Consider the following 72,089-nt stretch of genomic DNA (forward strand, 5'->3'; position numbering starts at 1 on the left):
TCACATAGACGCTGTTTTTTTAAACTTTCTATTCATCAAAGAATCCTGAAAAATCATGGTATCATGGTTTCCCCAAAAATATTCATCAGCACAACAGTTTTGAAAATAGCAAATAGCATATTATTATGATTTCTGAAGGATCATGTGACACTGAAAACTGGAGTAATGATGCTCAAAATTCAGCTTTGATCCCAGCAATAAATGAAACATTTACAATATATTTTCATAGAAAACACCTATTTTAAATTGCAATAATATTTCAATGTTTTTTGATCAAATAAATGCAGCCTTGGCGAGCAGAAGGGACTTTCAAAAACATTAAAAATCTTACCGTCCCCAAACGTCTACATGGTATATGCTGCATATTAGTTCAAGCATTAATTAGCAGTTTCAGACAGTCCCATATTTCACATCCTGAGATAAACAGACACAAATAAGACTTAGTGCTGGGGCCAGCTGCATAAACCTGTAGCATCTATGTTAAGACAGTCTTAGCTAAAGTGTAATCAGTCTTATATTCTGGATTTATCTTAGACTAATCCAAGATTTTTGGAAAAAAAAATGCAAATGGCCCCTGGTTAACAGCGATTAGAAAGTCTGACTAAAAAGGTTCAATCTTCTGACTAACTGATCAGTGAAGCTATAAAAAAAAGATTAAATTTTGTAAGTTTGCTCATTTCCTTCCCTTGCTGTTTTTTCCAGCTAATCAGCAGCCTGACAGACAGTTTCCCTAATTACACTGGAAATATTATGCAACTACACAATGCTTTCATACCGTAGATGCCACTTCCAGGATTCCAGGAGTTACTCACCCACAAGCTGTTCCAAATCACTGCTTCCTTTTTTATGGGAAAACATAAAATGCTGCTCCTTTCAATATAATGAAAGCAAGGCATATGGGTTTGAAACAACATGAGGATGAATGCTGATAGCCATTTAAAATTTTGGGTGAATTTTCAAATGAACTATTCCTTTACCAAACTACATTATCGGGCAAGAATTTGGAATGATTACAAATTTTTTGTAATGTTTTTGAAAGAAGTATCTTATTGCTCACTGATGCTGCATGTATTTGATTAAAAATACAGTAAAAACAGTAAAACAGTTAATTATTATTGCCATTTAAAATAACTGTTTTCTATGTGAGTAGATTTTAAAATGTAATTCATTCCAGTGATGTAGTGATGAAGTTTCAGTGTCACATGATCTTCAGAAATCATTCTAATATTCTGATTTGCTGCTCAAGAAACATTTCTGATTATTATCAATGTTGAAAACGGTTGTGCTGCACAATATTTTTGTGAAAACCATCAAATATTACCGTTCAAAAGCTGGGGGTAACACTTTTTATTGACGACATCTAACATTACAAAATATTCTTTGTATGAAATATGAAGCAGCACAACTGTTTTCATCATTAATAATAATTAGAAATGTTTCTTGAGCAGCAAATCAGTATATTAGAATGATTTCTGAAGATCATGTGACACTGAAGACTGGAGGAATGATGCTGAAAATACAGCTGCAGATCACAGAAATACATTACGTTAACAGATAAATTACAAATAAATCAGATTTATTTGTTTTAAAACAGATCTTTTTTTAAATCTGAAAATCAAAAAATCTGAAATTTGTTTTAAAACCGATAAAAACAAATAAATTACATGTTAACAGGGTCACATAGAAAATGTGGCCCTGGAGCACAAAACCAGTCTTGAGTCGCTGGGGTATATTTGTAGCAATAGCCAAAAATACATAGTATGGGTCAAAATTATCCATTTTTCTTTTAAGCCAAAAATCATGAGGATATTAAGTAAAGATCATGTTCCATGAAGATATTTTGTAAATATATCAAAACTTAATTTTTGATTAGCATTATGCATTGCTAAGAACTTCATTTGGACAATTTTAAAGGAGATTTTCTCAATATTTTGGACCCTCAGATTCCAGATTTTCAAATAGTTGTATCTCAGATAATATTGTCCGATTCTAACAAACCATACATCAATGGAAAAATTATTTATTCAGCTTTCAGATGATGCATAAATCTTAATTTCAAAAATGACTGGTTTTGTGGTCCAGGGTCACATTATTACTGTTTTTAATGTGTTTTTGATCAAATAAATGCAGCCTTGGTGAGCAGAAGAGACTTTATTTAAAATGATTAAATGTAAACTGACACTGAACATCTCTCCACAGATATCCACAGAAACATGGAGCATGACATACAAGTAACAACATCATCCATCCTTTCCACAATCCCTACGAACGTCTCCGGGAACAATCTCACCAACGACACCCAGTGTCCGCATTGGGAGACGTGGGACTGGTTGTATGTCATGCAGCCTACTTTCATGTTCACCATCTGCGTGCTGGGAATCCTGGGAAACGTCTTCGTCCTGCTGGTCTTCGGCCTGCATAAGAAAGCGTGTACGGTGGCGGAAATCTACTTGGGGAATCTGGCGGCTGCTGACCTCCTGTTGGTCGTGTGCTTGCCATTCTGGGCCATCAACAGCATCGATGGGTTTAACTGGCGATTCGGCTTAATCATGTGCAAACTAGTCAACACAGGCATCAGAATGAACATGTTTTGCAGTATTTACTTACTAGTGTTGGTAAGCACCGACCGCTACATTGCACTGGCCCATGCATTGTCACGCGGTAGAATGAGGCGACCGCGGTGCGCCAAACTCAACTGCATCGCCGTCTGGGTTTTCGGATTAATCCTCAGCATCCCAACGCTTCATTTCCGGGACACTCAATTCATCCCGGAGCTGAACATCACGGCTTGTATTCTGAACTATCCAAACCCCAACATCGGCCTCGTGTGCGACATTCTTCTCATCTTGCTGGGCTTCATCGTCCCATTTTTGGTGATCTCCTACTGCACGCTGAAGATCATCCGAGCTTTGCGCGAGCAGGTCATGGACCGCTTCAATGCGGAAAACACTGAAAGGAAAGCCACCGTCCTGGTGCTGGTGGTGCTGATGGTGTTTCTCTTGTGTTGGGTGCCGTTCCACCTCGTGACCCTCATGGATATCCTGATGCGCTTTGGCATCTTCAGCGGATGCGACTTTGTAACCGCAGTAGACGTCTCCAATCAGATATTCACCTACTTGGCTTTGAGCAACAGCGTGTTGAACCCGATACTCTACGTGATCGTGGGCAAAAACTTCAGGAAGAAGGTCAAAGAGCTGATGAAGCAACTTACAGAGAAAAAAAATGATTTGACAAACAGTTCTACAAGATCACAGCTCTCGTCAACCTTAAAGACCTTCACAACATTTTAAGAACGTCATGTACGAAATGTCCATAGGCACAAATTAAAACAATTTATAATCTTTGTTTAATAATTTTGATGTACACTAAAAATGAAGTTGTAGATTATTGATGTACGTTTTACATGAAAATACTATTTCAGTCTTTCTATTTCAGATTTAATTCAATGTGTTACTTGCCGTTTCTTTGTAATTATTTGCCAAATTTACCATCAAAAGTTGAGTGGAAATTGTTTTCGTAAATCCTACATCAAATTTACAGACCTTCACAAAATAGTAAGACCATTATGTATAAAATGTCCATAGGTACAAATGAAAATGTATAATGTTTGTTTAATACGTCAGTTTTGGTGTGATTTGGAAATGTTGTAAATAAAGCTTAATGTTTATTCTGTAAATAAACATTTTCATTTTGAGATGCTAAAAATCAGAAATGGCTATGTGGTGTTTTTTGGAAAATAAATGTTTTGTATGTTAATGCTACAAATCATTAAGCTCTGAAACTAGAATAATAGTAAAATACTGTCAAATCAGTGTTATTTTAGTATTACTGAGATACTATTATAGTTAGTTATTTCATTTTTATATTTTTTCATTCCGTTTTGTGCTTTTGCTAATTTTATTATTATTGTCATTACTTTTATTGTTGTTTACTCATTTTTACTTCAATTTTTAGTTTCAAGTAACACAAATGGTTTTCATTTTAGTTAACTTTAAAGGGGTCATATAATGCTGATTGTGCATAGATAAAATCCCTGAAGCTGCAAAAACTAAAGTCTCAAAACCAAAGAGATATTCTTTATAAAAGTTAAGACTCTGCCACGCCCCCCTAAAACAGCTCGTTCAAACACGCCCCCACATGTCTACGTCACGATGTGGAAATATTTGTGTAATGCTGCCCAAATGTTCGCAAAGAAAGAAGGCGTGGTTTCAGTAACAGCAGTAGTGTTGGTGCAGTGTTTCTAGGTGAAAGTAAAAGCATTTTATGTGGCCTTCCGAAAGTAGATGCGTTTAGGAATCATTAAAATTACTTACAGCACAACCCAGATGTTATCACAACGCATTTTATGGACGACCGTTTTGTGAACCTAGGAGAGGAGGCTAAAGTATTTGCTATTGGCTGTTCAAACGTGGAGTTTTGCGCGTCGTGTGTGTGTGTGTGTGTGTGTGTGTGTGTGTGTGAGAGAGAGAGAGAGAGAGAGAGAGAGGAGGTCACATCACAGCACGTCAGTACAATCAAACACATCAGAACAAGCTAATGAATGTATTTTAAGATCACTAGGAAGCTACAGGCATGTGTGTTTGATTAGGGTTGGAGCTAAACTCTGCAGGACAGTGGCCCTCCAGGACTGGAGTTTACCAGCCTCGCACCATGACACAAACCTACGTCTGAATCAAATGCAATATATCAATGTGTTTCAAGTGTTTTTCCCTTTTCATTTAATGATTTTTTGACAGATATGTGATTTTGAATTGCTCTCTGAACTTTGTCTTATGATATGTGAATGGAGAATTTCCTCCGTAATTCTGTACCATTGTTGAGCAATGTTGCCCTGAGGCAACAAAATAATATTTTGGGATGGGGGGGGGTGAGGAGTGCTCAAAAACAAATTAATCAATAAAATGTTCCCAAATAAACCAAAAAATGGTGTGGAATATTCTTTCTATCATGTACCATCAAAATGCATGCAATAGAGGGTTAAAAATCACATTTATACTTAAAACTCAAGGTTGAAAAAGTCATTTTGGAGACACTTTTAATATAAATGCATGTTTATACATATATCCTTATCTTTACAAAATATTGCAGAGAATACAGTGACACTACTGTGGCACTTTTTGTCTGTGTAATGCATGTTAAAAATCAGACAGAGACGGACAGACGATGATTTCAGCAGACTGTGTTTGTTTCCAGGGTAAGAAAATGACTAGTTGGTTTTTAAAGAACAGACTTTCCAGTAATGACTTTACACCCGTTCCTCTTTGCGAGTCTATGAATAACAAGCCCCTAGTGTTTTTCCAGCGATACCTCAATGGCCAGACATGTTTTTAAGAGGACTGTGGCTGGTAACACAGAGTGGTGGGACCTTCATGATTGCGGATGGGTGGCTGTACTATAATCTGTCAGCATTCCCTCAAATAAAGCATATATTAGTGGTATAAATTCCTCATAGTCTGTAAAACAAAACCTCCTTCTTTAAAAATAACATCTGTTGGCTGCATCGCCAGCGCCTCAAACAGTTTTATGCAACTCTGGCCCCATGGATTTGATTTTCAGGGGTATTTTTACCTTCACGAGGGCTTGTTTCTTTTTCTAAACTCATGAAACAAATCCAATACCGCAACTGAATGGATTAATATAAATGCATGCTCAATCTGAATCACTATAACAGTTGTTTTCCACATTCAACGTCACATTCATCAACAACACTCGCCTCTGAAACTGTAAACAAAATAAAGGTATCTTGCAAACAAGCAACCAGACGCAAAGCATTTTTAAGTTCACTACACTATTTTTTCAGTTTATAAAAGTTCACTCAAACTACCATTTTAAGGTCAGAAAGTTCACTTGGGTAAGAGGTTGACTGAACTACTAGTTCACTTTTAGAAATGAGTTTTATTTTCAGAAATGCACAGTTCTACTTTTAGAAATGAGCCATGAGATTCAGTAAACTTAAGCAAGGTCACTTATATTCAGATTTAAGTCTTACATGCATCTGAATGAAAGATCTTAATGCATGACCCTCTAATTGTAAGGTTATTGTTATATTCAGCATATTCACAGAATTGAAGAAACATAAACAAAAGTAAATACTGAAAACAAAAACAAACGTTCAAAATCTTTATTTCTGCTTGCCAAGCTAACATTTTTTCATTTTATTTAACTTGAACAAAAACTAAAACTGTGGTAAAATGTAATAAAAACTATAGACATAAAAAAAATGAAGAAAAAAAAAACATTAAAATATTAAAAATGAAATAGAAACAAAGTATAAAATATTTTTGTTCAACAAAAACAAAGTTAAAATATTAATAAAAGCTATAATAGTATCTCAAATGGACTAAAATAATACTGGTTGAATTTGCTTATAGCTCTGCAAAAGCAATCTCATAATCTGATCTCATGTTGTCGACAGAACATCCAAGGTAAATATTACTTGTGAATTTTGACATTTCATATATGCATTCCATATTAAATACACAAATATTACTCCTTAAAACATCAAGTGAAGATAGTTGTGATAACGTATGTTATTCTGCCAGAGCAAGTTTTTGTGAATACAGAAGTGATCTGAGAGTCTCTGCAGAAGCACTCAAGAGACCCAGAACTGATTGCCAGGAAGTCATCAGAGGTACATTTGTGGCCAAATACATTTTAAATATTACTCCCACAGCAAAAAATAAATAAATAAATAAATAAAAATCTATAGCTAAGACTGACCTCTGCTGGAAGATACGTTACATTACAAGTTACAATCTATCTTTATTGCCTTCCAAACCTTCCAATTTCAAACTTTTAAGCTCCTTTAAACTTCAAACTACTTCAAACTGAAAACCTTCAAACTTGCATCAAGCTTTTAAAACTACTAGAAACTTTCAGGCTTTCTTACTGTAAGCCCACACCAAAGTTTGTCTTGAATTTTTTTTTTTTTTTTATCTAGTTGTATAATACGAGCTCATAAAAGCTGCAGGTATAATAAATATGGATTATAAAAATGTCAAACTGTTTGACTGCCCAATTTGTGTCATTTTCAGTATTATATGGTCTATTAGTATTATGTGAAGTATATAATATGTTCCAATATCGAACCAAGCCAATTAATTCCAGCACCACACCAGAGTTTTGGCCAATATACATTGTTTGCATTACTCTGAAGGCTTCATCTGTCTCTCTTCAGTGTGTTAACAGTGTTTGTGTCTTCAACTAGGGAAGAAAAACTCTGAGTATAAACAGATTCAGCCTCAGCAGCCTCTCAATGGCTCTGGAGGAATGAGGCTGTAAAGACTGAGCTGTTCTCTGTCTCTTACTGAACACTCCTGCAAGAACAAGAAGACTGTGAGGTGAGGAGAAAGCCAGGAATATCAGTCCACCGGAAAAATACAGAACATATAGCAAAACAGAAAAAGTAAGGTAAGTAAAGATGATATATTATTAATTATTCAAAGTTTGTGCAATTTTTTAAACAGTAAATTGAAATTATAGCTCTCCAAATTGGGGATCAAGCTTGATAAAATCAGAAAAAAAGTCAAATAAAAAAAAATATATATATTTTAAAGTAAAGACAATCAAAATAAAACACTTAATACAAATATTTTATTAATAAAATACATATTTTATGTGTTTACCTGTAAGTCATAGGATAATTAACCAACAGGGAATCATGAACATGTATATGTGTTGTTAAATCATTTAAATGTTCATTTTTACCTCAGAGGGACTTCAATATTTTAGATTAAAGTGGTTTGGATGACAAAAAAAAAAAAAATCCCTGCAATAAATGACACATTATAAAGCATAACTTAAGAGTTTCTTTTTTTTTTTTCTTGAAGTGTTTAGATTAGACCCCAAATGTAAACAAATATACATCAGAAACCAAAGTTCTAAAACAGCAGTTCCTAAATTTTAATTATTATAATCGTAATATATTTCTATTTTGATATTTACACACTGTAAAGGTTAACTTAAGAGTCTAAATGCTTTGTGGAGTCACTCTGGAATCGATTAGACACCAAATTTCTGATGTCAGTTCAGAAAGTTTATTTGTTTAAGTTTTTTTTTTTAATATTTTCTGTTTTCATTTTAATTTAAAATGTTCATTTTGTTGGGTCTTTGATATTTTTTATTAATTTTCTAATTCCATTTTAGTACAAATTAAACCACATTAAAATGATAATCTAGCTGAAATAAAATAAGGTTTGTAATACTTTGAGTTTATTTTATTTCAAAAACCTTTTTTTTTATGGTTTTAGTTTTAACCATAAAAAAAATAATAATTATAACATTAACAAATCTCAACTGAAGTAAACCAATTGAGAAGACTGCAATAAGTTGATGATGTTCTAGCTGATCTCCAGCAGCTCTTTTATCTTCTAGAATGCAGTCAGAGCTTGTGTCATTGGCGACGCTTCAGCCTCCAAATGCATCCGTCACTCCATCATACCTGGATTTTTTCAACTCAACAGAATGGCAGCTAGTCTACTCCATCATTCCACCGTACATCTTCACCGTGTGCTTGACAGGAATTCTGGGAAATTCTTTCGTATTGCTAGTGTTCCTGCTCCAGGGAAACCGCTGGTCCGTGCCTGAGATCTATCTTGGCAATCTGGCGCTGGCCGACCTCATCCTACTTGTCTGTCTGCCGTTTTGGGCCATGAACATCCTGAACTATTTCATGTGGTCTTACGGAGAGATCATGTGCAAGGTGGTCAACCTCTCCATCACCGTCAACATGTACACCAGCATCTACATGCTGGTGATGGTGAACGTGGACCGCTACCTCGCGCTCGTCTTGACCATGAAGGCCATGTGGCTGCGACGGAAACGCTACGCCAAGTTCATTTGTGTTGTTCTTTGGCTGTTCGGTTTGGGAATGGGAGCTCCGACGGCTGTCATGCGAAAACTGAAAGATATTCCAGGTCACCAAGCTGTCGAATGCTACCTGCATTATCCCGACACGACATGGAGACTCGCTCATCTTCTGCAGCTGAATCTGGTGGGCTTCGCTCTGCCGTTCCTGGTCATCATGTTCTGCTGCATCAATATCATCCGAGCTTTGAAGCGACGGAGATACAACGGTTATTGGGAGGACAGAAACGACAAGAAGGCTACGGCCCTGGTGTGCGCCGTCACCCTGCTCTTCCTCATCTGCTGGGGACCGTTTCACTTCGTAACTTTGCTGGACTTACTCTGTGATCTAAAGGTTTTGGATGAGAATGAGTGGTCTCACTTTCTAAACATCGGAAGCCAGTTTTCTGTGTACCTTGCGTTCTCAAACAGCTGCCTGAATCCGATGCTGTATGTTTGCTCAGGAAACTATTTCAAGAGGAAAGTCAGCAGCATCTATAACAGAAGGAAACGCTCCTCGGATGTGACTGCGCTTCAGCGAACAGGTCTAACCTCTACGACAACCGCCAATCAAATCAAGCCTGTTGTGTTATATGAGAAAGACTAGAGTAAGATTTTTACAATATTTTTAATATTCTAGTATTTCTAGTATTGATCAAATTATGAGGGTTTTAATCAAACAAATTGTCTACAGAGCCATAGTTCACTGACAAGCTACATAATATCGCATTCATAATCGTGGGCGCTACATCGGCAATAATGAACATGATATTGCGTAGCTTGTCAGTGATCTACAGCTCTGTGCAGTAAATGCCGCTCCATATGAAAGCAGGTGATGGAGAGTTAATACTAATCACAGAACCGGCTTTACTAACGAGATGCGCATGATCATTGCATTCGATTATTTGCACAGCCTTACCTTAAAGTATATGTATATCTGCATTTTGTCTGTAGACCTTGTGTGTGTAATAAAGCTCTTTTTGATTCTGATTCTGATGTATATGCACACTAACATAACCAAATGCACAATAATACATTTTGGCTCATTCTGGCTTTAATTTAGCAAAAACTAATTCTGGACACTATACCTGTGTATTGCCTACATAGACAATGTCCTACTCATGTGACTATCACACAGCGAGCACCTCTTTGAACTTGAAAAAACCACAGCTCTTATGGTAAAAGAAAGAAAACATGTGACATGTTGCAGTGGTTAAAGATGTTAACATGATGCTTTGCTGATTGGAAGAGAGCTCAGATATGCTGTTCACTGCTAACTCGAATTCATTAAGCAGCTACACATTTTCATGTATCTAAATGTTTACCAAGGTTACATTTAAAAGTATTTATAGCAATGCTGAATAGTTTTTTCCAATAAACTCTTCGCTTTTTCCCTTGAGGTTGATGGGTTGAGCTTTCAATATAAACAGGAAGTGCCAGATTAGGGGAAGCTGATTCAGATAAAGAATGCGAAGCACAGACACACTTCTTCATATCAAATTATTTGATGCAACTTTGAACAAAGAGGACTCAGAGGTGAGCATCTATATTATTACACGCTTACTATCGTAACAGCAAAGTCTCCACAATATTCACAAAAACAGCTGAGCAGGATGTTTACCATCATCAGAGGAGCATTAGCACACATTTCTGTTTGTGTCTGTAAACATTGCTTAAACTATCATAAAGCTGTCGGTGAGGTCATTCGATTTCTAAACCAAATATGGGGAAGAAACACTTTAAACATAATATTTACATTAAACCGACCGTGCTGGCAAATGAATGTCATTAATTCATCATTACAAAAACAGCTACAGCAGTCAGATTCCTTTACATTACTAGAAATAGCACAGGGGCTGCAAATCTGTATTACAATGAGTTATCAAATCGGGTTCTTAGAATGCAACTTTGTCAAATAAATCGTGTTAGCCTATTTAAAAAAGCAGGCAATGAAATTGTATCATCATAATGTTGTGTTTCTATGTTTATTATTATACTTTGCTGCTAACTTGTAAACATGCAAATACTCACCTATCGATAAGCAAATTCTCTACTAAACCACACACAACTGTGCCATCATCTCCCATGAACCCACCAGGACATTTATTAGGAACGGCAACATATCATACAGGGTTTAAACTGCAGTAGTCTGATCCTGATCACTGATAGTGGGGAAGTCGTGGCCTAATGGTTAGAGAGTCGGACTCGTAATCGAAAGGTTGCGGGTTCGAGTCCCCGGCCGGCAGGGATTGTAGGTGGGGGGAGTGAATGTCCAGCGCTCCTTGAGCAAGGCACTGAACCCCCAACTGCTCCCCGGGCGCTGCAGCATGGCTGCCCACTGCTCCGGGTGTATGTTCACGGTGTGTGTGTGTGTGTGCATTTGTTCACTACTCACTGCTGTGTGTGTGCACTTGGATGGGTTAAACGCAGAGCACCAATTTCGAGTATGGGTCACCATACTTGACAATACGTCAAAGAAATTAAAGAATATCAGTAAAGACCACTACAGAAAACATGTCACGGCTCACATGGCTCAGCTTTTACCTCAGCGTAAAAGTTTGTGCCAAAATGTTTTCTTGTGAAATATTATTTAGATATAATATTCATTTTGAACTTTTATTAAAAAAACTATTATTTACATTTATAAATAGATTTTTCTTGACTAATGCATTCCTCTTATTTAAATGTGTGCTGTGACAGCATACACATGCATGTTGTGTGTATTTATGAAATATATAACATATTTATAAATAAAAATAATTTAAAATACATTATAATGAGTGGTACACTCTAAAAAATGCTGGGTTAAATACGACCCAGTGCTGGGTAAATATTGGACAGAACACATTCTGGGTTGTTTTCAACAGTTAAATGTTTAACCCACGGGCAGTAACCCAATCACTGGGTTCATCCATATTTTATCCAGCACTGGGTTGTATTTAACCCAGCATTTTTTAGAGTGTAAGATATTATTTTATTCGTTTTATTATATGTTATTTATTTTTTATTATTTTCTGTCATTTTGGACCTACAAGCACTTTTTTTCAGAAAAACCGAAAAGTACTCCAGAAGGTGAAGTATTATCATTTTAAGCTTAATGAATGCACATTTACATGCAACACAAAGAGAATCAGTCAAGTCAAGTCAAGTCTGCTTTATTGTATACGCTGAGGTAAAAGCTGAGCCATGTGAGCCGTGACATGTTTTCTGTAGTGGTCTTTGCTGATATCAGTGATCAGTATCAGACTACTGCAGTTTAAACCCTGTATGATATGTTGCTGTTCCTAATAAATGTCCTGGTGGGTTCATGGGAGATGATGGCACAGTTGTGTGTGGTTTAGTAGAGAATTTGCTTATCGATAGGTGAGTATTTGCATGTTTACAAGTTAGCAGCAAAGTACCAAGAGTCCAGACACTATTTTATTATGTATTATGTGCCAAAACTGGCACAGTTTTACTGCATACTCACCCCCGGTTTCACAGACAAGGCTTAAACCTAGTCCTAGATTAAAATGTAAGTCTGAGCTGTTTCAACTGAAAGAAACTTGCACTGACTGATCCTTAAAGATGTCAGTGCCTTTGTTTTGTCTCAAGATGCACCCCAGTAATGTTTTTTTTCCCAAGCATGTTTATAAATATCCTATGGCCTAATCCTATTTTAGTCCAAGCCCTGCCTCAGAGGTCCAGCATGTATCTCCACCACCAGAACACAATTCTAGTGCACTACGAGTACAAGAACTGGGAGGCAGCCAGAATACTTCACTTCAGGCAATTTTCTATGCTATTCTTCACATAAACCACTCTCATTTCACATAGTACATCACATGTAAGATGCTTCAGTTATCTGCTGTTAATCCAGATGTTTAAACTTCCCATACGTACGGTATGATAACACTTCTGCATCTGCAGTTCATCAGTCTAAAAGGAATTTGTGCAGAAAGGTTTTATGACACGAGCTGGTGAGACAGACGAACAGGTTAGAGAATTGGTTAAACAACCATCCAGATAAAATACTGCTGAAAAGTGACAAATACTAAAAAACTGTAATTGAAATCTGATCAGCAGTTTTTTTTTATTGGTTAGTCTAATAAATCTCAAACAAATGAGAATTGAAGGGCTTATTTAATACAATGTGTTGTGGGATGTGAAGTATTTATTTGGAATACAGATGGCCTTAAATGGTAAAAAAATAAAATAGTTTACCATTAAGACCATTTATATGGAATACTGTATTCATGACAAATACTTGTAAGACAACTCAGGGCTTTTATGTTCGCAGCTAAAATAAGCAAATTATTATTTTCCACTTATGACAAAAAAAAGTGATCACAAATGTACAAGTAATGCTATAAATAAATAAACAAATAATTAAATAAATGGGAAGTGATTCCAAATGTATAAGTAATCCTAATCAATAAATTAGATAGATAGATAGATAGATAGATAGATAGATAGATAGATAGATAGATAGATAGATAGATAGATAGATAGATAGATAGATAGATAGATAGATAGATAGATAGATAGATAGATAGATAGATAGATAGATAGATAGATAGATAGGTCACAAATGTATTGTCAGTAATTCTATTAAATAAATAAGAAAATACATACATAAATGGTAACTGATCCCAAATGTATGGTTACTGATTGTTTATTAAATGAACAAATATATACATGTTATCCTGGAAATCAACAGTCATGCTGTCCTAGTTCTTGTTACAAGATGATTTGCATGGCTTGTGTTTCCGTGAAGGCAACGCCTACTCACAGTATAGTACTAATTCACTGGAAGTACCTGAGAGCAGCATTCACTTTCTTTAGAACAATGATACTTTAGCATCTACCATGGACCAGAACACTTCTGTAAACTGGACTATGGAATCTAAAATGTGCCTACATGGAAAAACAGTGGAGTATTACATGTACCCGACGGCTTACTCAATCTTCTTCATCATTGGATTTCCAGCAAACTGTCTGTCCCTGTACGTGGCCTGGGTTCTGATGAAGAAGGGCAATAATTTGGCTGTGTATCTGATTAATTTGTCAGTCGGAGATCTGCTGTATATCCTAACTCTACCCATTTGGATCGTGATGGCACTTGGCTATACACTGAACGACTGTCTGTGCAGCGTTATAGCGGTGGTCATGTACAACAGCTTCTACGTGGGTTCAGGGTTTCTGTGCTGCATCTCTGTGGACCGATATTTAGCCATCGTGTTTCCACTGCATTTCGCACGTGTGCGAGAGGTCAAAACCACCGTGTTGGTGAGCGCCATCGTATGGCTGGTGGAAATTGTGCTTCATGTGGGTCTTCTCACCTACACTGAGGCGATCGGGAACTTTTCTGCCAGTCGTATGTGCGAGGAGCCGATGATAATGACTGCCACCGCTGCAAACGTGGCCCTCACACGAGTGGTCCTGGGATTTCTGGCTCCTGTGCTCATCATGAGCTTCTGCTTCGAGGAGATCATCAGGGCGCTGAAGAAAAGCACCTCTACTGTGGTCAGCGAACGGAGAAAGATTTGCTGCCTTCTCTTCGGTCTTCTTTTCACCTACTCGTTGGCTTTTACACCCTTCCAGGTGGTGATGTTCATCAGAGGACTGCTGGAGCCTGGAAACTGCAAAGTCGCGCACAAACTCAGAGACTATTACATGGTGTTTGTGGCCACAACGACAATAAACAGCGTTTTAGACCCCATCCTTTATTGTCTCATAAGTGACAGTGCCAAAACCGAAATGAAAAGACTTTTTAAGCTCTGTGAGGAGCAAGTCAGTAAGATTTATTCATCTGTGGTGAAAACCTGACATTCTGAATATCCTGTTTTATGTCTTGACAGACTCATTTTTTATTAACAGACTGAATATGTTTCTCATGATGCTAAGCATGTAAAATCTGACTTGAAATTGTAGAATTTTTTTTTTTAATGGAACAGTTTATGGACCTTTTTTGAGTATCATATTTGATACATCAGGCTTTTATAACATTATATTATTATAATAGCCTATGGAGGAAAGAACAGCTCAATTTTATTTCAGAGACTCAAACTGACCAAAAATATACCCAGAAAAAAATTATAATGCTTGTAATGTAAATCAATGAGACCTTTCTGACAGTATAGGAGATAATTACATAAAATGATATAAATATGAGTCATCACTCTATATCTCCAATAATATGTCTTAGTAAGATGAGATTGAAATGATCCAAACATATAATGCAATGCAATGCAATGCTGATTGAGAGATGAAGAAATAACCGCTCCTCAGAAGATGTGAGATTGTGAAGATCATTCCTCCGCTGAGGAACAGTGAAAGTAAAGATTCCACCTTCCTCAAAAGATCCTGAAGATCAGATTTGAGACTCAATGATTTTTCTAATAAATGATTGATGGAGAATCAAGTAAAGCTGAGCTGCTTCAGTCCAGTAATGGTTCATCTGGAAATATGACTACAGTTATTATTACATTAACCTGATAAAAATCTGTAAATATTTGACAGCAGGAAGACACATGAAGCACCAGCTGAAGCTGGACGTTTGTACAATTACACTAAAAAAGGACATTTACTTGATTAAAAAGGCAATCCGATGACAGAAGGCATGGAGTAGATGGTATGAAACAAATGTATTAAATATGATACAGGGTTAAAAACCTAAAGGCTTCTGTTTAAAAAGTTTGTATACAAATATAAATTGTGAATATGTGTGAAATTGTTTTGATGACTTCACTGTTAGTTTGAGATGTAGAAAATAATAATATACAAATGAGCAGGTGAGTCCAATCCTGAGCATTTGTTTGGCGTGTGTATTTGTTTCCAGAAAAGAAAAGAGAGTTGTGAAATGCATCTTATCTGCTGCAAACATGCAAAGCTGTTATCGTAATATTGTCTGTGGTTTCTGAGAGATGTTTGACTTCACCTGTTCATCTGGCAGAAATGCACTGCAATTAAAACGCTTGATGTAAAGAGGAACTGGCTCACCTAAAAGAAAAGTTCTGTCATTATTAATGTTGCTTAAATCCATAAGAATTAATTTCTTTCTTTTTGCGAACACAAACAATGGGACATTTAGCAAAATGATCATGCAGCTTGTTTGACAGTGACTTTGCTGTACTTAAAGACCCTTCTATAATATATTAAATTGATTTCAAATTAAAATTCAAACTGCAATCTTATATAGTGATGACAGGTAACTCAACCTCATTATCAAAAACTTAAAGACAGTAATCCAAGAACAACATGAGTGACTCTTTTGGGGAAAAAATCCTATATAGTAAATATGCAGACAGTGGTAAGCAACAGAAGAATTATATATTTTGGGAAGGCAGAACACTCGCTGTACTGTCACTTCTTGAGTTTTTGGTGGTTTCTACATACTGTCGTTAAACGGAAGCAAACAAGGAAGTGATGTTTGCTGTTATTTCCTCCCATGTGGAGGAGATCGTTGTACGTGCCATTCTTTCTCGGATATCTTTGTAAATCTTATCATATTTCAATTTTTTGTCCAAAAACTGATTCCTGAATCTCTGCACTTATGGTGAGTTTAGATTTGATTCTCTTCAGATAAATATTCAGCACATGAGCTTTTCATGGTGTGGCACGTACAAAGGTTTGTTTGGTTGATTTATTGCAACATTGTAGTGAAGCTACAATGTTATTCTAGTAATATTTGGGCTGTTTTGTGATATATATATTGTGGGTCAGTAAATAAATCCACTTAAAGAGAAAGTTCACTTCGGTCATCATTTACTCGGCCTCATGTCGCTCAACTCGTGTAACGTTATTTCTTTTGTATAAGCAGATCATCGGCAGAATATTGACCCAGCTCTTACAGCAAAAGCAACCAGTGACGGTTGAGCTTAAGCATCATAAAAATGAAAAATAGTCCATATATTATAATATTACAAGTCTATATTACAAGGAGGGTACATTACAAGTCTTCTAAATCAATATTATAGTATTATGTGAGGTGGCGATGAAAATGTATCTCTCGAATGGCTTAAAAATTACTTAAATGTTCTGCTTTCATCCAAAAGAAACTTAGATTGCATTAAAGGTGTTAAAGTATTACTTGGGAATCAAATGTCAGTCTCTATTGTTTGATCTACATCAGAGGTTTGGGATCGCTATGACTTTTCTTTGAAAGAAACTTTTTTTTTATTCAGCAAAGATGCCTTAAATTGATCAAAATGACATTTCAAATGTTACAAAGCATTAACATGTCAAATAAATGCTGTTCTTTTGAACTTTCTATTTATCAAATATCAAATGTATGACAAACATACGACAGCATAACTGTTTTCAACATTGATAATCAGAAATGTTTCTTAAGCAGTAAATCAGCATATTAGAATGATTTATGAAGGATCATGTGACACTATGCATTACAGAAAACATTTATAATATATTCATATTAGCTATTATAGCAAAATAGCTATTTTAAATAAATTTGTAATCGTATTTCACAAAATTACTGTTTTTTCTATTTATAATCAAATAAATGCAGCCTTGGTGAACAGAATAATCTAAATTCTAAAAATCTCAATTTAAAATGAAAAACTCTTATTGAAAATTAAAAAAACTTCTAAATCTGCTATCATATGTGACTTTTATTTATTTAATTTATTTTTGCCATTTTGACCTAAAAGCATCTGTCTGTCCACATTCACTTATAGAAAAGAGGTTTGGAGCAATGGTGAATAAACTAGTTTTGCATGAGTAATTTGGTTCATAATTGCAATTCTGTGAAGTAAAACTATCACACAGTAAATTATGTTTATATCTCTAAACTAGTTGCCTTGAGATGAACAACTCCAGCACGAACGAAACAGATGACTGCTACCCGTCTGCACATCCTGAAAAGATGGCATTCGTAGGCTTGCAACTGGCTGTGATCCTGATCGGCATCCCGTCCAATGCCTTCTTCCTGTTTGTGTCGTATCGGCTCATCCGTCAGAAGAACGAGCTGGGCGTCTATCTGTTTAACCTGGCTCTCTCGGACTTTTTGTTTATCATGTGCTTACCAGTGTGGGTTCAATTCGGCATTTACGACATGTGGCCTCACGGCAAGACGATGTGTGTTGTTTGTGTTTTCCTGCTCTTCACGAACTTCCACACCAGCGCTGTGCTTCTGAGCTGCATCGCTGTGGATCGCTACATGGCCATCATTCACCCACTCCATTTTTGTACTTTTAGAAAGCGCAAGACTGCGGCAAGCGTGAGCATTGCTGCTTGGATTTTTACTGTTGTATTCAATGCAATGACCGTGCATCCAGACAGTATCTACGATGAGGATAACAAAATCTGCTTGGATTTATTTCCTTTGCCCCAAAGGCAAAGAATAGTCAATGTTGCTCGTTTTGTTGTAGGCTTCCTCATTCCTGCATTGGTTGTGGGTTTCTGTTATTGGCGGATATTTTCAGATGTGAAGAGAAACCAAATGCTTGGGTCAGTGGAGCGCCGGCATGTCTTCAGGCTTCTTGGATGCATTTCGTTGACCCTTTATTTGTGTTTCGGACCTGTGCATATCATGATGGTTTTGAGGGTTTTGCTGGAGGATTGTCCATATCCCAACTGGCTCTTCATTGGATATAAGATCTGCGTCTTCCTCGCGATGCTCAACTGCCTGGCCGATCCACTCCTGTACTGCTTCACAAGCAGAACGGGTCAAGCCAGCGCTTCAAATATGTTACTCATCCTCAGGAGAACATGGAAGAAAGAGTGTCAAAAAGAGATGGAACAACAAAGCAACCAAATCCTTGGAACTGGTACCGTTCCAATCACAGAAGCACTCTTTAGGACTGAATTCAGCACTGACCGCTTGTGATCGGATCATGCTGATGTTTATATATGCTATCCACCTTTTTCTTGCTGTAAAATGGGCATGGCCATTTGTAAATTCTATGGGTCTAGCTTCCGGATTCATCCGCGTCCAGCTATTTTTATCTGTACAAAAACAATTTGTTTTGCTGCTTGATATTGAAAATAGGTGTCTTACCATATTATTTTAACGTATTATCTTAATTATGATCATACTGGTTTGTAGAGCAAACAGTTTTACCGTTTACTGCACATTGTTATTCTCCTCGTTATTTACCTATAGCGGCTAATGAACCTGAAGACTCAGCTATAGGCTTACTTCTGCATTGAAGAAAAAGGTGGATACTGGACTAAAAAGAGACTGGACTAAAAGTGAGGAATGAAATGAAGCTTTACAACTTCACAAGCTGTACGTTCAAACACAAACTGTCTGCTCAAGCTCATTTGTCCAAAACATCCAGGTTGTAAAATGTTCAAACAAACTATTCCTTTATTAAAAATCACTGAAAGAAACAATGACTCAGGAAAAGTTGACATTTAAACACAAAGACTGACTGTGAACTGTCAAGACGATGTACACTTACGAAAAGCCTTGGTTTTTGAGAAATGAGAAGTGTTTCATCAGAATTTCCTGTCAATTTCATGTGGTGCAGGCACCAGGTCGCACGGTTTCATTTTCACACCCTCTTCCCTTATATTTAGCTAAAAATAATATAAACATATGAAGTGTTTATATTAAGACCCTGCTTAACTGTTATTTCTGCCTCAAATCACTAAAAGAAAGAACAGTTCACTCAATAAGTAGAGTCTGTAATCACTTTTTGTCAAGTCTAACATTGCATTGTATGGGTATTTCAACAGGTAAAAAGGACTGCATGAGCTAAATGACGTGATTGCATTATTTGAGTGTTATTTGACTGATTATAGCTCATGCAGTCCTTTTTACCTGTTGAAATACCTTTAAATGGCCAATACAACCCATTAAAAAAAAGTTTAACACTTGCCAAAAAGTGATTACAGACGGCAAAAAATTTAAACCTATTACTATTAACATGTTACATAACATTTTTATTCTCTCAGAATTCTCACTTTTTTCTCGATAAACTGCTACTTGAAAACTGTCTTTTTCTGCAACCAGATAGGCTCCACCCACAAGATAATTATGATAAGTTAAGTTAAATTCTTCGAAATTAGTCTGCTTTCGAATGAACCAATTCAAATGGAAAACAAATATTCTCAAATTATGTAATCCGTATGAAACATGCATACACATGTCAGTGTCGCTGAATATGTTGCTTGGATTTATTGCATGAATACGTATATGAAATTGAATTACTGTACCCCCCTTGGCCCTAGTCAACATTCATAAATCTTCCCATCTTCTGCTTTCATGCCAGTGTTCTTTGGTCATATCATCTCAATCGTCTTGTAAACCAAAAGCTTTCGTCATCAGCCATACTGGCATTGACACCTCCACCCACATCCTTCACCTACTTCCTGGCAACATGACCGATCACCCCCGTGATGGGAAACATGATCTAACTGTCTTTGCTCGCTTAACCTAAACATATCTGCGAGTTCCCTAGCAATGCCTTTATTGATGGACCTAAATCCGATTCTTAGTTCCTCTCGGCTCATCCTGTATAGGATCGGATGCTCAACTCGCTGCATCAGCAGGTTTTGAGACTATTTTGATACCTTCATACCCTTGATGTGCCCTTAGTGAGACATAACTTCAGAGCTTCAGAGCATCAATATCATCCATCATTCAGTCAGGTTTCTACACAGAAACAGAATTAACTGTAATTATTCTGCACAAAATGTTTGTCTACAAAATACCTAGCGTGAGAAAATGAAAGAGGAAGAGGAAGAGAAAATGTACAAAAACAAAGATGCAAAAATGAAAGAGAGGAGGAGGAAGATAATCCAGGTTTGGCTGTTTGGCCAGAGTTTTGCAAGTGTGATGGTGTTACTCATGTACATCAGATGGGGAAATTATGACATGGAAAAAAGCAAATTTGGAATATGCAAATTATTTAGCAAATGTAACAGGCCAGGCAGACACTGAATCCATTCAACCTTTGATATCAATGCTCATTCCAGCAACTTTGTATTTTCCATATAGTAAGTCTATCATAATGGGGAAAAAACAGTGGTCTACTATCCCCAGAAGATTTAAAAAGCATCTCGAAAGGATCAAATACAATTTAAGAAAGTATCCCTGCTGAAAAAAACAGCTTAAAGCTTTTAGCTGGTTTAAGATGGAAATAGCTGGTTTTAGCTGGTCTCCGAACCTGGCCAAGCTGGTGTCTATTTGACCTAATTATAAATTAATCAGATTGTTCCACATACTGACAAGGTTAAATTCAAGGGTAGTTTAGTATCATAGTCACGCAGGCTAGATGGTACAGCTTAAATTATTCTAGTTGCTAATGATATAATATATCTGAAAGGGGTCTAAAACAAAATTTTAAAACTGGTTTCACAAATAAATTATAGCATAAAATATAGCATAAATCTGTAGCATGCCTTGACTCAAATCAGATTAAATTATTGTCTGAAGAAATACACTCACCATAGTCGTATGACCAAATATAATCAGCGGTTTTATTTTTAACAAGTGTTTGGGATTTGAATAAACTTGCACACAAAATACAAATGAAACAAACACAGTATTTATATAATAAATAACAATTTTAGTGTCATCAGTAATTAAAAAAATACTAGAATGTTTTTTTTTTTTTTTACAATATCTTTGACAAGAAATGCATAAAGCATAATCTGATACACAAGTTTATGTAAGGAATAATTGACGACGGGCCGTTGAATTATTAGAAAAATAATGCACACCCGAGGTGGTGTTCGCGGAGTGGCCGTTACACCTCGGGTGTTCATTATTTTTCTAATAATTCAACGGCCCGTCGTCAATTATTCCGCTTATACTACGGTTGCCACACCTCAAGACATCGATCAGATTATATATTTCAAGGGATTCGTCCGGTTTTTCTACTTAAATCGCTATTGTGAGTAGGATTATTTCTTCCGCATCTCATCCAACGACTCTTTTGCTAGTTCCAAAACGTCATTTTAAAGCTGGCAATGGAGGCTTGAGCCGTTGATAGCAGACTAATGCAGTTAATAATGAAGTTATTAGAAAGAGAGCGAGAGAGACAGAGACACAGAGAAAGAGAAACAGAGAGAGAGAGAGAGAGAGAGAGAGAGAGAGAGAGCTTGTATGAATTAGGCTACCTCTGTGTGTCCCTCAACAGTGTTCTGAAGCACCGTCTCTAAACTGTAAGTCTGCTTTAAGATGCAGCGCTGTTATTACCTCGCTAGTGAGAAATGTCATGTGTAGCCTTTAAGTTGCTACACTAGGCTAACTGATAAAATCGTCAGGGCAGCGCTGACAACGATGCGAAGTGATATGGAACTGTAATGCGGTCAAGAAAGCTGCCTGGAACTACGTTCGCCGTGCGTTTCCCTGAAAATAATTGCACACCTCAGAACGTTCGTCAGCCAATCAGATTCAAGCATTCAACGGCCCCGTAGTATAAATTAATTTAATTCCCCTTCAGACAAGTTACACATACATAAATATAACTTCTGGATTGTTTGAGTCATTGATGACGTTTAGTATGTACAGATTATCATTTTCTTTGTTTTCTGTAACACTTTGTTCTATTTTACATATACTTCGGTTATTTCCAAGGATGGGATTATTTTAAAACTATAAAGCACCAAAGTTACAAAATCAATTGTGTGATGTTTGTAAAATAATTAAACACCACTTGTGAGAATGTAAACTCACATTTGTTTTTCATTAACATCTTTTCTCTGTTCTGAGGCAAGACATGTTGTTGTTGACTCCTGGCAAATTTCCAGGCTAAAGTCATCACAAGTCAACTACTTCCATTGTTCAAAACTAGGTTTCCCACTTACTGTTAAATACAATTCTCAAAAGCATGGCTGACAGTAGCAAAGATCTGAAAGTGTAGGTTGTGTGTGTTGGAGTGGGGTTTGGGGGTGAGTGAGGGGAGAGAACAGACAGAAACAGCATCACTACATGAAAAGAGCTGCACTGTGACACACACATTGACTTGGCATTACTGAGAACGCCCACAAAAACATCATATCCGGTAATGCAGTGGGGGAAAACAAACCATTCAAATGAAGGGGCGGAGACCTTGTTAGGTGCTTAATCTTTAGTCTTTGTTATGATTATAATTTATTTGTGCATTGTGCAATGCCGAACAATTGTTGAGTGACGTTTTGCACCTCTAATAATTAAAAAAAACCCAGATCTCAAGTTTTATATACTGGCAAATAAACAAACAGAGCCATCAAGGAGAACAAAGTGACTGCAGGATTCATCAGGACGTCATGTGTATGTGTGTAGTCGGCACTTCATAACAGGTAACTTTGTTACCTGTTATAGACTCCTGTATAGACTTGGTCGGTGTCGTGTCATAGCTGTGGGGGAAACGGTCCTTTCCCCCTCATTGGAAAAGCATGGTGTTGACCCAGAATGGTGTACATAAAATCATTTCTGCTGCTCGACAGAGCAAGACACGTCGAAAAACCGAGCCGTATTAGGTTGGACTGTCCGTACGGTATCTGTGACTGGACAAACGACCCAAGGGAATGGCCAGAGGTGTCATTTCTGGACACTTTTTGTTACTTGATCGAGTCTCCAGGCAAGAAACAGCTATGCGTGACGGCTTGTGAAAGTAAACATTTGTCGTTTTGTTTCGCTTAATTTTAATAAAGTGATAAAGACTATAATAAAAGCCTTTCATACTTTTTTATTGATATATTAAAAATAATTTTAACATTGACAAAACATGGGTAACATTAAAAGGTCTACTGAAGTGCCTTGAAATGCACAGCATTATGTGGTGTGTGCTAAACGTATAGTCTAATTTTTTACAAATACACGCCGTGAAATAAAAAGATATAAAATAACATGAAAATATCCCTTACGAAAATTAACCGTGGTTACAACCAAAAAAAAAAAAAAAACATGCTACTATAGGTAAACCATTGAACACGTTTTGCTACACTAACCATAGTTTATCCATGGTATTTATAATAAAACTGTGGTTATAGGCTACAACTGGTAATAAAAACGCCCAAAAACACGGTTAGCCGACTATAACCTACTTTTACTATAGTAATACCATTGTTAACTTTATGACATTTACATCACAAAATATCAGGGAGTGACATTTATTTGATGTGAAGGAGTGTAAGCCCCATCAGAACTGACTTGTGGTGTGGGGGACGGGACTAATGACAGGTCATTGAAGGGTGTAGCCTATCTGGAGTGCATATAAATATGAATATTAAGCTTGATATGTTTCATACATTGCATATCCGTAACTGCTATCGGAGTTCTGATGTTGTGTGTTACCCGCTCAGATTGTGCTACCTCCGTCTGTTTATTTGGCAGTAGCCTATATAAATCTTCAGATATTTTTTTTTTTTTTTTTACTTATTAGAGGTACAAAATGCCACACAGCAACTTTTCGGCATTGCACCAAGGAAAAATCAATCGAAATCCTAACAAAAAATAAGAATCAATGGCCTAACAAGGTCTCCGCGCATTAATTTGAATGGTTTGTTTTCCCCCACGGCCTAAACGAATATGATATGTTTGTGGGCGTTCCCAGCAATGCCGACCAAGTGAATTGGATAAGTCAGCACACCCATATTTTAGTTCAAAATGAGAGAATAGACTTTAGGGCTTTCTTAACCCTACCAATAAAACTAAATGTATTTATTTCACAAAAAGAGACAACGTACATTAATCAACATTCATGAATGTAAATGTACCCAAATTAGCCCGCAGGCTAGTTTTCATTGGTAGTCCTTTTTTGTAAAAACATGGTTACTATAGTTAAATCATGAAAACCACAAATTAGCCATGGTTTTGCAACACTAAACATACACTCACCTAAAGGATTATTAGGAACACCATACTAATACTGTGTTTGACCCCCTTTCGCCTTCAGAACTGCTAATTCTACGTGGCATTGATTCAACAAGGTGCTGAAAGCATTCTTTAGAAATGTTGGCCCATATTGATAGGATAGCATCTTGCAGTTGATGGAGATTTGTGGGATGCACATCCAGGGCACGAAGCTCCCGTTCCACCACATCCCAAAGATGCTCTATTGGGTTGAGATCTGGTGACTGTGGAGGCCATTTTAGTACAGTGAACTCATTGTCATGTTCAAGAAACCAATTTGAAATGATTCGAGCTTTGTGACATGGTGCATTATCCTGCTGGAAGTAGCCATCAGAGGATGGGTACATGGTGGTCATAAAGGGATGGACATGGTCAGAAACAATGCTCAGGTAGGCCGTGGCATTTAAACGATGCCCAATTGGCACTAAGGGGCCTAAAGTGTGCCAAGAAAACATCCCCCACACCATTGCACCACCATCACCAGCCTGCACAGTGGTAACAAGGCATGATGGATCCATGTTCTCATTCTGTTTACGCCAAATTCTGACTCTACCATCTGAATGTCTCAACAGAAATCGAGACTCATCAGACCAGGCAACATTTTTCCAGTCTTCAACCGTCCAATTTTGGTGAGCTCGTGCAAATTGTAGCCTCTTTTTCCTATTTGTAGTGGAGATGAGTGGTACCCGGTGGGGTCTTCTGCTGTTGTAGCCCATCCGCCTCAAGGTTGAGCGTGTTGTGGCTTCACAAATGCTTTGCTGCATACCTCGGTTGTAACGAGTGGTTATTTCAGTCAAAGTTGCTCTTCTATCAGCTTGAATCAGTCGGCCCATTCTCCTCTGACCTCTAGCATCAACAAGGCATTTTCGCCCACAGGACTGCCGCGTACTGGATGTTTTTCCCTTTTCACACCATTCTTTGTAAACCCTAGAAATGGTTGTGCGTGAAAATCCCAGTAACTGAGCAGATTGTGAAATACTCAGACCGGCCCGTCTGGCACCAACAACCATACCACGCTCAAAATTGCTTAAATCATCTTTCTTTCCCATTCTGACATTCAGTTTGGAGTTCAGGAGATTGTCTTGACCAGGACCACACCCCTAAATGCATTGAAGCAACTGCCATGTGATTGGTTGATTAGATAATTGCATTAATGAGAAATTGAACAGGTGTTCCTAATAATCCTTTAGGTGAGTGTAGTTTAACCATGGTATTTTTAGTAAAATTGTGGTTATACAAATGATAATCATTAAAAAAAAAAACTATGGTTACTACCCTTTTACTATAATAAAACCATGGTTAATTTTCATAAGGATCTGAATCAAGATCTTTACTTGCATAATCTTTTACAACAAAAGTGGAATTTTAGCGTCACAGTTCCTTAGACGAAAACTACTGTCGTTTTCGATTTTAATAAAGGCATGAAAATAATCATTACTCAAGCATACTGATGAAGCATTTAGACAATTTAAAGAACACTCTTCTAAGTATAGTAAAGCAAATAATACCTATAATAATACAATTTCCTCCACAACTACTTTGGCTTTCTTGCTGCAGTATTAAGAAATGAAGAACAGGCTCACCCAGACTACATTCCAACGTTGTTCCCCGAGAGACGAGCACAGACTACAACAAGATTAAAAAGGTTGGATCGTCTTAAAAATCGAGAGAGGTATCGGTTTCAGCGACAAACGCCCCCTAAAGAGTACAGACGAGCCAGATGTCCCCATGCCCCCTCTGGAAACCCCAGTCCTGCCTCTGGAGAGTCCATACAATCTACATGTCCCCACGTCTCCTCCAGAAACCCCAGCATTGTCTCCAGATAGACATCAGCTGGACATACAGCAGCTCACCAAGGAGGTGAACAATTTAAGGAAAGAGCAGGACGAGGCTCAGAAAGAGAGAGATGAAGCAATCAGACAGTTGAAGAAAGTCAAGTTTTCATCAGACAGCGTGAAAGGCGATGACACCAAATGCTAGTGAACTTTTTTGGCATGAATTTAAATAAGTTACCAATGTTACATAGCTGTTAGTGGTCTCAAGCTCGATTCCTGGGGGGCCACAGCTCTGCACGGTTTAGTTCCAACCAGCTCGAAATCACACCTGCTTGGAAGTTTCTAGTAATCCTGATGACCTTGATTAGCTGGATCAGGTGTGTTTGATTAGGGTTGGAGCAAAACTGTGTAGAGCTGTGGCCCTCCAAGAATTGAGTTTGATAGCACTGTAAAGTATGTTTTACATATAACCAAATGGGTTTTGCCTTACAAAAAAGCCTAGTATCGCTTATGGCACCATTACATATGCTTTGAGCCCACACTGTTGAATATAAATAAATGTTTTATTTAGAAATTCCAGTTTAATGTTGTTGTTTTTTTATAACCCAAATATGTGACTTACATTCATAATGAGAATTGTTTTTGCCATTTTTACAATCTGATACAACATAAAACCACTTACTTGTGCATGTTTCTACTCTTGAAGTTTAGGGAAAATGTGGAATGACCAAAACCTTTCAATTGCATTAACTGCATTACTGATATCAGACAAGCCTGAGGAGTCCATGTAATGAAATCAGCATATGCCCGCTGGGTGACAAACATCTGCATCTGGACTTAAGAAACAAAACCAATGCACAGGGCCATGGAGACATGCAAGCAACCATAAGAAAAGATCATACAGCTAGCACATATACAATGGAATCCAATGTAAGCCTATTGGCAGCAATATTTGCAATGTAGTCAGTCATTAATCTCTAGATGTAGGATTATTACACCTACTGAATATTGCTTGTTCCACAGCTAGTCATTTTAAGCATGTTTCACCATTTTAAACTGAATAAATGTAAATGTTTTCACAATGAACAGATTCATACGGAAGTTCTAAGCGGCCATGCATTATTATAATTTTTCTGTCTGGTTTTCTCGTGATCACGACTTAATTTTCTCGTGATCACGACATAACGAGTTGTTTTGTCGTTATCATGACTTAATTTTCTCGTGATCTCGACATAACGAAAGTTGTTTTGTCGTTATCACGACTTAATTTTCTCGTGATCTCGACATAACGAAATTTTTTTGTGGTTATCTGGACATAACGAAAGTTGTAGATTTCAACCTAAAAACCGTTTTCTCACGACGTAATTGTAGCTATCGTGAGAAAATCAGGGTCGCAGTTGCAGACCCGACAGCCTCCTTCTCAAGTGTCGAACACTTATGTGTAAGTCGTCAATCACTGACAGACACAGAGCTAAAATGGCCGAGTATGAATATGCATGATAAGTATTCTATCATGGATCAATGTAGTCGGTCACACACACAACACCTTCAATATTTGGGATGGTACTTATACCATATTTTTATTTTTATTATTTCAGTTTGAGTGAGTCCCTGATCAAAGTAAAAGCAAATACGATCATCCGTGAGGCTGCGATGATGCTGCTTCTATAGCATTTTCTCATGCCGAATACACAGAGAAAATTAAGTCGTGATAACGACAAAACAACTTTCGTTATGTCGAGATCACGAGAAAATTAAGTCGTGATAACGACAAAACAAAACAACTTTCGTTATGTCGAGATCACGAGAAAATTAAGTCGTGATAACGACAAAACAACTTTCGTTATGTCGAGATCACGAGAAAATTAAGTCGTGATAACGACAAAACAACTTTCGTTATGTCGAGATCACGAGAAAATTAAGTCGTGATCACGAGAAAACAAGACAGAAAAATTATAATAATGCATGGCCGCTTAGAACTTCCGTAGATTCATGCTGATTCTAAGCAATTTAAATAAATGCATTTCCAAAAAGTTAATAAACTATGGCATGAAATCTTTTAACAAATATGCATTGAAATAAGTTTATTAGTTCATGTTAAAATTGTGTAATCCAAATGGATGAAGGTTTTATATGCAATTCAAATACATACATTTAAAATGTATGCCTACATTTATTTTTTATTCCATAGTACCATTTATGTAATTGAACCTGACTTCAGCAATTCTCTCACATTTGCATGAACCCCATGTTATAATCTTAACGAACCCTTGGTTGGGAAAAACTGTCTCAAAATAATGAGTTTGTGCTTTCTGAGTGTATCAGAGCACATAATGACTAATGTGGTAATCTGAGCAAATCAGACCTCTTATGAGAGGTTAAAGTCTGGAAACATACTCTACACAAGCACATAAACGCAATGTATGTTATGTATTGTAGGAACTGTGATTCACTGATGTGTTTTATTTGCATTTTTGCATACATTTCCAGGTTTTCCGCCTGACTTTCCAACTTGAATGAAAAAAAATAAAATAAAAATCAGGATCTGGATCGTCAGCAAGTACAACAAAGCCAAAGCCACATTTCATTATTTATTTTCCCAAAGGCACTCATTACATTTGATGTAATGTTTGCACAACCGTTAATGTGATCACCATGACAACACAGAGCATGACTACGATTACCGTAATGTTTTCGAGATGTAACAGGAATGCTGTTCACTCCAGCTCACATCACTGTGACGTTTACATCAGCATTACATGATCAACACCATTATTGCATGCTGTCTTAGCTGAAATGTACATTTTGTGTGTTTCGTATGCATTTGCGTTCACTATTGTGGATCAAAAAAGTCTGTTTTATTTATGCATTCACACTTTTACCGTATTTTTGAATTACAGTGGAAGACTTTGTTCTGTGGGCATAAAAAAGTTTGGATGTATATGAACGGATATCGGGTGAAACTTAACAAATCAGACTGTTTTATGGCAATAATGGAATAACTGTGGATTTACAGCAACCCCAAAAAGTATTTGCAAATATCTGTCTCTAAAAAAGTAAAGCAGCATTTGCAACTAATTTTACTATTTAAAATCAAGTAATACCAGAATTACTAAAAAAAAAATTACCTTTTAAAGCCAATGTAAAACATGATTTGCATCTAATTTTACCACTTCAAGACTAATTAAAAACTTGTATATGCAACTAATTTTACCAATTAAAGTCAATGTAAAACAGTGTTTGCCATACATTTTACCTTTTAAAAACTATTGTTCATGTGATGTATTTCACATTGTTTTTAATTCAACAATGTCACTTTAATTAATTAATAATGTCACTTTTCTTCTTTTTTGTCTTAATCAGTATGGACTGTTTTCATTTTCAACACTAGATGCATTGTTTAATCATTTAAAGTCGTACAAAGTTTTTGTGATATGTTTTGTAAAGGTTGCATCTTCCTTTAAAGAAAATATCTCTTCCTGTGATATATGTTATATTATGCAATGATATTCACACGTTCTTATGTGTGATACTTTTTGCGGCCGCTGTATACCTCATAAAGATGCCAATTGTTCATCGTTCTAATACTTCTAGTAAAATGGGTTTCACTCTTATTGAATATCATCAATATGGCTTTGATTCCGGTCATTTTCAGGGGGATTGATATGTTTATAGAGTTCAGTGTGAATGCTATATTTCACCAACAGCTATAAAGTTGTTGTTTAAACTCTGGCATCGCAATCAAAAGGTTATTGAAAATGTGTCAATTTTTCAACCAAACTGAATAAATTAGTGTTTCATAGAAGTTGGTGATTTGTCATCATAGATGACGGACTCATCTGAGCAGCAGTAGATATTCATGCAGGTTTGTTTCCAAAAGACATCACGATTTAAAGCAAAAAAGGCTTTTGGCGATTCATAACACACCTTTGAAAAAAGCTAAAGTTTTTCAAAAAGTCTCTGTTGACTGTCCTATGATGAATAATCGGCCTTGACGTTGTAAAGAACATAATACATTTTAAAGGTATAGTTCATCTAAAAAAATACAAAATTCTGACATTTTACGTGACCTCCTGTCACTTCAAACCCGTTTCAGCTGCTTTTACTGTGGAACTGACTAAAGCAGATGTTACTGCAGAAGGTCTTTTTCACATAATAACATGAATGGATTAATAGTAAGCTCCCAAAAAGTCGTTATTCACTGAAATCTTCACTTCCATCACAGTTGTCAGTCTCATTCAAATGAAAAATGGCATATAGCACCTAATTCATCATCAATGATTAAAGCGTTTTTGAAATGTGGTAAGTTTCCAATAACATAAATTTCAGTTCAGTCTGTTTTTATGGTACTTTTATGGTGTTTTTGCTTTTGTCATGTTTGGAGCTTTCCACTGAAGAAAGAAATGCATGCAGGTTTGGAACAACATGAGGGTGAGTAAACACTGACTGAATTTCCAGTTTTTTTGTGAACTGTCTCTTTAAGGTGATGTCAGTCTGTATTCCTTGAGCTCTCCATGTCTTTTCACATTTTTGGCAACTTGTCATTTGTCACAGTGAAAATCAACTGCAGTTGAGTCGAGCCGCAGCTTACAAAACATAAAGGCACATGTTTACCCTGCCATTGTCTGCCTACGGTTGATGTTCTTTCTGCTCCAGTCTTTTATTTCGCTCTTGTTCTTTGGCCTGAGCTGGTGCGAAACCGTTCTGCTGTTTGGGTTCCTCAGGATAGTGAGGCAGACATGTGAAGCCAGTGTTGGCCTCCATTGCTATTTTCTCTTCCTCCATCTCCTCCTCATCCTCTCTTTTCTCCTCTCCCAGAGTAACGTTGCTGCTGTTGCTGCTGAGGACATCGCCCAGCCTGCTGGCGTCTTCTGGGATGTTCCTGCAGAGATCTTTGCTCCTGTTGCGCTTGGCCAGTTTGGTGAGCGAGCCGAAGCGGTTGAAGATGTTTTCATCGGAGGACACCTGCTGCTCGCCGCGCTCGGCCTTCAGTCGCAGGTTGTTCAGTTTAGTGTCGATGCTCTCCTGCGAGGAGGTCTTAAAGCGGCCGGCGTCCAGACTAGCGAAGACGGCCCGTTTTTCAGGCGACAGCATGTCCAGCGAATGCGCCCTCTGCTCCAGACCCAGACGCCTGCGCTCCATGCTGCGGATGGTGGCCGCCCGCTGAAGTTTGTCGTGGATCTCGCCGCTGAGGCGCCGCCGTGTCTCGCGTAACTCTGCGCGAACATTTGCCTTCCATTCTGCCGCATGGGCCTTAAACTCTCCGACCTGTGTTAGACAGATAAAGTAAAACATCATTTGCAACTAATTTGACCATTTCAATTCAACATAAACCATTACTTGCAAATTTTACTATTACTTTTTAAAGCCAACATACAACTGAGTTTACAACTAATTTTACTATTTAACATCTGCATTTGCAACTAATTTCACTATTTAAAGTCAATGTAAAACTGCATTCGTAACTAATTTTACCATTTAAAGTCAACATAAAATACATTTGCAATTAATTTCACCATTTAAAATCAACATAAAACGGCGTTTGCAACAGATTTTACGATATAAAGTCAAGAATAACACAGCACATGCAACTAATTTTACCATTTAAAAAAAAAAGTAATGTAAAATGCATTTTCAACTTATTTTAACATTTACAGTCAACGTAACGGCATTTACAGTCAACATACTGTATACTATGTATTAACTATTTTTCATAATATGATGTATTTCACAGTGAAATCGTTTTTTCTTTTCAACAGCAACTGGCTTGATATTATCACGATAAAGATGGTGTAAAGTGTGTTTCCTATCAGAATGTAGTCGGACCTTAATGGAAATTGAAGGTAAAGTTCTCTCTCCACAGCATCTTGGTGACACCTCTTTATCTGATATAGCATTATTTTATATTATTGTTGTGACCAGTACTAAATTAACATTAACTACCATAAAACAACTCTTAACTATTGACAAGAAAGGCCTATTGATTAGCATTAACCAATAGTCTACACACCCTAGTTATCATCAGCTGAAAAGGAAAGAACAGGAATGTCTATGCAAAGAAAATAGGGCTCTAATGCAGTGAAATAATGCTGTATTGAACATTGGAGATAAAGTCTGAACCTCTTCTTTTGTTTTCTTGGACAGAACCCTGAACCAGTCTCCAATCATGCTCAGGACCGCAGCGAAATACGCCAGACCCACCAAAATCCAGAACCAGACCAGAGGCTTGTACCATTTCATGTATTCTATTTTTCGATCACCACCTGTAAAAAAAAAAAGTACAGTTTTTTAATACACTTTATCTTACATATAAACAGAATCAGAAGGCCAAAAAACAAAGTCAGAAGGTCCAAAACCAATATTCCAGTGGAACGGAACTATTCCATTCCATTCAAAAGATCAAAACAAGGTCACAAAATATTTCAGTCAGTTGTAAAATAGCATTTGCCATTTTAAAGTCAACATGAAACAGCATTTGCAGCAAATTTTACCATTTAAATTCAACATAAAACAGCATCTACCACTTTAAAGTCAATGTAAAATAGCATTTACCATTTTAAATTCAACATAAAACAGTATTTGCATCTAAAATAAATTTAAAACAGCACTTCCAGCTAATTTTACTATATGTTTGAAACAAATTAGACCATTTAAAGTCAGCATTTGCAACAAAATTTATAATTTAAGCCAACATAAAACAGCATTTACAGCTAATTTTACCATTTAAAGTCAACATCATTTACCACTTTAAATTCAATATAAAACAGCATTTGCAGCATATTTTACCATTTAAAGTCAAAATAAAACAGCATTTGCTAATAAAAATTAAGTAACCCTTAACTGTACAAGACAAAATTATGTAAAATGCCTTCATCAGTGCACCTACCTGCTACATAATCGCCAATGCCGACGGTTGTGAGAGTAATGACAACGAAGTAAATGGCTTCTAAAGTACTCCATCCCTCGATGTGTTTGAAAATCACCGCTGGGATGGTGACAAAAATGATGCAGCCAGCGATGATGAAGAGTATGGTGGAGGTGACGCGGATTTTGGTCTGACTGATTTGCTTGTGTTTTTGCTGTAAAGAGCAGCAGATGCATGTGAATTAATGTATTTACATAACCAATTATTAATTCATTATCCTCAGTAGAATATTCTTTAAGCAAGTCGACTCACCCTGAAAACTTTCTCCACCTTCAGGATGCTCTTCATAAACACGGTCCCTAGTTGATCACCGATCCCGGCCAAGAGGAAGCCAAACAGAGGGATGCCAAATATGGCGTAAAGGATGCAGAAAATCTTGCCGCCCTCAGTCCTGGGGGCGATGTTTCCATAGCCTGTAGATGTGGGTGGAGAAGACAAGAAGTTATTTAATCGTTATAAAACAAATGCTCTAGTTGACCCCCTCTATTAAAACCACATTCATAGATCCAGAGGGAGACAATTGGTGGCTTCCACTGAGAGAACATGGCAGTAATTACAGACTGCTGAACAAAAGAGAAGTTAAGACAAGGACAGACTAAATTTCAGTCAGAGAGGAGATCTGGGCTGAAAGCCTCATGTGTTCTGCAGTTACATTCAAGAAGGTCAGTGCAAATCTTGTTGAAAGTAAAACATGAAAAAAATTATTGCAGTGGGTAAAAAAATATTAAATGTATTGTAAAATTCAATGCAAAACAGCATTAACCAATTAAAGTCAACATAAAACAGCATGTTCTTCAAATTTTACCATTTAAAGTCAATGTAAAACAGCTTTTGCAACTAATTTTACCATTTAAAGTCAATATAAAGCAGTATTTGCAACTAATTTTATCATTTAAATGATGTTTTATTGACAAAGTTCGGGAGGAGCACGTCAGATACTTAGCCTAATTAAACACAAGTGGTACGCAATCAAGTCAATCAACTCACGGACATAAATACAGCTGACATACCTCCACTCATTTGACGGTCTATCAGCATCCCTCCACCACCCCTTCTCCACCAATATCACTAAGTTCTCACCACACCACGGGGGGATACTCTGGGTTCGGGCCATTCCCGAGCTCAGAGCCCTTCCCCAGGACAGCACGCCAACTACGTATTACCATACTCGCCAAATACGCATTACGTAATTCGTGCTAAATATATGTAAGTGTGAACTCGTGAAAGTCAATGTAAAACAGCATGTGCTGCAAAAGTTACCATTTAAAGTCAAAGTAAAACTGCATTTACAACAAGTTTTACTATTTGAGGTCAATGTAAAAGCATTTAAAGTTAACATAAATCATTTGCAAAAGTCAACGTAGAAGTGCATTTGCAACAAATTTAATCATTTAAAGTCCAAGTAAAACTGCATTTACCATTTAAAGTCAACAAGAAACAGCATTTACAACAAATTTTATTATTTCTTATAATGTTAACAATGTAAAATTTGATTTATTTCTCATAATGTGATGTCTTTGAGAGGTGTTATTGAGATGTTTTACTTTACCTATCGTGGTAATGACGGTTCCAGCGAAGAAGAACGCGCTGCTGAGGTCCCAGTGGCTGGAGTTATTGGACGTGTCTCCAATGGGACTCACTCCGGCACTGACCGCATCCACTGCATGCTGGGAAAAGATGCACATGCAGAAAAAGACTCAGACAGCCATTGTGCAAGTGCTTCATTGACAGTAAGTGACTAAAGTATAACAACATTAGCAAATCATTTTAAAAAGCCATTTTCTCCGAGTCAGACACTCCAAGAATGTCACAAGAATGCTGATTAGACTTGGATGTAATTGCTAAGTGCCTGATGTGATGTCAAGCCACCCGCTTTGTGTTTCAGTGTCTAAAAAACCTGCTCTGAAAATCAATCTGCTCCGTCTGTCAGTAATTTGATCAGGTTTTCTGGCTCTTCTCAAACTATTTAAAGAATAAGTAGTATAAATGGATTAGGCTGAGTAAAATTTATTCAATAAATCAGTAAGTCCCATCTGAGCAAACTGTGGTGATGCTGTTTTTATGTTAGTCACCCAAATCTTGAATTTCATAATCGTAAAGATGTATTTGTACCCAGAGAAACAGGGATATTTTTAATAGAAAAGTAGAGGAGTAGAAATTTACGGTCTGCAATCAGTCCTCGTAAACTATTATAATAAATAAGTTAAATGATATCAAAGAGAAAAAGCACAATAAAACATGTTGTCTGCAAGAAACTGCTTTTCTCTGAGTAATGTTTCTTCTGCCAAGCGTCCTGGTGGGAAGATTTTTGAGTCAGTCCTGTTCACGGCCAAGAACAACAACACCAACAACAGCCAGCTGGTCTCTCATGCCAGGACAGAGACATGTCAACATGACTGACACGCTGTGCATCTGATTCTGATGCGAGTTCAAAGGCTTTTTTTGAGCCAAATCTTCAGTATAATGTTGCTTTATGTGTTCTATGAAGTGCTTGTTTTGGAACCAATTACAGCACAATGTCTCAATTATTTAGACCACAATTAGATTAAATGGTAATTTCAGATGTATCTTCTAAGGAAAAAGTCCCCATTAATATCTCAGTTCCAGAAGAAGCAAATGAGAAACTGTCACTATAAAGCTTGCTGAATCAAATTCTACTACTGTTGCACACAATCTCCTCCACACCTTCTGTCTCTGATTGAGAGTTTAGAGTTCTTTATCCAGTAAAAGCTCTTTTAGTGTAATTGTACAAACGTCCAGCTTCAGCTGGTGCTTCTCGTGTCAAATCTTGACAGATTTTTATCAAGTAAACGTCAGAATTACTGCAGTCATATTTCCAGATGAACCGTTACTGGACTGAAGCAGCTCAGCTTTACTTGATTCTCCATCAATCATTTTTTAGAAAAATCAGTGCGTCTAAAATCTGATCATCAGGATCTTTTGAAGAGCGTTTGTTTCCAGAAGCTTTACTTTCACTGTTCCTCAGCGGAGGAATGATCTTCACAAGCCTCCAAAACATCTCACATCTTCTGAGGAGCGTTTATTTCTTCATCTCTCAATCAGCATTGCATTGCATTATATGTTTGAATCATTTCAATCTCATCTTACGAAGACATGTATTGGAGATATAGAGTGACGACTCATTTTTATATCATTTTATGTCAGTATCTGCTGTACAGTTATAAAGATCTCACTGATTTACAAGCAGCAGAATTTCATCATATAAATATCAGCATCTGCACCAAATTACATATTTTTGCTCAGTTTGTTTCCTCCATATTCTCACTATATCAGACTCTATGAGCCATAAAACCTGATTTATCAAAATGATACTCAAAAAACCACATAAAGGTTCAATAAATTGTTCAATTTAAAAAACAAATTCAGACTATAATGGCTTTCCATGTCTGATTTGTGTTTTTTCTGTGGGCAGTTATACAGCACATGGCCGGTTTTGCTTCGTGTGGACTAAGACGTCTAAAAGCTCCAGCAGGGCTTTGCTCTCAGGAGACTCTGCCTTCAGCGGGCCAAACAATTAATAATTGATTACCTTAGAGTCTATTCCCTGTCGAGGGGTCTGTTTCAACTGTCTTGGTTGGAAATAGAGAATTAATTTTTTTATTTATTTTTTTGCAATGAGCTTAATTACCAGATGTAGGGCACACTTTGAGTCACACAGGATGCTTATGTGATGTAAATAGGAAAGAAATGAAGGAGGATGTAGGCGTGTTTTAAAGTGACATGTGATCATTCACATATGCGCGTATTGTCAGGTTTGACTGAACTCTCAGTAAACTGGGTCAGATGGTCACCTGATGATTTAAACATTTCATGCAGTCCAGTCATGTGATGTGATTTTAATATCACTGATATACTATTTTAGTATTTATTAATATTTTGTATTCATTTGTATTAGTCATTTTGTTGTTTCTTTTTAAAAACATGCCTATGTAGTTTATTTTTATATTGTTAATTTTATAATTATTTTTCAGTTTTAGTAATTGCATTACTTCAGATTAAACTAAACAACATTGGAAAATGTTTCCTTGTCAACTAGCTGAAATGAAATATTTATTTCAATATTTTTAATTCTCATGTATTTTTAAAAAAATATTACGTTTCCAAGTTACAAAATTGTAATATTTTGTTTAAAACATTACTTATTTTATTATTATTAGTTTTTTGTTTGTTTGTTTCCATTGAAAACAGCTGAAATAAAATAGATTTAAGATTTGTCATATTTTATTTCACACATTTTATTTATTTTATTTAAAATAACGAAAATTATTTTTAATTATTTTTTTGTTGTTGTTTATTTGGCTGAAATAAAATGTTTAAGTAATTTTTATTTTCCTGTATATTTTATTTAAATAATTAAAATATTATACAGAGAGAGAGAGAGAGAGAGAGAGAGAGAGAGAGAGAGAATACAATTGGCGACTAGCTGAAATATATATATATATATAAATATTTTAACATTTATTTCAAATAACGAATCTGTTGTTTTATATTTTTAGTAAGTGATAATAACCGTGGATTGGCATACTTTACTAATAAACAGTATGCAGTATGCTAGCTTTCTGTCTCAAACATCATCACTGAACTGTGATCTGTTTATTAGTGACCATCTGCTTCCTTGTTGTTATAGATCCCTGGACACTCATTTGCATGGAAACACTTGCATCAGTGAGCCTTAACCTTGAGAAGAAAGTCCTATTTGAGATGATGCTTTAATTCTGGAATATAAACGACCATAAACAATAACCTTTACAGCTTTAATATTAAACATCAAATTAGTACAAAGAATGTTTTCCCAGCCTCTTATGTAAAGGAAATGTTTCTCATCCACCCTTCCAGTAATTTCCAGGCTGACTCTGTAGGATGTGCTGCTGTGAGAAATCAATGCAAAGCTTTAATTGATGGCAGCACATTGCTTTCCATATATGTGAGATATATGTGCTCTCTGCTATGTAATAAATAAAGCTGGTGTTTTATCACGCTACACCAAATTCAGCCTGAAGTGAGTGTATGCAGGCAGAAGTGAGAGCTGATAGTCCTGATGATGGCCAGAGGGATTCATGTGTGTCTTGGAATGACATTTACTGATCAATTAGAGCTCAGCGTCAGCCGGAGGAAACAGCAGAGATGTGTGATGAGGAGCTCATGAACGTTGTTGCTGACACCCACCATTGCTGAAAAAAGCTCTTTAGACATTCTAAGATGAGAGTTTATTTTCCTGTTTTACTATTTTACTATAAAAAAGACACCTTTTTAAAGCCTCAGCTTTCACAACCAAATTACTAAGGATAAATTGCAAAAAAAAAAAAAGTCATATTTTGCCCCAAAATCAATTTAGTTACACACACACACACACACACACGTATATATATGATCTTCATGATCTTCATTTTTATATATATTTGATTATTTTAGTCTCTCATGAGTTGAATATCTGTTCACTTTACTTGATTCTCCATCAATCTTTTTTTTTTATTACTAAAATCGGTGCGTCTCAAATCTGATCATCAGGATCTTTTGAGGAGCGTTCGTTTCCAGAAGCTTTACTTTCACTGTTCCTCAGCGGAGGAATGATCTTCTCAAGCCTCCAAAACATCTCACATCTTCTGAGGAGCGGTAATTTTTCATCTCTCAATCAGCATTGGATTGCATTATATGTTTGGATCATTTCAATCTCATCTTACGAAGACATATTATTGGAGATATAGAGTCACACTTGATATGACTTTAGTCACTCATGAGTCGATATGAGTCTGATCTCACCTTGATGAGGGCCTCGAGCTCGGCTGGAGAGACGCAGGGGTTCCTCTGCAGGAACAGGGTCTTCTCCTGCGTGATGCTGTCCTTCTGGTTGCTCTCGAAGGGTTGCTCCAGCGCGCAGAAGGCCAGACCGCCGCACACCAGGTACATGACCACCACCACGAACACGGTCACCACTGTCTTCCACTTCATGACCGAGTGCAGAGCAGACCCGTCTGCGGCCGCGTCCATCCCCGTCACCACACTGGCCGAGCGGGACGAGATGGAGAGGCGCGGGAGATCGCAGTGACCGCTCGCTTTCACCTCACAGCCCATCGGGTTCTGCATGGCTGCTACGCTGGCCTGAACCAGACTGGACTGGACCGCACCGGACTGGACCTTCTTCGGCGGGACGATGTTTGTCTGAACAGCCACTAAAAACAGACAAAGTCAAATTAATTTTTCTTTCCTGTGAAAATATATATTCTGCATATTCAGTTCTATTCTGCCATATGATTTCTCAACCATCTACAATGTTTTAGGACCTATTGGGAAAATGTTGTCATGAAAATTAAGCTAATTTTGTTCATTATGGTGAATTGTTTTTTAAATAAATAAATAAATAATTGTAAACAATGTTTTAATACATTATAGTTGTTTACTCTATAATACTGTCTTCTTTCATTTAAGCTTTAAATCTTTACAAATCTATATTTTTATTACATTACACTACATACATTGCATGACACATTTTTTTGACAAAAAAAAGTTTGTATACATTAAATATTAAATATATATATATATATATATATATATAGGAGTTTTTGGAGTATGTTTTAGAAGAAAATACCATTTCAGTCTTTCTACTTTAAAATTTCACATTTAATGTGTTACTTTCCATTTCTTTGTAATTATTTGTGAAATTTACTTGCAATTTCTGAGTGAAAATACACAATTACACAATGGACAATACACAATGAAATTAAATAACAGTTAATAATCAGAGCACTGAGGTTCATGCATGAAGACGGTGTTATAATTCAGTCCATTAGTAACATGTTATAAATCCTGAAGTGATCTTCTGCGAGTCTCCTGAGAAGCTTTAATCTAATCGTCTGGTTAAGCAGTAGCTAGCACTCATGCAGAGCACACCAGGTTATGACTTTACCACTGTAGAGAGATGCTCTCAGAGATAATATATTTATTTTTCTAAGGTGTTGTGGCTTGGCCTTATCGCTCGTGAACGGGGTGAAGCAGTACAAGGTGAGCTCCGGTGTTTCTAATAGACAGATGATATCTTGAGTAGGACAAAGCCATGCAGGGCCCCTACTGAGAGTCATTCATGTGTTCACATGAGCGCAGCTGCGGTCGGTCGCCCCGTTTAAACATTCAGCACTGCCTTTGTGGGGGACAGTGGGCGGAGCCTGTGAGTCACAATGATGTAATGCTCAAACCACCCCATAATTTATGCAGGCTCCACCCCTCAGCAGGCTTCGGTACAGTCCCTTTGTAAAAATGAAACAGAAAATGTTGCAAGTTTGGGATTTATGAGAGACCACATAGATCAAATGTATCGATTCAATAAACTGAACTTGCATGTGCATGTATTGTATTGCCGAATAATCAATAAATGCACTTGAACAACCATCATTTTTTACTTTGAATGACTCAAGGACACCTGTGTCAGGACATCCAAGACATAAAAGATGTCATTCCAGCCCTCACCAATCAATATGCAATGAAGTAGATATAAAAACATTGATGAACATGTCCATGAAAATTTAACAACAACAATTCAGTGACAATATATAGCCCTTTCTGATAAATAAATGACATTATTTTGTGATTTTTAAAGTCTTAAATCAATGAAAATGGTATATATTTCCAATTTATAATTTGAAAATGCTTCATTCAAAACACACACACACACACACACACATATATGTGTGCATGTTTACGTAGTTTATGAGGACACAAATTTGTATAATGACATGGGTATGACAGAGGTATTACAATATGAAGGTGGTTTATGAGGACACTGCCTATGTCCCCGTAATTCAAAAGGCTTAAAAAACATACTAAATGGTGTTTTTTTGAAAATCTAAAAATGCACAAAGTCTCCTGTGAGGGCTAAGTTTAGGTGTAGGGTTGGTGTAGGGCAATAGCACACACAGTTTGTTCAATATAAAAACCATTACGCCTATGGAGAGTCCCCATAAACCACAAAAACCAACATGTGTGTGTGTGTGTGTGTGTGTGTGTGTGCGTGTGCGGAAAGAAAGAAAGAAAGAAAATTAAATCTAATGATTAAAAAACAACAAAAATACCAGCAATAAGCTATCAGACCAAACTTAAATGAAATGTTTTCTCTCATTATAAAGCGCAACAAAACCTCAAATGCTGCATTAAATAAGCTGAACTTGAGTGGAATAACCAAGTGACAACTAACCTTGTTCAGGGTCCCAGTTCACCTGTTTCCTCGGATTCTTTAACGGGAATTTCATGATGATCACGCCTTTCCGTATCAGAGTGAAATAAAGCTTTTCTAACAGTATGTACACAGTTCAGAGAGACTGTAACACGTCACATTCTCGCTTCAGAACCCGAGCGCAGTGATGAGATGAGGAGGAGAGATGCGAGAGATGCACGCCTTACTCTCTCTACGCTGTCCGTCAGTGTGAGACCACCCAACATCACTCTCAGCAGCTTGCCATCACATTGAGGAAAGCAAATAAAGCTCTAAACATGTTGTGAGAATCACACGGAGAATCTGGGAGCGTCTCTGCACTCGCCTTTGTTTCAGCGTCTCATCCTTTGTGCCAAGTTTCCCACAGGCTTCGAGTCATTAAAACCGCTCTTCAGTCATTCGTGCTCGTTCTAATAACTGAGATATGATCGTGTCGTGTTGAGGTGGACAGATAGAAGTGATACTCACTGATCATCGCGGTTTTCCGGCGTGAATGCGGCGCAGAAGCGGCACAGAGCCGGTGCACATGGAGAGCAGGTGCGGGCTGGACTGACTCACCAGCAGCAAATCAACGATTACACACAAATATGAATTATTCATTTCGACTCTGGGTTGTATTCAAACCAGAAACACCTTCATAATCATGTAAAAATCATATATAGAAAGAGCGAATTAATTTAGCCATTATATACCAAATGTTTATGAATTAAATATGGCAATAATATTATTATATCATTTAACATATATTCATAATTTAATTTATATATATATATTTAATGATTCAGCAATTAAAATGTTATTATATAATAATAGCTATATTTAATCAATCATAATATAACTTATAACCTACTTAATTGTTTTTATTAATTGTTAATAATAATAGCCATTTAATTATTTAATAATAAGAAAATTTGTTTACTTAATTATTTAAATATTACAACAACATTATAGAATATTTAACTTTGCAAATTGTTATATTTAATAATTTAACCATATTTAATTATATAATAATCATATAAATTGTATTGAATCTTTTTTTTAAACAATTTAAATATTACAATATTATATATTTAATGTTACATGGTGTTAAATATCAGCTATTTAATAATAATATAAATTATAATTATTTTTATTTATTATTTAAATGACAATATAAATAAAATTACATTAAATATTATAACAATAATATTGCAATTCAATTAGGACAAGCTTTTGCCATCAGCTATCACTCATTTATTTTCTGTATTGTAAATGGTATATGCATTATTTTTGTAAAAATGTAATATATTTTAATAGTTATCAATTTTAATAAAATGCATTTAAAGTTATTCAAGCCATAAACACTCACAGAATAATGTAAAAACCATTGCAGGGTATTGATTTACCCCATTACTGTAACTGTGATACTGTATTTTTATTTTTTTAGTATGACAATAATATTATAATATAATAACACAACATATTGTGGAATATAGAATTAGCTAATAATACATTAAATATTCTGAATAATAATATCATATTCATTACAAAATGTGATTTTTAACCAATGTGAAAAATGCCAGTTATGCTGCCTCATGCTTAGCTCTGTGAAATCACAGGAAGGAAATAGTTCTTCATCATCATTAGCTGATGTCTTCTGTATGCACTGAGCAGGAACCCCTGGAGATTCCTCATGAAATATGGATGAAACTGTACTGCACCTCCTTAAGATGCCACATCTATTAGTAATGGCATGACATCATAACCACATGTGCATTTCTGTATATTCAGTCTCAAATGAACACAAATCTTGGTGAACCTGTTTACTCTGATACACCTTTACAGATTTATTTATTAGATATTTTTACACTTTGACTATCTCATATTTTGTGTTGTGCCATGATGAAAAAATTACAAATTTATGTGTTTAAAATAGTCTCTGCTGTCTAAATATGTTTGCATGAGTGATTTTGCAATGAAGTTAATTTACATAATACAAAATATTAATCAAACTTCATATTCAAGCTTATTTGTCCTCATTCCAAGGGCATAAATTTAGTATTGAGATGCCAGGGACATGTCTCAATATTCAGCGAGTTTTCGGTCAGAATCATCGACAGAATGCAATGATATAAAATGATATACAGCCCACATTTAAGACACATAACACTCTGATGCTAACATAAAAAGCTCTCTTCATTAATTATGAGTATGTTGGCTATAATTGCAATAAACTTTAGATGATATGAAACTGGACTTTTGACCACACACTGTCAGCAGCCTACTATAGGCCTACTACTGGCTTAGCTCGCTAGTCATGTGTTATGATAATAGTTTATGACATTAAGTGAAATAAGTGAAAATGTAGGCCTATGATGTTTAGTCGGGACTTCAAAGCACTTTTTTACGACTTCAAAGAGCGTATTGCGAATCAGTGACCTCACAGACCTCCGGGGGGAGGGGGGCTAGATTGCTTTACGAGGGCACAATCACGGACCTGGGGGGGTGGTGTTCCCCTTGATATAAATCACGGACCGCACGAGTTATAAAGTCAGAATTGCGATTTATAAAGTCACAATTGTTTTGTGGGTCACCATTGTGCTGGAGAATAGAGTCTGTGTTTAAGTTAAGGACGGACAGAGAAACACTGATGTTATGCTTTATTTAAAGGTAGTAACTGTATAGTTACTGATGCAGTGAGAATCTCTTCATTAATTTTAATCACATGTATGTGGGCTGCTGTTATTTGCAAGAGATTTTAGTTGAAGTCATGCCTTTAATGCATAAATCAGTAGGTTTTTCTTCATGTACTTAAGCAAAATAGTTCTCAATACTCTTATGCTCATTTTACTTAAACATTACAAATATTAGTTTATAAACAAATGGCAGTTGGACAATTTAAGTGCAGTCGGTTTTTGCAAATAAAATGAGTTAACTGAAAAGTTTGTATATTAACATTGTATCAGTTAATGAAATACGTTTTTTCACTGTAAATTTAAACAGTTCTGTAAATCCTAAAATGTTGCTACCGTATTTTTCATGGTAAAATTCTGGCAACCACAGCTGCCGGTATTTTACCGTAAATTTAACAGATCTTTTTTTACGGTGTGGTTAATTTTCGTAGGGGATGTGCTGCCAAAAAAAAAAAAAGTAAAAAAAAAAAAAAATGTACCCCTTATGATGGAATGAGGAAGAACCAAATTGCCTATCACAGCTATGCTGATGATACCCAGATTTACCTAGCCTTATCTCCAAATGACTACAGCCCCACTGACTCCCTCTGCCAATGCAGTGATGAAATTAACAGTTGGATGCGCCAAAACTTTCTTCAGTTAAACAAGGAGAAAACTGAAATCATTGCATTTGGAAAGAAAGATGAAGTTCTCAAGGTGAATGCATACCTTGACTCTAGGGGTCAAACAACTAAAAATCAAGTCAGAAATCTTGGGGTGATTCTGGAGACAGACCTTAGTTTCAGTAGTCATGTCAAAGCAGTAACTAAATCAGCATACTATCATCTCAAAAACATTGCAAGAATTAGATGTTTTGTTTCCAGTCAAGACTTGGAGAAACTTGTTCATGCCTTTATCACCAGCAGGGTGGATTACTGTAATGGTCTCCTCACCGGCCTTCCCAAGAAGACCATTAGACAACTGCAGCTCATCCAGAACGCTGCTGCCAGGATTCTGGCTAGAACAAGAAAATCTGAGCATATCACACCAGTCCTCAGGTCCTTACACTGGCTTCCAGTTACATTTAGGATTGATTTTAAAGTACTTTTACTTGTTTATAAGTCACTCAATGGCCCAGGACCTAAATATATTGCTGATATGCTCACTGAATATAAACCGAACAGACCACTCAGATCATTAGGATCGAGTCAGTTAGAAATACCAAGGGTTCACACAAAACAAGGGGAGTCTGCTTTTAGCTATTATGCGGCCCGCAGTTGGAACCAGCTTCCAGAAGAGATCAGATGTGCTAAAACATTAGCCACATTTAAATCAAGACTCAAAACTCATCTGTTTAGCTGTGTATTTGTTCAATGAGCACTGTGCTATATGTCCGATCTGACTGCAATATATTTTATGTATAATCATTTTCTTTAAATTTATTTTAAATCAATCTCTATATCATTTTAAAATTCCATGTTTTTATTAATGTCTATTTCACTTTCTTTTATGTAAAGCACTTTGAATTACCACTGTGTATGAAATGTGCTATATAAATAAACTTGCCTTGCCTTGAGAGGACACATAGGATAAATGCAAAGATGCAGTTTTGACTGCTTTAGGATTCCTCTATTTATATTTGATCTCAGAGTCCTAGAATCAAATAAAAAAGAGGTTTAAAGTCAGATTTTTGTTTATGTATGTGAAATTTAACTAGCAGGAAACACAAACACCGGGGTTATGTTTTTCTATTCTCTTTTGAGTAGTCAAACAATCCAAAGAAAACATCTTTAAAACTTTACATAATCAAAATTGTGTAATTATTATCTGATGAATATGCAAACATAATAAAGCTCTCTTTATGAATTATGAGTAAGTTAGCTACCATAGCTTAAAATAATGACTTAAGATGTCATTAACTGAGGTCAAAAGTCTATCATAAATATCTTAAATTTTAAGGGTAGTATAATATAAAATAATATAATAACAATGATAATAATAGAAATAATCCAATCGAGGTGCGAACAGAGTCCAAATGGCAAGGCAAAAGGGTTAATCCAGGAAACGCGGGCAGGAATCAAAACAGGTAAACAGGCTAGGCTAGGAACTAGGAATGGCTTGGTAAAGTAGCTATCGACCGGGACTGTGATAAATGCTAAACAATACTCAGCAGTGACAAAGAGGAAGTCCCAGGCTTATAAAGTGTGTGTGATTGGGTAATAGTTCTCAGCTGTGTGTGTGTCGTAAGTGCAATGGATGATGGGAAATGGAGTCTGCAATGTGCTGTGTAGTGTGAAAGTCCATGTGGTGAGTGGGTGACCTCAGGTGGTGAACAAATGGAAGTTCATGGCCAGGATTCGTGACAGTCTGCTAGCCGCCTCACGTCACAGAAGTCAGCAAATAGAGACTCCTTCACCTAGATATCACACTATAGACTGTGTAGAGTAAAAATGTAATTGATGTTCAACAAATAAAGATTACTGTTATAAAAATGAACCGCGTCCAAAAGGTAAAGGGGGAGGTGTTGTTACAATTTATAGCAATATTCGCAGTATTTCTCAGAGGGCAGGCTTTAAGTATAACTTTTTTGAAGTAATATTATCTAGACAAACAAGTGTTAATGATAAATCCCCTGTGATTCTGAACTCTATTGGGGTTAGACAACATGTCTCAGGACCTACTCATTGTTGAAATCATACTCTATATTTTAATATTGTTACATGGAATTGATGTTAATGGTATTGACATTCTGCAGCAAAGCGATGATATATCAGATCATTATCTAGTCATGTAAACTCCATATAGCTAAAACTGTCAATTCCACTCCTTGTTACAAGTATGGTAGAACAATCACTTCTAAAGACTGCTTTGTAAGTAATCTTCCTGATTTATCTCAGTTCCTCAGCATATCCAACAGCGCAGAAAAGCTTGATGTAATGGATCACCTGCAGTGAATGGGTGGCACCAGAAAGAAAGTCCAAACAGCTGATAAAAACATAATCCACAATTCACATTAGTTGTCTTGTGAAGGGAAAAGCTGTATTTGTAAAAACAAATCCATGTTTTTAAACTTTCTTTGGGTGCTTCTGGCGGAAATATCCAGAATCACACTGACTTGTACATTTAGCAGAAATGCTAAACAGTGACTTGTAAACAGTGCTTGATCTGTGCATATTTCTATCCTGATTTAGAGGAGACCACGTTAATGGTTTCTAAGTTAAAAAGCCTTGATTTTTTTTTTATAAACACGCAGCCTTTTGCTTTACAATACATTGATGGACTGGAGTTGTGTGGATTACTTGTGGCTTGTTAAAAATACAGCTCTTCAATTATTGATCTAGAGTTTTAAATGGAAAGCACTTCTTCACCGTCTTGAAACATTAAAATGATGAACAAGGATCAGAGTCAATGGTCCTAAACAAAGTGATATTAGCAAAACTGTGCTAGAAACAAAATGCCTGAGATGTTGCACAAGTGTAAAACCAACAGATTTCAAGAACTCATCCACTGGAATTACACACATCTTAATTCCAAACAATATTAAGGTTTAATTTGAAAGTGGTCAATGATTTTTTTGGAATTATAACTGATCTGCTACTACACAAAACCTTACATTAGTACAGGTTCTGTTTGGCACACTAAATATTAAGCAGACCTTAAGATAAATGCAATTTTCCTGAAAAAAAAAAAAAAAACACACACACACACACGAGACCTACAAATAACCCATTTGAAGGTGGACAACTCTCAAAAGTGAAAAATGCCAGTATTGACCCATTGAAAACTGAATGTACTTATCTATTGACTTAAAATAATGACTGTACCAGCAGGTCCCCACTCTGGTCCAGAAGAGTAATCAAGCATATTGGGGGAATAAAAAAAAAAAAAAAAAAAAAAAAGCTACGATCAAATCTATTTGGGGGTGCAAGGACAAATGAAACTATTCAAGTTACCAACATGGAGCAATAAGTTCACTGCATAAGACGCATGCAAAATATCAGCAGCGCTTCAACGAAGTAGGTGTTCAAGCTAGAGGTCTGCATTCCGTGGCTCTCAAGACAAAGTTCATTTAAAACCCTGCTGCCAATAAATTCAAAAACTGTTGACAAGATGAATAAAATAGAATTTTGTGCAGATTACACTGTTAGAATCTCTTTCGGTAACACTTAAATGTGAGATTCTGGAAACGAAATCTAAATTTAGCAGGAACTGTCAGGAAGAAAGTCATTCCAAGCGGACAGCAGGTGAACAAAGTGAATATAGCAGGTGGATGCGGGGATATACAGTCGCAGGATTTAAGTAGTCTTGTGCAGACCTCTAGTTCAAGCATAACTCTTGGCACAAACTCCGATTAGTGCAGGGATGACAAATTCAGTTCCTGGAGGGCCACAGCCCTGCAGAGTTTCAAGGACTTGATTAGCTGGATCAGGTATTTAATTAGGGTCGTCGCTAAACTGAGATTGACAGCCCTGGATTCATGGAATTAGCTTTATAGCTTTGTGGGCAATGTATTCCACTTAAGCCATTCAAACAGGTCACAGTTGGTCAGTCTTTAAAGCTTATCAGTTTCCCTACCAAGAAAACAGAACTTTTCCTTCTGGAAAGAGAATCTGTACAGTAGGACTACCAGTTTCCCCACTCAATTGGGTAAAAAAAAAAAAAAAAAAAAAAAAAAAAAAAAAACCAAGACATACAATAGGTTTCCACGCCATTTATTGAAAACCAGCTAAAGTCTTCGGTTGCTCTTGAACCATTATAGGACTGAGTGTGGCCTTCCCTTCCCACTGAATGCCTAGAGGAAAAACATCATAAAGTACAGCACTTGAAAATGTCAAAAGCAATCTTAAAGCAGCCATTTACCAGAGGGAGAAGCAGCAGTTCCACCATCAGGACCACATGTTGAGTCACAGCAACCACAAACCTGGTGGTTTCCATCAGCAGCGAACCATCTGCAAGGATTTAAAAATAAAAATAAGACACTGCACCTTCGTGTTGATAAGCGGCATTAACATACCCATTGGCAAAGGAACAGGATTTGTGGAGACCGTCACTGGGTGCAGAAGCAAGACTGGCCTTCAGAATACACGTCATGTAGATCTGCAAGAGACACCACGGGTAAGAGATCACAAAACCAGAGCAGATGGGAAGAGAAAGCAAATTCATTCAACACTCAGTACGTACATAAGGACTGTCTCCCTCCTGGAACATGAAGGCCTCCAGCTGGAATTGGATCTTGTCTTTCTGGGTTTGAGGCATGAAGCGTGAGCTGGAAGCAGTAGCCTTGGCATCCACAAGGCACCTGATAAAAAGTGGTCACAGAACTCAATGTTGACTCTAGCATCAAGTCACGATTCCTTAACCGGGACAAAAGTTAATGAACAGCTCAAGAACTCCAAACCATCAAGTGCCATGACCCAATGATTCTTAGGTGATAGCAAAGAGCACTTAGAATGATTAACTCAAACCTCGAGTCACTGATTGAAGTTGACTTACCCTAGTTCTCGTTGACAAAGCGGTTACAGGGAGAAAAAAAACAAGACTATAGCATCAACCTTACCCATGATTCTCAATGAAGGAATATCTCGGAAGAGCAGTCACATCAGGTACTTGAGTGGCCACACAGTGGTCCACAAACACACGCAGTGGGACATGGTTGTACACCTTCACAGACGCCTCAATATTAATAGTGTCACCCAGGAAATAAGTGTATGAGGGCCTCTCATAGGACCAGTCATCTGCAAGTAGGAAGAACAGTTTAGGCACAGCCTCATTCAGAAGGCAGGTCTAAAGAAACTGCACCAACCCATCATGAGCTTCAGGGAGAACAACAAGACTTCCTCGTCAACCTCCGTTGAAGCATAAGGGACCCAAGTTGGCCTCAAGGCATTACTGCTTGCACTATGAAACCTGCGGTTCAAGGTGGTACCAAATAAGTGGTCTTCCAGTTGAATCACAACAAGAAACTAAGCTGAAAGTCACTTACCTTTGATAGTGGCATTGAGCGCCAACAACTGCACCATCGGCACGAGTTATCGGAGTGCCAGAGAGCGCCTCAGGTGTGTAGGTAAGAGTAAAGGTGTAGACAAGTTCATCCTCTGTCATCTGTAACAGATTTAAGTTGTTAACCAAGAGGTTCTACTTGACAATTAGAACCACTTAGTCAGTGATCAATTCTTAAGAACAGTTTTCCACTATGAAGAGCGGAACTGTCAGGTAACCATTGAAACCAATAAATAACCTTTATTTTTAGTAGGGTACAACTAGTCCAGCAATATTTAAGTTCCTACCATCAACACACTGTTACACTCCTGTAGTTCATTCTCAAAGAACAGCACCCTGGAGCCAGGGACCCAACCAACAACAGGACATCCTCCCAAAGACAGACCAGATGGCTGGATCAGCTGACCATTGCTAAACAAGTCCTGCTGTACCTCAACATGAATCCGGTTTTCACCGCATTGAATAGCTACACTACTGGGAGTCACAGGTTGCCTCAACTGGAAGTCCACCGCCACCTCTCTCGGCACCTCTGGAACAATGGGAAACCTCCAGTCCAGAGGCTTGACTGGACCCTGCAACACCTGCTTCTCCTGAAGACCAAGAGGCTCTTGTGCAAATCCTCTGGAGTCAAGAGCCTGAAACTGAGAAGCCTTTTGCAAAGTATCTGATTGTGGCTTCACGCTTATTGGACTTTGATTGTATCGCAAACTTCCCCATACATTCTTCAGGTCAAATGCCACAATCACAGCCAACACTAACACACCTTGCAAAAAGCCCATCCTGACAAGTATTGACACAATACCCACCAGTGCTTGTCTTTGCCATTAAGTACAGCTTTGAATTAAGGTGGCTCCTCCCTTTTCATCTTAATTGATTGCCTTTGATTCTCCTCTGGGCCTGTAGAGTTTATGCATTAGCAAATGAGAACGTTCTAAAGAGTCACTAGCCAATAGAAAGCTTGATTTGGTTCTGAGGATTTCATCTCCACTCATTCACAATTTTACAATTAAATTTTGACAGTTTGTTTTTGATAGGCAAAGGCTGCGTCCGAAACCGCCTACTTCTCTACTATATGGTAGGGGAAAAGCAGTAGGCGAGTGAATAAGTATGTCCGAAACCTCAGTATTCAAAGAAGAGTAGTTCCTGGATGTCCTACTGCTTCTGCCCAGATTCTTGAGTGTTCAACCGATGGACACTTTTCAATCCCAGAAGCCCCACGTGAGAGGATACATGTGTTAAAATCACATTTCTTGAGCTCCAGTAAACACACGCATGTCTCCAAAGAGCATTTACATAAACCTTATACATCTTAAAGATGATTAAATGTCTGTTTAATATGAGACAGTAAAGTAATCTAAAAGAATTACAGATGAGCACATCACAACATGACCAGGCATCTGAGTGAGTGATGTATGTGTGCTATTATAGTAGAATTAACTGTTGTCAACATAAACAAATTTACATGGAGTAACTAAACAGAAGTTATCTATTTCATGTGTCCATTAGTATTGTCGATAAATTAAGGAACATTTGTGTTGGATAAAAAGCCAGTGAACACATCAGCAGCTACCCCAAGGTGTAAATGTAGTGTATTGAGTAGATGAATCACAGAGGTGACTGAATCTTGTCTGGATGTTAGGGACAGATGAGACGTGAGTTTATCCAGTGAAGAGTGACTGATGGAGGAATGCTGCCATCAAAGGCTCTCAGTGAGTATATTACTGAAATGAACAAAAATGATTTTAAATCTTAAGTTGTCATTTATTTTAATTATTGTAATTTCAAACGTAGCTGTAACAGAGCTTTTGTGGTGGAGCAGGTGACCGCGGCATTTGTGGGAAAAAAAGGAAAACAAAAATATAAAGTAAGAAATCATTTTGTTGCTTCTAATACAGAAATCAAATGACATTGTGCTGTTAAAATGATTGCTTGTGTATTATGTTTCTGCATCTTTGTATGATCTGAAATGTCTGCAGACTGGTGTGTGTGAGGTGAGGATGGAGAAGTCCACAGCAGCATCCTGGAAATGGTCTAAACGCTCCATCACTCCACCTGACCTTACTGCCTCATCTGGACCGGATGCTGCTGTGGTCTCTTCATCCTCAGTGAACCCAGAGCCAGCGAGAGCATCTAGAGAAAGACCAAAAGAAATTGAGGATGTGATTTTATTCAAGTTTGTCCTGCTGGTTTCTGTTCATGCAACATCAGTCAATGGAGCACGAGTTTCATAAGCTTCAAAAGCGTCGTCAAATAATTTCACGAAGAATCTGAAAGTTAGGCTGCATTGACTGATATTGTTTGAACAGAAACCAGCAGGACACACACACACAAGGATTGAACAGTGTGGATGTGTGAAAATAACAACTGAATTTATATGTTTGGGTGAACTATCCCTTTAAATTGTAATATATGTAAGCATTTATATTATAGTAGTACCTTGAAGAAATAAACTTGAAGAAACAAGCAGCTTTATTTTGTGCCCTAGGCACAAAAAAAGCATTTACATTTTATTTATTTATTTTTTACATTTAATGTTTTGTAAATTGCTGCAGTACAATTATGCGTTTGGCAGACACTTTTATCCGAAGTGACTTACAGTGTACTTATTACAGGGACCCCAATTCCATTAGAGCAAACTGGAGTAAAAAGGCTTGCTGAAGGACACACCGCTGGTGACGACTGCAGAGATCGAACCAGCAACCTTCTGCTTACCAGTTCACTACACCACAAAAGTAATGCAGCTATATCAAAACTTAGCATGTTATTGTAAACATATGAAATTAAATTTGGCAAGAAATGGAATGCTGACAACATGAGATGTAATTTTTTTAATTCTGTGTAATTGTTTTACAGGTAGTTGTTCTCATAGAGAGCAGGCACATAGATGTTTGGAGCAGACGGGGCGGTGGTACGGGGGTGTCATCGTGGTCTTCCTCATCCTCTCTGGGCACTCAGGCAACGATAGCCTCGATGTCCCTTTCCCTTCCATGATCAGATTCAGTCTGACTGCAGCAATGGCAGAGACCGGTGAAGGTGGACAGAGTGGTCGGCTGCTTCATCTGGCTCATCTGTGTTGAGATGCAGTAGGATGTGGGTTCACTGCCTGTAAATACATGATTTTTGGAACAATTATGTTTGAATAAAGCTTTTTCATGTGTTGTTGACACTTGTTTATTTATTGTCATGGTTACTTTTATTTACATTTTACTCATTCGTTCATGTTTCCTGTTGTCAGTAAATAAAATATAATTGTTTCATTAACATATGCATTAATTCTAGTTGATTAAGAGCTGATAAAAAAATTAAAAAACTGTAACTTGAATGCAATGTAAGTCGCTTTGGATAAAAGCGTCTGCTAAATGCATAAATGTAAATGTAAATTCATTACTTGACTGAAAATTGAGATGTATTCACCTTGGCTGCATTTGTCTAGTGTACAGTCATGCATAGCTATGGCATATGAAAAAGCAAATTGTATTTTGCTTGTTTTACTAAAAAATATAATTAATTATTGGTCAGCATTTATCATTATTATTGTTCATAAGTGTTGGGCAACCAATGCATTCTGAAGTAATATTAATTTCTAAGTAGTAATATTAAATTTTTGTGTAAAATCAACAATCCTCTCCAAAGGTAAGATTTTTCAGCAGCTGTTTGACAGCTCCTTTGTGCAGAAATTACAAACATGGAGGAAAACATACTAGGTAGGGTTGTGGATTTATTGATGCTAGTGTTTGTGCGGCTGTCGCTCTTATTTTATTTGTATAATTATTTATTATTATTACTGCAGAATATACAAGCTCAGGGAAAGATGGTAGTAGCTTTAACAATGAACAATCATAATGACAAAAAAAACAAAACAGAAAACATAACTATAATGGGTTTGCGTACATCATAGTATGAGATTATATACACAGGGACAAAAAGATTAAATGTATTTGAATAATCATAAAATTCATATAATCATAATGCATTAAAATTGTATTTGTTTTTGTTATTTATAAGCCTCAGGGATGAAACGAGAGAGACACTGAACAAGAAAAAGAGGAAAACAAAGGAGATTTAAGCCAGTTTTGCATGTGGATGAACAATTTTGCACATAAAATTAAATTAATTACATATTCGGGAACATGAACAAACATACACCGGGAACATGGATGATTACAAGGCTGCATCTTACAGCGCGTGCAGAGCGGTGAAGCAGGCGAAGCAGCGCTACGGGAGGAAACTAGAGTCGCAATTCCAACATGGCGGCTCTAGGAGTCTGTGGCAGGGACTTAGAACCATCACGGACTATAAAACACCTCCAGATCGGGGAATGCGGACGCTTCTCTGGCTGACGAGCTGAACACTTTTTATGCTCGCTTCGAGGCTGCAGCTAATCACGCTAGCGGCGCTAGCAGTGCTAACTGCATGCACGCTGAGGAAGCCGGTGAGGACAACGTGTTCACCATCACGGAGCATGACGTGAGGAGGGCATTCAGGAGAGTGAACATCAGGAAGGCAGCAGGACCAGATGGCATCACAGGTCGGGTTCTGAAGGCCTGCGCTGACCAGCTAGCACCGGTGTTCACTGAGATCTTCAACCTCTCCCTGGAACAGTCCATAGTCCCCTCATGCTTTAAGCAGTCCACCATTGTTCCTGTCCCCAAGAAACCCCAGCCCACCTGCCTAAACGACTATCGCCCTGTAGACCTCACATCAGTGGTGATGAAGTGCTTTGAGAGACTGGTCAGAGACTTCATCATTGCATCACTACCAGACACATTGGATCCACTACAGTTTGCATACAGGCATAACCGCTCCACGGAGGATGCCATCTCACACCTCCTCCACACCACAACAAGTCACCTGGACTGCAGAAAAGGGAATTATGTAAAAATGCTGTTTGTGGACTACAGTTCAGCGTTTAACACCATAATTCCCTCCACACTCACCTCCAAGTTGGAGGTCCTTGGTCTCAGCACATACTTGTGCCAATGGATCTCCAGCTTCCTGAAGGACAGACAGCAAGCCGTACGGATGGGTAAACACACCTCATCTTCCATCACTCTAAGCACTGGAGCCCCTCAAGGTTGTGTTCTGAGCCCCCTGCTGTACTCACTGTACACTTATGACTGTGTGGCCACTTCCAACTCCACCACCATCATCAAGTTTGCTGATGACACTGTTGTGTTGGGCCTGATCTCAGACAACGACGAGACGGCCTACATACAGGAGATTAAGAACCTGGAGAGTTGGTGCCAGGTGAATAGTCTACACCTGAACATCAGCAAAACTAAGGAGCTGATAGTGGACTTCAGTACGAAGCAGGAGTGGTCATACCAGCCGATCACGATCAACGGGACTCCAGTGGAGAGAGTGGACAGCTTCAGATACCTGGGTGTTCACATCACACAGGACTTGACTTGGTCCTGTCATACCAGCACCCTGGTGAAGAAGGCCAGGCAGCGTCTGTACCATCTGAGACGCTTAAGGGACTTTAGACTTCCCTCTCGGGTGCTTAAGACTTTTTACACCTGCACCATTGAGAGCGTCCTGACGGGCAGCATCACTTCCTGGTTCGGGAACTGCACTATGCAGGACAGACGAGCCCTCCAGAGGGTGGTGCGTTCAGCGGAACGTACCATTCACACCGAGCTGTAGATGTCCTGACCTGCAGGACATCTACAGCAAGCGGTGCCTGACCAGGGCCAGGAAGATAGTGAAGGACCTCGGCCATCCCAACAATGGACTCTTTTCTCTGCTGCGTTCAGGGAGGCGCTTCTGCTCCATGAAGGTGAACACAGAGAGAATGAGGAGGAGCTTCTTCCCGCAGGCCATTCGGAGTCTTAACCACTCTCCACTCTAAGCACATCACCCCACACTTCCACTTTGCACATTTTCATTACAATCTGCACTAATTTGTAGAAGGTCACGTAAGGATAAATGAGTGGGACTTACATACCATTTGTCTTTAGTATTCCTTTTACTCACTTATACACTTTACTGCACTGCACAGCACACGGACACTTTATCACTGACATACACTTTACTTTTTATAGAATCTATATAGAATCATATTCTATTTTTATTCTTCATATCTATTTGTTATTTTATTGCTAGTTTATTTCTATATATATATATATATATATATGTTTACTGTACTTTTTCTATTTGTATTTTTGTAAACTTGAGGTTTTTCTTAATTTTGTTGGACAGTCGTACAATACATTTCACTACATGTCGTACTATGTATGTATATGTATGTGACAAATAAAATTTGAATTTTATTCAAGAGATAACGATTTTGGTTTTTCGTAATAAAAAAAAATAATATCTTTAAGGATTAAACTGTAGGATTATATTAGTGGAGTTAAAAATATGAAAACTTAAATCAACCCAAAATGTGTTGGTTATACTACAATCATAAGGGCAGCTGTTTCTTCAACAAGACCAAAAATTAGCAAATTTCATCAGCATCAAAATATTTACAGATAGATGAATTAAACCCGCTCATATATTTTTTGTTTGTTTTTGCGCTTATAACGTCATAAATCACATGATAACGTAAACATGGCGGATATCATTCATACTCAACGAGATTTGGCTGTAGAGTATGTACTCTTTTAGCGCTTGAGTAGGCGGTTTCAGACGCAGCCAAAGTGATTTAACAAAATAGCACAATCACACAAATACAGATTTTATTATCTCTTTGAGATTTTAGTTTATTATTAGAGCAGCTCTGGAAAAATTTAGCATTACATCACTTGCTCACCAAACAGAAACTATGGACTCTCTCTTTTCTAGCACTTTAGAGACTGCTGCTCCTTTATGCTTAAGGAAGCTTAAGGAAAAGAGTCCATCACCGTGGTATGGGCACACTCGCAAAGTGATATTAGCGAAACTGTGCTGTGCAAGAAAAAATGCCTGAGATGTTGCACAAGTGTAAAACCAACAGATTTCAAAAAGACATCCACTGGAATTCCACACATCTTAATTCCAAACAATATTAAGGTTTAATTTGAATGTGGTCAATGATTTATTTGGAATTATAACTGATCTGCTACTACACAAAAACCTTACATCAGTACAAGTTCTGTTTGGCACGCTAAATATTAAGTTGACCTTATAAGATACATGCAATTTTCCTGATTAAAAATACACGAGACCTACAAATAACCCATTTGAAGGTGGACAACTCTCAAGTGGAAAATGCCAGTATTGACCCATTGAAAACTGAATGTACTTATTGACTTAAAATAATGACTGTACCAGCAGGTCCACTGGTCCAGAAGAGTAATCAAGCATATTGGAAGGAAAAAAAAAAAAAAAAAACCAAATCTATTTGGGGCTGCAAGGACAACTGAAACTACAAGTTACCAACATGGAGCAATAAATTCACTGCATAAGACGCATGCAAAATATCAGCAGTGCTTCAACGAAGTAGGTGTTCAAGCTAGAGATCTGCATTCCCGTGGCTCTCAAGACAAAGTTCATTTAAAACTCTGCTGCCAATAAATTCAAAAACTGTTGACAAGGAGTAAAACTAATAGAATTTTGTGCAGATTACACTGTTAGACTTTGGGTAACACTTAAATGTGAGATTCTGGAAGTGAAATATAAATTTAGCAGGAACTGTCAGGAAGAAAGTCATTCCAAGCGGACAGCAGGTGAACAAAGTGAATATAGCAGGTGGGTGCGGGGATATACAGTCGCAGGATTTAAATAGTTTAACTCTTGGCACAAACTCCGATTGGTGCAGGGGTGACAAATTCAGTTCCTGGAGGGCCACAGCCCTGCAGAGTTTCAAGGACTTGATTAGCTGGATCAGGTATTTAATTAGGGTCGCTAAACTGAGATTGACAGCCCTGGATTCATGGAATTACCTTTATAGCTTCGTGGGAAATGTATTCCACTTTAAGTCATTCAAACAGGTCACAGTTGGTCAGTCTTTAAAGGTTATCAGTTTCCCTACCAAGAAAAGGGAACCTTTCCTTCTGGAAAGAATCGGTACAGTAGGACTACCCGTTTTCCCAGACTCTTACACCACTCAAAATTGGGTAAAACCAAGACATACAATAGGTTTTTCCACACCATTTATTGAAAACCAGCTAAAGTCTTCGGTTGCTCTTGAACCATTACAGGACTGAGTGTGGCCTTCCCTTCCCACTGAATGCCTAGAGGAAAAACATCATAAAGTACAGCACTTAAAAATGTCAAAAGCAATCTTAAAGCAGCCATTTACCAGAGGGAGAAGCAGCAGTTCCACCATCAGGACCACATGTTGAGTCACAGCAACCACAAACCTGGTGGTTTCCATCAGCAGCGAACCATCTGCAAGGATTTAAAAATAAAAATAAGACACTGCACCTTCGTGTTGATAAGCAGCATTAACATACCCATTGGCAAAGGAACAGGATTTGTGGAGACCGTCACTGGGTGCAGAAGCAAGACTGGCCTTCAGAATACACGTCATGTAGATCTGCAGGAGACACCACGGGTAAGAGATCAGAAAACCAGAGCAGATGGGAAGAGAAAGCAAATTCATTCAACACTCAGTACGTACATAAGGACTGTCTCCCTCCTGGAACATGAAGGCCTCCAGCTGGAATTGGATCTTGTCTTTCTGGGTTTGAGGCATGAAGCGTGAGCTGGAACCAGTAGCCTTGGCGTCCACAAGGCACCTGATAAAAAGTGGTCACAGAACTCAATGTTGACTCTAGCATCAAGTCACGATTCCTTAACCAGGACAAAAGTTAAGGAGCAGCTCAAGAACGCCAAACCATCAAGTGCCATGACCCAATGATTCTTAGGTGATCGCAAAAAGCACTTAGAATGAGGAACTCAAACCTCGAGTCACTGATTGAAGTTGACTTGCCCTAGTTCTCGTTGACAAAGCGGTTACAGGTAGAAAAACAACAAGACTATAGCATCAACCTTACCCATGATTCTCAATGAAGGAATATCTCGGAAGAGCGGTCACATCAGGTACTTGAGTGGCCACACAGTGGTCCACAAACACACGCAGTGGGACATGGTTGTATACCGTCACAGACGCCTCAATATTAATAGTGTCACCCAGGAAATAAGTGTATGAGGGCCTCTCATAGGACCAGTCATCTGCAAGTAGGAAGAACAGTTTAGGCACAACCTCATTCAGAAGGCAGGTCTAAAGAAACTGCACCAACCCATCATGAGCTTCAGGGAGAACATCAAGACTTCCTCGCCAACCTCCGTTGAAGCATAAGGGACCCAAGTTGGCCTCAAGGCATTACTGCTTGCACTATGAAACCTGCGGTTCAAGGTGGTACCAAATAAGTGGTCTTCCAGTTGAATCACAACAAGAAACTAAGCTGAAAGTCACTTACCTTTGATAGTGGCATTGAGCGCCAACAACTGCACCATCGGCACGAGTTATCGGAGTGCCAGAGAGCGCCTCAGGTGTGTAGGTAAGAGTAAAGGTGTAGACAAGTTCATCCTCTGTCATCTGTAACAGATTAAGTTGTTAACCAAGCGGTTCTACTTGACAATTAGAACTTCTAAAAGATTTTAACAGCCAGCCAATAGAACCCCTTTTGGTTCAAGGAACCGGTCAGTGATCAATTCTTAAGAACAGTTTTCCACTATGAAGAGCGGAACTGTCAGGTAACCATTGAAACCAATAGATAACCTTTATTTTTAGTAGGGTACAACTAGTCCAGCAATATTTAAGTTCCTACCATCAACACACTGTTACAGTCCTGTAGTTCATTCTCAAAGAACAGCACCCTGGAGCCAGGGACCCAACCAACAACAGGACATCCTCCCAAAGACAGACCAGATGGCTGGATCAGCTGACCATTGCTAAACAAGTCCTGCTGTACCTCAACATGAATCCGGTTTTCACCGCATTGAATAGCTACACTACTGGGAGTCACAGGTTGCCTCAACTGGAAGTCCACCGCCACCTCTCTCTGCACCTCTGGAACAATGGGAAACCTCCAGTCCAGAGGCTTGACTGGACCCTGCAACACCTGCTTCTCCTGAAGACCAAGAGGCTCTTGTGCAAATCCTCTGGAGTCAAGAGCCTGAAACTGAGAAGCCTTTTGCAAAGTATCTGATTGTGGCTTCACGCTTATTGGACTTTGATTGTATCGCAAACTTCCCCATACATTCTTCAGGTCAAATGCCACAATCACAGCCAACACTAACACACCTTGCAAAAAGCCCATCCTGACAAGTATTGACACAATACCCACCAGTGCTTGTCTTTGCCATTAAGTACAGCTTTGAATTAAGGTGGCTCCTCCCTTTTCATCTTAATTGATTGCCTTTGATTCTCCTCTGGGCCTGTAGAGTTTATGCATTAGCAAATGAGAGCGTTCTAAAGAGTCACTAGCCAATAGAAAGCTTGATTTGGTTCTGAGGATTTCATCTCCACTCATTCACAATTTTACAATTCAATTTTGACAGTTTGTTTTTGATAGGCAAAGGCTGCGTCCGAAACCGCCTACTTCTCTACTATATGGTAGGGGAAAAGCAGTAGGCGAGTGAAGAAGTATGTCCGAAACCTCAGTATTCATAGAAGAGTAGTTCCTGGATGTCCTACTGCTTCTGCCCAGATTCTTGAGTGTTCATCCGATGGACACTTTTCAATCCCAGAAGCCCCACGTGAGAGGATACATGTGTTAAAATCACATTTCTTGAGCTCCAGTAAACACACGCATGTCTCCAAAGAGCATTTACATAAACCTTATACATCTTAAAGATGATTAAATGTCTGTTTAATATGAGACATTAAAGTATTCTAAAAGAATTACAGATGAGCACATCACAACATGACCAGACATCTGAGTGAGTGATGTATGTGTGCTATTATAGTAGAATTCACTGTTGTCAACATAAACAAATTTACATGGAGTAACTAAACAGAAGTTATCTATTTCATGTGTCCATTAGTATTGTCGATAAATTAAGGAACATTTGTGTTGGATAAAAAGCCAGTGAACACATCAGCAGCTACCCCAAGGTGCAAATGTAGTGTATTGAGTAGATGAATCACAGAGGTGACTGAATCTTGTCTGGATGTTAGGGACAGATGAGACGTGTGTTTATCCAGTGAAGAGTGACTGATGGAGGAATGCTGCCATCAAAGGCTCTCAGTGAGTATATTACTGAAATGAACAAAAATGATTTTAAATCTTAAGTTGTCATTTATTTTAATTATTGTAATTTCAAACGTAGCTGTAACAGTGCTTTTCTGATTCTTGATTTCTGTACATTTTAAGCAGAGTTTTTGTGGTGGAGCAGGTGACCGCGGCATTTGTGGGGAAAAAAAGGAAAGCAAAAATATAAAGTAAGAAATAATTTTGTTATTTCTAATACAGAAATCAAATGACATTGTGCTGTTAAAATGACTGCTTGTGTATTACGTTTGTGCATCTTTGTATGATCTGAAATGTCTGCAGACTGGTGTGTGAGGTGAGGATGGAGAAGTCCACAGCAGCATCCTGGAAATGGTCTAAACGCTCCATCACTCCACCTGACCTTACTGCCTCATCTGGACCGGATGCTGCTGTGGTCTCTTCATCCTCAGTGAATCCAGAGCCAGCGAGAGCATCTAGAGCAGGGGTGTCAAAGTCAAATGGACGGAGGGCCAAATAAAAAATTTAGCTACAAGCCGAGGGCCGGACTGTTCGAATGTTCATTGAAAAATTTTTAAATGACGCATATAGTCTAGTGAACCTAATTGAACCTACTGAAAACCTAACAAATATATTCCAATATGATCAGATAAATAAAGCAATATTTTCTTATGGCTCTGTCAGTAATCTTTAATTTTCAACAGACACAAAAGACAAATTTCCTTTATATAAAAATCCCCATAACATGAACATTAAATGAAAGAAACCGGTATTCAAGGCACCATCAGTAGCCTATATTTTCTATTTTAGCAAAAGTGGGCTAAATTTACTTCAAAGAAAAAAACAATAATAGCAATTTTCTATCATCCACTCAACTGAAATATTTTTAAAATATAATTGGATTGAAATACAATAAAATAAAGTGCAAAAATCTATTAATCAAAAACAACACTTTGTTTAAGGAGAAGTTGAAAACAAATATTAAACTTTAACTTTTAAACTTGAACTGAGTAAAAACTCTAAATATGTGATTGCACAGTAATGTTCACTTGTTTGAGGTTGATACTTGGTGGTGTCCCATCTTTTCCACAAGTTCATCAATGTTCGGGGTAAGGCTCTGAGCTGAGGAAATCCTCAGAATTGAGTGGAGGTGTTCAGCAGTAAGTCGACTTCTGTGTGATGTTTTGTTCAGGTTCATCAAAGAAAACAGTTGTTCACACAGGTATGTGCTGCCAAACATAGACAACGTTTGAGCAGCCTGGATGCGCAGCTGGGGCATTGTGTTGGGGAGGAAACGGGCGAACTCCGCAGCACCCACTGCCGCATATTTTGCCCTCAGTGCATCATTGCATTGGAGGTCAATCAACTCCATTTGGAGGTTTGGTGGTGAGCTTTCCACGTCAACAGCAAATGGGTTACCGAGCAGTTCCAACCTGCTTTTTTGTGCTTCAAAGTCAGCAAATCGGCGTCGAAAGTCAGCGGCAAGCATACCTATTTTATCAGCCAACTGTGCGCTCGGGAACGCACTGGTAGAGTGCTTCTCTTTCATGGTCTGGCAGCTGGGAAAGTGGCTCAAATTTTCTTTCCGCATCTGCGTCTCCCACAGAGTCAGTTTGGTTTTAAATGCCTTCACTGTACTGTACATATCAGAGATGACATGATCCCGACCCTGCAGCTGCAAGTTCATTGCATTCAGATGACTCGTAATGTCACACAGAAAAGCCATTTCACACAGAAACATTTCGTCTCGGAGTTGTGTTGTGTCTTTCCCTTTGCTGTCCAAGAACAGACAAATCTCCTCACGAAGCTCGAAACATCTTTGAAGCACCTTTCCCTGGCTTAGCCATCGCACCTCTGTGTGATAAGGCAAATCACCATGCTCCGTTTCTAACTCCGTCAGAAATGCCTTGAACTGGCGGTGATTCAAACCTTTGGCTCTGATAAAGTTAACTGTGCGCGTGATGATGCTCATTACATGCTCCATTTTCAAGGCTTTACCGCACAACGCTTCCTGGTGTATGATACAATGATAAACTGTCAGCTCACCTGTCGCGTTTTCCTCTTGCATCTTTTCCCGTATCTTCGCCACCAGTCCGCTCCTGTGTCCACACATCGCAGGTGCTCCGTCGGTTGTCAAACCCACGAGTTTTTCCCAAGGCAGCTCCATCTCATTTACACATCTTGACACCTCTTCATACAAATCATGCCCCGTAGTTGTGCCATGCATAGGACGTAAAGCCAAAAACTCCTCTGTCACGCTTAGGCTGGAGTCCACTCCGCGGATGAAAATTGACAACTGGGCAATGTCAGAAATGTCGGTGCTCTCATCCACAGCCAAGGAATATGCAATGAAATCTTTTCCCTTTTTCACAAGCTGCTCTTTTAGATTGATAGACAACTGGTCTACTCTCTCGGCAATGGTGTTTCTGCTCAGACTCACATTTAAAAAGAGTTGCCTTTTTTCTGGGCAAACTTCGTCACAAACTTTAATCATGCAGTTTTTGATGAAATCCCCCTCCGTAAATGGCCGGGCTGATTTAGCGATCTCTTCTGCCAAAATAAAACTGGCCTTGACAGCAGCCTGGCCTTGTGATTTGGCTTTTTTGAACAGAGCCTGTCGAGATTTGAGGCCTCGTTTTAATTCCTCTGCCTTTTGTAGCCTTTGTTCCATGTCCATATTCTTGTTTTTGTCCGCGTGTTTCGTTTCATAATGTCGTCTCAGATTATACTCTTTCAGTACCGCCACACTTTCTCCACACAGAAGACACACAGGTTTTCCAGCTACCTCCGTGAACATATACTCCGACTCCCACCTTGTTTGAAACCCCCGGTTCTCAGTGTCCACCTTCCGTTTTGCCATTTTTGATGGGTATCTGAAAGTTAATTTTACTGTGATGCTGACGACTGCTGTGCCAATAAATATTGAAATGAAGCAGCCTACTGCTCGGTGCGTCACCGTTGCATTGTGGGAAATGTAGTATTGGTGCGTGTAAAAGATCTGCGGGCTGCCGGCTTGCTGCGGTCTGCGGGCCGGTTCTAATAATAAATCAAGATCATCCCAGGGGCCGTAAAAAACCTTCTCGCGGGCCGGATGTGGCCCGCGGGCCTTGACTCTGACATATGTGATCTAGAGAAAGACCAAAAGAAATTGAGGATGTGATTTTATTCAAGTTTGTCCTGCTGGTTTCTGTTCATGCAACATCAGTCAATGGAGCACGAGTTTCATAAGCTTCAAAAGCGTCGTCAAATAATTTCACAAAGAATCTGAAAGTTAGGCTGCATTGACTGATATTGTTTGAACAGAAACCAGCAGGACACACACACACAAGGATTGAACAGTGTGGATGTGGGAAAATAACAACTGCATTTATATGTTTGGGTGAACTAACCCTTTAAATTGTAATATATGTAAGCATTTATATTATAGTAGTACCTTGAAGAAATAAACTTTAAGAAACAAGCAGCTTTATTGAGCGTTTGTGCTCAAGGCACAAAAAAGCATTTACATTTTATTTATTTTTTACATTTAATGTTTTGTAAATTGCTGCAGTACAATTATGCAGCAATTTACAATTATGCAGAGAGATGATAAACACTGGTATCTTTTACCTTTACTTCTGCAGATTGTTAACATTGTATTTTCGCCAGTCCTAACAGAAGGCATGACCATTTTTTTTTTTTTTTTATTATTTCCCGAAAAAAAATCTGTTGCCAAAGCATCACATAATGATACATTACCCACAGTGTATAAGAAAAATTGGACCAATTCTGCACATGTGGTGTATGCGTTATGAAGCTAAACACAAGTTCTTTAAAACACAATTAAAGCTTCAAAAATATCACTAAAACACTAGCCAAAAAGCACCAAAGTTGTGTGGCAATGCACTGGGAGTCTTTTAGCCAGTACAGATTGACTCTTGGGCCAGGGAAGATGATTGAACTCAGTGGACTTAAAGGTGGGATGGACATGGCTTCCAAACTAGGAGTGGAAATATCAGAACTTGTCTATTCTGTAAAATGGATCAAACATCATGGCACAGAGTATCGCCCTGACTTTATTATCTGTACTGAAGTAGCATGTGAGATGCCTGTGTTTTGTAAGATCAAGACTATTGCTGTGAAAGATGAAAATGTACTGTTATGTGGAACACTGATGGAAACACTCTGTTTTGATGACCATTACCATGCATTTACAGTCAGACTGCATCCAGACCAAGTTTTAAAGGTAGTGAATGTTAACGAGCTGTGTTATTTCAAACCATTTGATCTTCAAATAAAATATGGCACAACAGATTCTGCACTGCATGTATTGCCCTATTGCCATTTTATGCAGATGTGATGTTTTTTTCAGATGTGATGTGTTTAAGCCTGACAGTGTTTTAATAAATGTTTTAAATGGTACGTTGAAGTTGTTTTCTGTTCTATTCCATGTATTCAATGTCCAAAATACGAAAAAAAAAAAAAAAAAGTTGACTGCACTATAGCAGAGAAAAGTTGTTACACCACAGAGTGAAGTATTGACTGTTACTGGAGTTATTTGATCAGTATTTTAACCTATGGCAACACCAAATGGCTTTTAAAATTGTACTCACTGAGTGGGATTTTTTTCACTAATAAAAATGTAAATCTCTACAAGTGAAATATTAACACTAATTGGTGTTAATTTTCCCTTAGTGTTAAATTGTAGTAACACCATTTAGAGTTAATTTCCCTTAGTGTTAAATTGTAGTAACACTATTCAGTGTTGAGCAGTGTTATTTTTTTACTCCAAACAGAGTTAATTTTACTCTAAAAGTTGAACACAATGACGAGAGTCATTTTATCACCAATTCTGAGTGGGACCAAATACACTCGGGCCGAGTGTTAAATTTAACTCTTATAGAGTTCATTTAGCACTGCAAAATTTACAGTGTACTCAGTACTCAATACCCATGAGTACTTTTAAATAGGCTACTCTTTTACTCTTACTCAAGTAGTTTTTTGGACAAGTACTTTTACTCTACGCAAACTACATTTTTTGGAAGGTAATGGTACTTTTACTTGAGTATATATTTTCAGCACTCTTTCCACCACTGCACATCACATATTTGATAACAGATTAAACATCGGGTAAGATCAGTGAACTAGACTAGATCATGATGGTTTTGACATCAGTTTCATCTTATCATAGATTATATTGGCCGTTCTTGTTTTAAAAACTGTACTTAATAAACACAGTTAACTAGAACAACCAAATAAAAACTAACTTTAAAAAGTCAAGGTTCAAGAGCCCAAATAAAGCAACCACTGATTGCCAATATGGTGACTTCAAAGCAACACCTAAAAGAGCTTTTGCACACATATGACAGAAATAAAGTCAAAGTGATTTGTAATAAGAAGCTGGTGATGCTGTTTGTGGAGTTGTTTAATCACTCTCTTCTGAGATCTTGAGAGATTTAATGTGTTTTATTTCAGTTGATTGAATCTTTGGCTGTAAATTTTGTTTCTCTTTCCTTCGGTGATTCTACTTGTTAACAGCAGGTGTTCATCACTAAAGCTCAATCCTCATTTAATTAATCACTTCATTCTGTCATTAACTTCAGTGTTACTTCAACACTCTGTAGTGTGGACATATAAGTGCTCTTTAAAACCGAGGATTTTGCTGTGGGATTAAAGGGGTTAAATGTGTGAGATGGGAAAAAAAAAAAAATAACAGAAATACACTGTTAAAAAAAAAAAAAAAAAAAATGAAACTGTAGATTACTGGCAACCACAGCTGCCGGTATTTCACCATACAAATCAAGAAAAAAACAAAAACAAAAAACCAGCAAAATACTGTAAAACCTAACAGTCAACTTCCTGTTGTGTTTTGTGGGTCACCATTGTGCTGGAGAGTAGAGTCTGTGTTTAAGTTAAGGACGGACAGAGAAACACTGATGTTATGCTTTATTTAAAGGCAGTAACTGTATAGTTACTGATGCAGTGAGAATCTCTTCATTAATTTTAATCACATGTATGTGGGCTGCTGTTATTTGCAAGAGATTTTAGTTGAAGTGATGCCTTTAATGCATAAATCAGTAGGTTCCCTGTCGATACTACACTCGTACTGCGTCGCTAGACGCTATGGGGAAAAACTCCTTTTTCTCCGAGGACTGAAGACTTTTTCAATCACGCAGTGTGACTGCACGGCCATTGGTTCGTGCAGTAATAAAAAACGAACCAATGGCTCGTCAGTGGTACTGCACGAGCCTATGGCGGCAAAGCCCGCCAGAAGGGGCGGGGTCATCTGGCTATATAAGCGGGCGCTTCGCCATAGGAAAACAGATCAATTCTCCTTCAGCGACGACGATCATCCCTTCGCTGACACTCGAGACTGGAAGACGCTCGCCGTAGAAACGCCTCGCTGCGGATAGAAGCTGCCTTTTACTCTGCACCCTCTCGCTGCTCTGCCTGCTCTTCGAGCCGCTCCAGCGACCTGTGCAGATGCCAGCCTCGTCCCCTGCGGCCATCCGGTGAGTCTAAAATCAAATTTCTCTGAAAGAGCAAATTTCAAGCGACGTTGTTGCAAATGTCGCACTGCGAGTGTGGTTCGTGCAGGGAATTCTGCACGATGCAGAAGGGCAGTGAGCGCTTCGTCTCTGTGGGCAACGCCCACACAGACTGCGCGTTCATTGAGACAGAATGCTCAGTCGAGTATGAGTCTCGCTCTTCTCCACTCGCTGGCCTTCTAGCAAGGCAGCTCCGCTCTTCCGTTTCCTCTCTCTCAGCAAGCTCGGAGAATGAAACGATAGGGCCACGGGGCTAAATAACCGGTTTTGAGTGATCCCACGCCGGCTCAAGAGCCCGCGTGCTCACTCTTACCGCAGCGCTCTGATCCGCCAGTGTTTTTACACGTGAGAATCACCGCCCCTCGTTACATGAGCGGCTATATCCTCTTGGGCGGACGGAGTAGAAAGCTATCTTTGACAGCTTTGTGTGTGCGTGTGAGTCGCTAAAGCTGCTCCCTCACAAACAGACTGCTTTCGTCGAAAGCCGCCCCTGATTCGCTCACTATAAGGCGCCACTGCCTTCCCCGCTTTCATGTTCCTCTTCTCCCAGACACCTCGGAGGAAGGAACACTTAAGTCGCGGAGCGGAGCGATCAGGCTTGAGTGATTGCACGCCAGTTTATCTCGTGTGCTCACTTTAATCTGCCGGAGTGTGTTAAACACGCGAGGATCAGCGCTCCTCATCGCACTGAGTGGCACAATCCATTTATACAGATCTTACAATACTGCGCTGGTTGGCCCCGCCTTCCCCGCTCTCACTCTCTGTAAACTGAGAGATCGCGGGGCTGAGCGGGCAGGCTCGAGTGATTTTTTGCGCGCTGGCATAGCCCCGCCTGTTTCACTCTGCACACAGCGTTTGATCTGCCGGTGTGTTTGCACTAAGGATTAGCGCCTCTCGCAGCTCTTTGATCTGCTCGCGCTATTTTCACTATTAAGCTGTCCTTGCTGCACTCGCGGTTGTACTACTTCAACGAAGTTGGCCCCGCCTCCCCTGCTCTCGTATTTCTCCCCTCCCAGTTACCTCGGAGAAGAAATATCAAATCGCGGGTTTGAGCGTTCAAGCTTGAGTGAATTTACGCTGGCCAAAGCCCCGTGTTTCACTCTCCATACAGCTTTGATCTGACAGCTGACAGTCTTTGTCTTGCCCTGCCTCCCCTCGTCCGCTATGAACGGATCTGATGGGATGCGTGCATCAGTTTTTGATCTGCCAGGGTGTTAACACAAAAGGATCATCAGCACCCCTCTTCTAATGAGTGGTTTGATCTTTTTAGGCAGATTGATAGAAAGAGCTGTCATTATGATTATCTCTGTCAGGTTCAGACTCTAGACCCCGCCCACGGGGGAGTTAACTGCTCTCCTGATGGAAGCATTGAGTCTAGCGCCGCGAAACGGCCTCTGTCACACCTCTGAACACCCCGTTTAGCTCGGTGTGTCGACGGCAATGTGTTTGTGTACATACTGTTGTGAACTGGGCCCATTTATATAGTGCCCACACAGCCGATCACTACTATAGTGAGGAAAAATAAAACGCAAACATTTTCAAAGGAATAATTTTCTCTTAACAGGTGTGTCGAGTCCCCACATGGCGACTCTCCACCCAAATTAATTCCAACACCCTTGCCACACGGGCCGAGGCCTGGCAGGCCATCCCCGGAGTGTCACAGTGGGTTCTGGGGATTATAGAAAGAGGTTATCCACTTCAATTCGCTCGAGGACCCCCGCGGTACAGCGGCAGGGTCCACACCTTAGTGCAAAGCAGCAACGCTCACGTTCTGCGAGCCGAGGTGGAGAAATTGCTGGTGAAAGGAGCTATAGAAATAGTTCCCCCAGCTCAGAGCGAATCAGGCGTCTACAGCCGTTATTTCCTCGTCCCCAAAAAGGATGGCGGCCTCCGGCCCATCCTCGATCTCAGACGTCTGAACCGCACCCTCATGAGACGGCCATTCAGAATGACTACATTGAAGCAGATCCTCTCGCAAATTCGCCCAGAGGACTGGTTCTTTTTGATGGATCTGAAAGACGCTTATTTTCACATCCAGATAGCCCCCCATCACAGACGATTCTTGAAATTCGCCTTCGAGGGTGTGGCTTATCAATACACGGTCCTGCCCTTCGGGCTGGCTCTAGCTCCCCGCACGAAAGTGCATAGACACGGCTCTCTCCCCTCTGAGACAGATGGGAATCCATGTCCTGAATTACCTCGACGACTGGCTCATTCTGGCATAGTCAGAGGCAGAGCTGGTAGCACACAGGTCCCTCCTCCTCAGGCACTTGGAGAACTTGGGACTCAGGATCAATTTAGCCAAGCATCGCCAGTTCTTAAGATGGCCTTCTCAAGATGAGACCCCTTCAGTACTGGCTGAAACCTCTAATTCCGCCTCATGCGTGGCGTCATGGACATTCGGGTCAGGGTGAACCGGGCCTGCGTGTCAGCCCTGGTCCCCTGGAGGAACCTACGATGGTTCGAACAAGGCGTGACAATGGGTTTGGTTTACAGAAGGAAGGTTGTTACAACAGATGCTTCCTACACAGGTTGGGGAGCTCTGTGCAACGGCAAACCGACCTTCGGCTCCTGGACGAGCGCAGAAGGACAGATGCACATCAACTGCCTCGAAATGGAAGCAGTATGTCGAGCTCTTCAGTTCTTCCTGCCAGTCCTGAAAGGTCACCACGTGCTAGTCCGCTCGGACAGCATGACGGTGGTGTCGTACATAAATCGCCAGGGTGGGCTCACCTCGAAACGCCTTTTCGAGATGGCAGAGCGCCTCTTACTATGGGCACATCTCAACTTGCGTTCACTGAGAGCAGCTCATGTGCCCGGCATTCTGAACCAAGGAGCAGACATGCTCTCTCGGAACAATGTCCCCTCAGAGGAGTGGATGCTCCACCCACAGACGGTTCAAGAAATCTGGTGAATCTTTGGCAGGGCAGAGGTCGACCTCTTCGCCTCCAAAGACAACTCTCACTGCCAGATTTATTTTTCGAAAAGCGAGGACGCGTTGGCCCACAAATGGCCCAACCTCCTTTACGTTTTTCCCCCGATCGCTCTGATTCCTCAGGTAATCAGGCGGATCAGGGAATGCAAGCACAAGGTGCTTCTATTGGCCCCACTTTGGAAGAACCAGCTTTGGATCCCAGAGTTATCGCAGCTGCTAATAGCGGCTCCGTGGCCTATTCCCCTGAGGCGAGACCTCCTCTCCCAGGCGAACAGAACGATCTGGCACCCCCAGCCCAAGCTGTGGGACCTGCATCTATGGGCACTCGATGGGACTCTGTAGATCTCCCCGAGAATGTCCTGAGCACCATTGAACAGGCTAGAGCCCCGTCCATGAGACGCCTCTACGCCTCTAAATGGTCGGTTTTCTCCGCCTGGTGTCAAGCCCGCGGTAAAGACCCGACAACATGTGACATATCAGTGATATTGTCATATCTACAGGAGCTGTTGGATAAGGGCCGCGCCCCTTCCACGCTCAAAGTCTACGTGGCAGCTATAGCAGCTTCTCCCGCTCCTATAGCCGGACAGTCGGTGGGCCGGAACAACTTGGTTGTCCGTTTTCTGAGGGGATCTCGGAGGCTCAATCCGCCCCAACCCCTCACAGTCCCTGCATGGGACCTGCCCACGGTCCTGAGAGCCCTCAAGGGCCCTCCTTTTGAGCCACTACAATCTGCAAGCTTAAAAACACTGTCGCTTTAAACCGCTCTGCTACTAGCGCTAGCATCGGTAAAGCGAGTAGGTGACTTGCAGGCTCTCTCTGTAAACCCTGCCTGTCTTGAGTTTGGGCCTAACGACTCTAATGTCGTTCTAAAACCAAAACACGGCTATGTCCCTAAGGCGCTCTACACTCCGTTTAGAGCCCAGGTTATTATGCTCTCTGCGCTCCCCTCTTCTGAGGAGGACCAAGAGCTCAACCTTCTCTGCCCAGTCAGGGCATTGAGAATGTACATCGAGCGTTCCACGTCATTTAGACAGACGGAACAACTCTTTGTCTGCTTTGGCGGCCGCACCAAGGGGTCTCCGGTCACAAAGCACAGAATATCTCGATGGTTAGCTGACGCTATCACACTAGCATACTCCTCCCTGGGCCTCCAGAGCCCCATTGGAGTGAGAGCTCATTCCACGAGAGGCGTGGCCTCTTCTTGGGCGTGGTCTAGTGGTGTGCCTATGGCAGACATTTGTGCGGCGGCCGGCTGGGCCTCGCCGTCCACATTTGCCAGGTTCTATAGATTGGATGTCCCGGCCTTACAGGCTAGG

The 72,089-nt window shown here is 38.7% G+C and overlaps 6 protein-coding genes across 9 annotated transcripts in view; 4 read left to right on the plus strand and 2 right to left on the minus strand.

Moving 5' to 3' along the window:
- Positions 1 to 3,700, plus strand: part of LOC306850019 (B2 bradykinin receptor-like) — a 4,494-nt gene extending 794 nt beyond the window's left edge. For both annotated transcript variants that reach the window (XM_079385430.1, XM_079385429.1), the window contains exon 2: positions 2,200 to 3,700. In XM_079385430.1, coding sequence (XP_079241556.1) covers positions 2,214 to 3,290 — 1,077 coding nt within the window. In that variant the 5' untranslated portion in view covers positions 2,200 to 2,213 and the 3' untranslated portion in view covers positions 3,291 to 3,700. The remainder of the gene's footprint in view (positions 1 to 2,199) is intronic.
- A 3,554-nt stretch (positions 3,701 to 7,254) lies between these two features.
- LOC306850883 (B2 bradykinin receptor-like) lies at positions 7,255 to 9,833 on the plus strand. 2 transcript variants are annotated; one of them, XR_013782449.1, is made up of 3 exons: positions 7,255 to 7,410; positions 8,374 to 9,530; positions 9,624 to 9,833. XR_013782449.1 is itself a non-coding variant. In XM_079386827.1 (2 exons), exon 2 carries the CDS (start codon positions 8,375 to 8,377, stop codon positions 9,449 to 9,451), a length of 1,077 nt encoding a protein of 358 aa, XP_079242953.1. In that variant the 5' UTR covers positions 7,255 to 7,410; position 8,374; the 3' UTR covers positions 9,452 to 9,832. The 2 variants fall into 2 exon arrangements, 1 of the variants encoding a protein (XP_079242953.1); XM_079386827.1 differs by having other exon boundaries at positions 8,374 to 9,832.
- Positions 9,834 to 10,282: 449 nt separating this feature from the next.
- LOC306850382 (psychosine receptor-like) lies at positions 10,283 to 19,169 on the plus strand. Of its 2 annotated transcripts, none has more exons than XM_079385985.1 (2): positions 10,283 to 10,380; positions 17,638 to 19,169. In XM_079385985.1, the coding sequence occupies exon 2, from the start codon at positions 17,648 to 17,650 to the stop codon at positions 18,668 to 18,670; it is 1,023 nt and encodes a 340-aa protein (XP_079242111.1). In that variant the 5' UTR covers positions 10,283 to 10,380; positions 17,638 to 17,647; the 3' UTR covers positions 18,671 to 19,169. The 2 variants fall into 2 exon arrangements, with proteins under 2 accessions (XP_079242111.1, XP_079242110.1); XM_079385984.1 differs by lacking the exon at positions 10,283 to 10,380 and adding an exon at positions 16,260 to 16,381.
- LOC306850383 (ovarian cancer G-protein coupled receptor 1-like) lies at positions 13,768 to 15,626 on the plus strand (the record flags this gene model as incomplete). The annotated part of the gene is made up of 1 exon (XM_079385986.1): positions 13,768 to 15,626. The coding sequence occupies one exon, from the start codon at positions 13,768 to 13,770 to the stop codon at positions 14,650 to 14,652; it is 885 nt and encodes a 294-aa protein (XP_079242112.1). The 3' UTR covers positions 14,653 to 15,626.
- An 11,866-nt stretch (positions 19,170 to 31,035) lies between the features above and the next one.
- LOC306850220 (potassium channel subfamily K member 10-like) lies at positions 31,036 to 41,592 on the minus strand (the record flags this gene model as incomplete). The annotated part of the gene is made up of 7 exons (XM_079385729.1): positions 31,036 to 31,674; positions 32,527 to 32,669; positions 33,293 to 33,485; positions 33,584 to 33,744; positions 34,881 to 34,998; positions 39,113 to 39,522; positions 41,538 to 41,592. The coding sequence occupies 7 exons, from the start codon at positions 41,590 to 41,592 to the stop codon at positions 31,036 to 31,038; spliced, it is 1,719 nt and encodes a 572-aa protein (XP_079241855.1).
- Positions 41,593 to 49,049: 7,457 nt separating this feature from the next.
- LOC306850472 (zona pellucida sperm-binding protein 3-like) lies at positions 49,050 to 50,985 on the minus strand (the record flags this gene model as incomplete). Its single annotated transcript, XM_079386125.1, has 7 exons — positions 49,050 to 49,155; positions 49,221 to 49,303; positions 49,388 to 49,505; positions 49,764 to 49,941; positions 50,010 to 50,113; positions 50,190 to 50,308; positions 50,494 to 50,985. The coding sequence occupies 7 exons, from the start codon at positions 50,983 to 50,985 to the stop codon at positions 49,050 to 49,052; spliced, it is 1,200 nt and encodes a 399-aa protein (XP_079242251.1).
- Positions 50,986 to 72,089: the final 21,104 nt, after the last annotated feature.

This window comes from Barbus barbus, assembly GCF_936440315.1.
Source record: "Barbus barbus genome assembly, chromosome: 30".
In the NCBI taxonomy this organism is placed as follows: Eukaryota; Metazoa; Chordata; class Actinopteri; order Cypriniformes; family Cyprinidae; genus Barbus; species Barbus barbus.

What these genes read in the sequence shown, in the direction of transcription:
- LOC306850883 (XM_079386827.1), top strand. Translation starts at nt 8,375, where the DNA reads ATGCAGTCAGAGCTTGTGTCATTGGCGACGCTTCAGCCTCCAAATGCA.
- LOC306850382 (XM_079385985.1), top strand. Translation starts at nt 17,648, where the DNA reads ATGAACAACTCCAGCACGAACGAAACAGATGACTGCTACCCGTCTGCA.